Consider the following 72,089-nt stretch of genomic DNA (forward strand, 5'->3'; position numbering starts at 1 on the left):
GTCCATGCGCTGCACAAGAGACAGTAGAATTAGTTTTGGACGCGTCGCTATAGAATTCTGCGCACCTGTACTTGTCCTGTAGGAACAGGGAGTGCTGCAGAATTGCATTCCTGGGTACCCTATTTTTTTCTACACGAATGAATGACAGGTCGCATGTTACAGGACGAAGATGCCATGGTGCGATGAAATTATGAATGGGTGTCTTGTGCGTGTCTGAAAGGGGGACATGGAGTGCAGAAGCCTCTTCCCTAACTCTGAGAGAGAACGGTAAGGGAATAGATGGCCTGTTTAAAAAGAGTTGTAAATTTGATGTATCGTTCATGATGGGATTAAAAGGATGGTTGGTCAGAGACACGATCTTGGATGCATACAACAGGTCAACATACTCCCGCTGATGCCCTAGGCACCATTTGTCGCACTCGACATAAAGACTTTCAACAGGGCTAGTGCGGAATGCGCCACATGAGAGGCGAAGGCCAAGATGCAGCACTGGGTCGAGCATTTTCAGTGCTGTTTTTGTAGCAGACCCATACACGACACTGCCATAGTCGAGCCGAGACCCCACCAACGCTGCGTACAGGCGCAGCAGGAGTTGTTTGTCGGCCCCATAAGATTGATGTGAGAGGACCTTAAGAATATTCATTGTTTTTAAGCATTTGCATTTGAGCTGTCTGATATGTGGGATGAATGTAAGTTTTTCGTCGAATAAAATACCTAAAAACTTGTGTTCCTTGTTCACAGGAATTGGCACATTCGCAAGAGTGATGTCTGGGTCCGGGTGGACGCCACGCCTCCTGGAGAATAGAACACAAGAGCTCTTGGCGGGATTAAGGTTAAAGCCATTCTTGTCAGCCCAGCCGGCAAGTTTCTTGACGCCGAGCTGGACTTGACGTTCGCAGATGGACAGGTTACACGATTTAAAGGATATCTGCACGTCATCTACATACATGGAATAAGAGATTGTAGGTGGCAGTGCCTTTCCAAGAGAGTTCATTTTTGCTATGAAGAGAGTGCAGCTCAACACTCCACCTTGCGGCACGCCGTTTTCTTGCACATGTACCTTTGACAGTGCAGAACCAACTCTGACGCGAAAGGTTATCTCCGACATATAACTACAAAGGATGTTCAACATGTTGCCCGCAACACCGATTGACTTTAGGTCACTGAGGATACCGTACCGCCAAGCGGTGTCATAGGCTTTCTCTATGTCGACAAACACCGTCAGACAAAATTGTTTATGCACAAAGGCATCCTTTATATATGTTTCAAGAGCTACGAGTTGATCGTTAGTTGATCGCCCCGCCCTGAAGCCTGCCTGGAAGCTCTCGAGAAGACCGCTGTACTCAAGGAAGTACACGAGCCTGCGATTTATCATCTTCTCGAGAAGCTTGCACAGGCAGCTGGTCAGGGCAATGGGTCGATAGCTAGCAGGAGAGGAAGGGTCCTTCCCTTCTTTCAAGAATGCTACAACTATGGCCTCCCTCCAAGACTTTGGAATGTGCCCCAAAAGAAATATCTTGTTGTAAAGGTGAAGGAGTGTTACAAGAGTGTCTGCGTGTAAGTGCTGTATCATTGTATATGTAATGTTGTCTGGGCCTGGAGCTGAGGGTTTACACGTGCTTAGAGCAGCCCTCAGCTCATGTAGTGAAAACTGGGAGTTGTAAGAAGTCTGTGATTTGTTGTTGTCGCGTAGGGACTTCTTTTCACAACAGGCTTTATGTTTCAGGAAAGTGTTTGTGTAGTGTGCTGAACTGGACACGTGTTGGAAGTGTTGTGCGAGTGTGTCAGCCTGGTCTTCTAGAGTGTCCCCTGTTGTACTGACCAGGGGCAGGCTGTGTGTCTGTTGTCCTTTGAGTTTGCGTATACGTGTCCATACTTTCCGTGTGTCTGTGTAGGAGTTTATTGATGTTATGAATGTACGCCAACTCTCTCGTTTTGCCTCACGGCGCACACGTTTTCCTAACGCCTTGGCCCGTTTGAACAAGAGGAGGTTTCCCGACGTGGGGTACCGACGAAGGATACCCCACGCCTTGTTCTGGGCCTCTCGCGCCCGCCTACAGTACTCATTCCACCACGGCCTCCGCTGGTTGCGCGGGGCACCAGAGGCGTGGGGAATGGACCTTTCGGCGGCGTCGAGGATGTGCGCCGTGAGGAGTTGGGTAGATTCTTCAACGTGTAGGTGTCCTACGGATGTGTGGTGTAGTTTGGATGTCTCTGTAAATGTATTCCAGTTAGCTCGTGTTTCATTGAACCGATTATGGGAAGATGGACTGCATGGGCCTTTACCTATGTATGTAAGTGAGGTGGGGAAGTGGTCACTGCCATATGGGTCAGTTCCCACACCCCACTCGAGAAGAGGAAAGAGAACTGCGGAGCCAATAGCCAAGTCAAGACATGAGTATGTGTTGTGTCCTATGTTATGATATGTAGGCTGTTTATTGTTGAAAAGGCATGCTCCAGAGGATGTAAGAAACCTCTCTATCAGGCGACCCCGGGCATCCGTACGAGAAGAGCCCCAAAGAGAATTGTGAGGATTAAGGTCGCCTGTTAGAATGTACGGTTCGGGCAGCTGGTCAACCAGCGCCTCGATGTCAGAGCTCGAAACTGTAACATCAGGAGTAATGTATATGGAGCATACCGTTATCAACCTATTAAATATTATTAAGCGTATTGCTACAGCCTCAAGGATAGTGTTTAAAGTGACAGGGTGGCATGCTAAGGATTTCCGGACGATTATGGCCACACCGCCAGAAGAGTGTGTGCAGCCATCCCTGTCCTTTCTGAAGACCATGTAACTATTCAAGAAATTTGTGTGCTTGGAATTAAAATGTGTTTCCTGAACACACATTACACTTGGCTGATTAGCATGCAGTATTTCGTATACATCGTCAAGATTTTTAAGAAGGCCTCTACAGTTCCATTGAATTATGTTTTCTCTTCCCATTATTTAGTGTGAGCGCTACTGGAGTGTGTGTGTTTGTTTATGTGTCGTCTTTCGGGGCTGTGACTCTCGCCTTTTTTGGCTTGTCGGGAGGCTTTGGCGTCGGGACGCGTTCCTTGCGCTGCGTTGCAGGCAGGAACGGCCCGACATCCATGTCGTCGTCAGATGTCCGAGGGGTGCCCGACGGACCGGGCCCCCCGGACTTGGCCCCCCCTCGGGAGCCCTTCGTTTGAGCCGCCACCGCCGAGGGCGTCCGGGGCGCCAGAGGTGGCACGGGCGGTGCGGTGGCGGTGGGAGCCGGTGCGGGGCCGGTGGTGTCCATGGCAGTCTCCAACGGACTGGAGGACGGGGAGGCAGGGACGGGAGCGGCACCGGTCCCGACGGAAGAGGTTGCCACCACAACCGCTGCTGCCTCAGCAAGCGGCGTGGTGGCGGGTTGGGCTGCCAGAGGCAACCCAGGGGGGGGGGGGGCGGAGGGACCAGGTCAGACTCGCTGAACTGGGTCCCTGTGGAAACCAAACGCCGCTCCGCCCCCCGGCGAGCTGCGTCGGCGTACCTCCCCAGAGGGAAAGAGGCGAACCTGTTCCGCGCCTCTGGGAAGGTGATGTTTTCTGTGACCTTGAGATTGATTATTTTCTTTTCTATTTGGAACTTTTCGCATTTCCTGGAGTAGGCCGCATGTGGGCCCCTGCAGTTTGCACAAGTGAGGATGTCAGAATTACAGTTGTCGGTAGGGTGGTCCTGCGCGGCGCATTTCGCACACGTTGTTTTGCCGCGGCAAGAGGTTGTACTGTGCCCGAACCGCTGGCACTTGAAGCAACGGCGCGGGTTCGGAATGTAAGGACGAATGGAGCATCGAATGAAGCCTGCATTTATATATTGTGGAAGTGCCGAGCGGTCAAAGGTCAGGATGATGTGTTTGGTGGGGATTATCTTGTCACCCCTGCGCATCGTGATGCGCCGCACAGCTGTGACGCCCTGATCCTTTAGACCTTCGAGAAGGTCAGCATCTGTTTCCGTCAGGAGATCTGTCTCAGAAATCACACCCTGGGAGCTGTTTAGGCTCCTGTGGGGCGTGACCCTGATATCCAGATCATGGATGCGGGTTGGTGCAAGAAGAGTGCGGGATTGTTGTTCAGCATTGAGATCTGCAAGGACTTCTCCAGTCCTGAGCTTTTTAGCTTGATATTTGCCACCTATGGTGCCTTGCAGAAATTTAGAGATCAAGAATACGGACATGGAAGCGACCGGTCTTGCTGAGTCAGCTGACTCAATCACAAGAAAACGAGCATAGTTATTCACGGTTGTTGACAAGACAGTTGTTGAAAGAGGTGGGAACGAAACTTCGGTGCGGCCCCTTTTCGGGGGCCGATCACGTTTGGGGGGGGTTTGGAAAATGCCATATGATACATTGGAAAGCAGGGAGACTGGGGTACTTTCTTCTTTGACCTTACCCTGGTAGCCAAAGAGGTCCCGGAGCTCCCTGCCTGGTAGACAGACAGGGAGCCCATCCGCCGGAGCTTGACCTGGGCTCCGACGGCCACCGTTCGTGGTTTCTAACCCTCCACCTATAAACACATCGCCACGGTTGGATCCAGCTTATGTTTGGGGGCTCGGGGTCCGCGGTATACCGTCACCAAGATTGCTCAAGGTGCCCCGTGCGGGGTCCCACACCGTCCACAGAAAAGAGGTTTTTCCGTACGCACCTTGCGTACAGGTGAAATAATTGGCGGCGGCCCGGCCGGTGGAAGAGGGGGGAGGAGGGGCGGGGGTACTGCGGTACAATTACAGCTGCGCTCGAAACTTACAAAAGCCATGTTACTGTTAGTACGATTAGGACGGATTCAATACTATCGATGAGGGAGCGAAGATCGTCATGGTTAGGCAGAATGCTACGGATGTTATTGTATATTAGCGATAAAGATTGACCGATGGAATTTCCTTCGGAATATTTGGAAATTGGTGGCTATTGTGCCTGAGGAAACGTAAGTGGCTTTGTCGATGAAACTTTTGTCATGGCGGAGTTTGTACGGCTTGAGTGGCGACTTGCCGAATTCGATGAAGCTTTTGTGCACAAACCGGGTGTTAGATGAGCATTTCTGGCTAATTATGCACCCTTAACCATTCAACGTTTTATCTTTCGAGAGGGTGTCGCACGAAAATAGGGCATTTCTTGTTTGGTTTGAACTGGCCTATTCCTTCTGCCGGTTCTATACTTCTTGGATCAAGGGATCTTTGGAAGGGTTTATTACATAGTTTCAGTACCAATTGCTCAGATTGTGTCCATGTTTCCTTCTCATCGTCGTCGAAACCAAAGAACAGAAGATTAGAGCGGCGAGCGTGGTCTTCGGAATTGTGAGACCTGTCGGCTAGAGTATCAGCAACATTGGCTTTGTGTGCGGCGAGTGTCTGAATGTCGTCAACCTGGGTTTTGAGGGAGACAAGCGTTGATCAGTCGTCCCCTATTGTTGTAAACCTGGATAAGATGCTGTGTTTTTTCATGTCGGGAGGGCGCAGTGCGAATGGATTTTATTTCGTGGAGGGAGGATGGCTCACAATGATGGAAAGCGCACAAATGTTATTGAAGGCCCCCAAAGACTGCGCCACGCCGAAGTATAGGCGCTGCGCCGCAGTTCCACGCAAGGAAGAGACACCCGAAGCATTTCAAGGGACAAGTGAAGTCAACGACGGCGGCTCCGCTTATTCGCAGGCCAATGGCTAATGGCTGGTCTGCACGGCGGCTAAACTCTGTTTCCACGACTCCCCAGCGCTATACGTGGCAACCAACAACAAATTAAGAACGCCAAATGCTTCCGCCAAAGGGACGGACCAGGATGTCAACGGGCGCTTCCGTTGACATCCGTTGCTGTTCTTAGCTTGTACCCGAATATAGAACCAGAGCACGCCAGGGATTCCGGTAGAAAGGACACGGCGCAAAATGGAACAATATAAAACGCGAGGGAGACGAGTGTGCAGCAAATGATCGGAACAAAACTGTGATTGATTCTTTTGTCATAGGAATCGGTAAAACACGAAAGTGAAATGGTTAACGAAATCTGCCGCGAAATGAGCATAATTTGCGGGTCGGCGGCTGTCTTGTACGTGTGCTTGGCGAGCGACATCCTGCTGGCGGGTCGCTTAGGCAAACGTGCGACCATTGTCTTCTCTGTGGCGCGTACGGCAGGTGGTTGTGTTGGGACGAGCTCAGCTTGTGGAACTCGAGAGGCACAGTACAGAGGAAACCACAGTACGTGGTTTTGACCGTGAACACGTAAGCTCGTTTCGCTTCCCGCTGGCGTGTCTGTCGTCACACCAAAGCAGACGAGAAAGCTACATTCACTCGTAAGTGGCGATTAATGCAACATTCCTTACAAGGGGCTATCACACACAAAGCAGTAAGCAGGGGAGGGTGCCTCAATTCACGCACGTCCTCTGTACACGAAGACGCTGGAATCGAGGCGCCAATTGGCAGCGCTCATTAGCCTCATGATGCGCTCCTTGGCTCCGCCTCTCCTACACGGCAGCACCATCTGGATTGGTCATAGCGAAGGATATACGGCGCGTTCGTAGAGGTGTTCACGTCTGAGTTTATAGCCAGTTGGCAGAGCGGCTCGTACATCCCGAAGCGGCGAGAGGTGAGGGGGTTTGTGGGCTTGAATTAGGGCGCCACCGCGTCAACGGCACTTTTTCTGGCGACGTGATATCCGTGACGGATATGACGTCAGTGAGACCTTGGTGTACCCCCGCATAAAGCACTTTCGTGTATAAATTAACTCGGGCTGGACCTTGCAATTATAAGCAATAAGGCTTCTGGCGGAGAGAAATTTTGTTTTCGCGATTGGAGTGTAAACGGTTTCTTTGTGGTAAAGGGAGCTATAAAATCTTGTGTAAATAGGAGGTAAATCCTATGTACGAAACCTATGTATACAAGGAGGAGACGCATTAAACCTACTCTAACCTTACTGTGTCGAGCTGTCGAATCCTACATGTGTCAGAAGAGAGGAAAAGTTTGTATTAGAGTTAATGTTGGAAGCACTCAACTCATACTCCACTAACGGGGCGAATGAGAGTATGAACGGACGCTTCATTGTAGCTGTGCACATTCAATGTAATTCTGTTTACTTTTATGAAGTTTGACTGGTGGCACGAAGAGATTCTAGCGGCTTCGGTATTTTTTTTGCGTATCCTCACATTCTTTAATAAAAACCTGGAATTCCTCCAACTCACAAACTTCCTAACAAGTTAGGCCTGAAGAATGGGACATCTTAAGTACTCTGTTCCTTTTTTTACCTACGAAGAAACACCGTAACCCAAACTTTGTACTTAATACCATTTATTAATTCGTTCATCAATAAGTGCTGCCGGCCGACCTGATTAAAATATCTGCAGAATAAATATGCCGATTTCATCAAATTTTCGCCTCGCACGCCTCGTACGGTACATTTCGAAAAAGGCGAAACAGTAGTAATGCCACGGAGGAACTTGGTATTTGCCTTGTACAGCATTCCAGGCACGTTGCAATGCAAAGCGCAATGAAAGTCAACATTACAAACAAGTTACTTTTTTGTAGCTCGAGTTGCCCTTACTAATGACAGATTCATGCAGTATAGAACGGCTTGAATGAGGTATTCTATGCTGAGAGTTGTGAGATTGGTCCAAAATAAAATTGATGGATTGCCAATCTCGCGGCATTCATGCTTTTTTTCTGTTGCTTGAATCGGTGTTTCGAACTTTATACTACCTGAGCGTGCAATTCGAATTGCTCTTTCTGCACGGAATTCAAGGAGTCTCGCAAAACAACCGACGGACTCGTTTTCTGGGGGTTTCCCCACTAATTAGGACGGAGACTACACCGAAAAAACAGACAAGGAGAAACGTCATTTTGCGAAGGTTGTTTGGCGGGATTGTTTGGAATTTTTCTAAGATATTCCATTCAAAGGTGAAAACACTTTATTCAACTGACATTTGTAAGCATAAAGTCAACAATGACTTGACGCCTCCAGGGCGTCATGAGTGAAGAAAGTAATAATTTGAGATTTCTCGAAAGTAGCGACTGCTGTTGTTTTTCTTAAGAATGTTGTGGGAGCTATTCCTATGCCAAGACAACATACTTATAAGGACCGTTGCCTAAGGAAGTTTCACAAACAATACACACCTTGCTGCACGTAGGAACACGGTGAAAGGATCATGACTAGGAGTAAACTGCTCATCGTACTTCTTTATTCAATCGGTGAGGCTTCTTATTGCTGTCATTGTGAGCTCCCAATCTGGTGCGTGTAAATGTCGGAATAGTACCCGGAAATTGGTTCATTGATACTTTTGTCTCAGTATAGCCTGATAGGTGTGCCTGGTAGGGGTGATAGGGTTGCCATGCGGTCATATGCCGCATGGAAAAATGCGAATTAGAAAAAAACGTGTGCCTTAATGGAAACATGTCTTCTCACTATAGCCCTTTTACCGTCCCCATATTTTTCTCACATATGCCGCATGGAAAAAATGCGAATTAGAAAAAAACGTGTGCCTTAATGAAAACATGTCTTCTCACTATAATCCTTTTACCGTCCCCATATTTTTCTCACCGAAAGGTAAGGCGCAGAGGTTGAAATGTATGCGTTTACGCTCCGCAGTGGGTAAATCATGCCTTCCGGTCTTAACCATTAAAAACAGTTGTGCAGTGCCTTGGTTCACTCGCGCACTTCGCCGCTTAAACAATAAGAAAAAGCGCCTTTAGAGGCAAGCAGATAAAAACAGAGACTCGGTTTCGTGGCTGCGCTATAAAGAGTGTGATAAGCAGTACCAATCACTTCTTAAATCTACTCGTCGCAATTTCTTTACTCACGACTTAACATCCATGATAAGTACCAACCCTCGGAAATTCTGGCGCGCAATCAATCCTAAAAGCTACCCGGACATATCTACTGTAGATCATAACGGCCAAACTGTTCCGGAATCTGAATGTGCGCACATACATAACAACTCATTTGCGTCGGTTTTTACTTGCGAAGACGTATTTTCATTACGGATCGCAGCTGCTTTCATAGAGGGCATGATGCCTGAAATCGTCATTAGTGAGGGGGAAATCTTATCTTTACTTAATCAACTTAACATTTTATGAATATGTGATCATATTGGTATTAACAATACAGTTCTAAAAATACTTCCTTAAGCATTGCTCCAGTAGTAGCAGCACTTTTCACTCAGTCCTTATCTGAGGGTTCAGTCACGCATGACTGGCGTATAGGAAAAATTGTACCCTTGTTCAAATCCGGTGATGGTTCTTCACCACTAAACTACCGACCCATTCTTCTGACTAGCACCATTGGTAAAATAATTGAGCATGTAATTCATTCTCAAGTTATTAAATACCTAGAAGATCATAACACCATTTTCAAATTCCAACACGGTTTCCGCAAAGGTTACTCGTGTGATACCCAATTGGCCGGATTTACTAACGATTTATATACTTCAGTAGACTCCGGGTTGCACGTCGATGCAGTCTTCCTTGATTTCTCTAAAGCCTTCGATCGCGTTCCTCTACATAGAGTACTCCTCAACCTATCGAAATGTAGTCTACATCCTGACGTTCTAGCTTGGATTAGAAACTTCCTTACTTCTAGACTTCAGTTTCCATTTGTCAACCATCACGCACATGCTTTCGCTCAAGTAACATCAGGGGTTCCTAAAGGTAGCGTAAAAGGCCCATTACATTTTCTAGTCTACACAAACGACCTTCCCTCTTCTGTATTATCCCGTGTTCGCCTATATGCTGATGACCTTGTAATTTACCGTACCATTTCTTCTGATACCGACCATTGCACTCTCCAATCTGACCTAGATACTATTACCGCTTGGTGCTTAACCCTTATATGCCCATAAGGTTTCTATTGAAGATAAATGAGTGAATTCTTCCAGAAACACTATTTATTATTCTGTGAAGATAACTACAACCGAGAAAACCCCTGCAGTTGCAAGGAACAGAAAATACTGCTATGGGAATATTCTTCCCTGTGGGCGTTCAAGGGTGTCCTACTTTATAGGAAACTTCGCGAAGCCAGAGCCGCGCAGAGGCGAACCTTGTATGTTGTGCAAGTTATCTTGGACCGATTGTGGCTTTTCGCCCTTGAACAATATCTGAACGGCACGTAGGGCGCTGCCGCCTGTGAGAAAAGGGGCGTGGCTTATGAAAGCACATCTTCATCATCCTAAGAATAAAGGCTTGGATCTTTTTATCTCCTGCATTGTGCCAGACCTTCATCTTTCCTTGCTTCGGAAACAGGTTTCCTTGCTTCGCAAAAGGTTTACTTGCTCTACAAGACTTTTCACTCTATCACAAAACAATGCGTCAAAGAGTCAAAAATCAAGGGTGTACGTGTAATACGCGGTAGGCTTCAATAAAGCTCGTGGCTGTAAACAAAACTACGGGATAATTTTTTTTGTGCTGAAGGCAGTGTATGTACCAGCGGTCATAATTACATGCATGTTCTTCAAAACATGTCCCTGCTCGCATTCGCGTTTGACAAGCTGGCCATGTCTGCAATGCTATCAATTTCTGCATCTTTTGAATGGGTACACACAGCTGATGCCTCATCAACGTACTATCTATGCACTGGTCTGCATCGTCAGGAAGGGAATAAAAGGTTGTAAACCTCTTCTGCCGTTAGATGCCGAGCCATACAGAACAAAAAAGAAGGTAGCGCAAAAAATATTGGAATACGCTGAAAGCCCGTAGGGAAATATGTTCCCATGTGGTAGATTTGATCCAATCCTTCCTCATAGTACATAAAAGCAAAAAGTGGGCTCCAAAACACGCTAGTACGCTGGCTAAGACATCAAATTATGATATCAATAGCATTTACTTACTTTGACCGCAGTGGATTTCTTAGTAATCCATATCTCGTAGCCCTATGGTGCTCAATGTGCGCAAGTCAAGACTGACAGAAAATTGCGGCATATGATCACAAGACTTGCAGGGGCAGCTAGTGGAATGAAGATAAAAGAACGAGTTTTTCCTGTCGTGGTAGGAAGGCATCACGCTAGATGGCGCCACAATACTGTGAGGAAATATGCAACCCAGCGGGCTAGAGAGGAATTTGAAGAAAGTGGGAATTAGCCTCCCTGCGGGCGTTTAAGGGTTAAGATGGTTGATGCCCCTTAATTTATCTTAAACAAAGCAAATGTCGTTTTCAGGTGAAACCCCCAATTTTGCAACTTCTTATACTATAAGTAATACTGCAATAGCGGTAACTATCACGTACAAATATCTTGCACTTCACTTCAGAAATGATTTAACATGGCACCACCATATTAACGTCATCCTTGCCTCCGCAAACCGCTCTTTAGGACTACTCGGGCGTAATCTGAAACAAGCCCAATATCATGTAAAAAGACTTGCATACGTCACCCTTATACCTCTAAAAATAGAATATGCCTCTGCAATCTGGGATCCTCATCAAGCATGTCTCACAAATAACCCCGAGTCATTACAGAATCCTGATGTTCGCTTCATCTTTTCTGATTATTCTACATTTTCAAGCGTCACAGAATTGAAGCAGCGTGCTGAACTGGATAAGGTATGCGTTCGTCCAGCATCTGCTCGTCTGTCCCGTTTCCATAAAATGTATTTCCACACAACACTTCAACACTTCACAGCGATTTCTTTCAGCCTCCATCAGCCATTTTTCCACGCAGAGATCATCCCAACAAATTTAAGAGCCCACTATGTCACTCGTCCTTGTACGCAAACTCATTCCATCCTCACACCATATCTGACTGGAACGATTTACCCTCACCTATAGTGACTCAAACTGAAATCAATAAATTTCAAGAATTGGTTCGCCAATTGTGATTATTTGATTTGTATTGTTTCAGGAAATGTATCATTGTGCATCCACCGCTCTTCTCTTGTTTATGCCCTTCAACGTTTTTGTGTATTTCACTGTATTTAACTTGTTCCGTAGACTAATTTCCTTGTCATCTGTAAGTGCCTTCTTGCGCAAGCGGAATCCGTTAATGTGGTAGTTTTACTAAAACAGATTGCCTTCCTGCCATAACTCGTAGTACTTAAATGTTCCTTTTTCGTTCTTTTCTATCTGTCTTCGCTTTTATGGCACCGATGTTTTTTTGCTTCGTTCTTGACTGCCTCTTTTGCCTTTTTTGTCTATTTTTAAATTACATCTTTAAACATGTATTTTCAGTGTCTGTATGCCCTCCTCGCCCCCCCCCCTATGTATACGATTCATTGAGGTTTCTTTAGTGGTACTGCAAAATAAATAAATAAATAAATAAATAAATAAATAAATAAATAAATAAATAAATAAATGGTTAAGAGGCGTTGTGCTGCTGAGCCCAAGGACACGGGTTGATCACGGCCGCGGTGCATGCAGGCTAAACACCCGTACACGCCCTTGTACCAAGATTTCGGTTCACGCTAAAGATACCCAGCTAGTTCAGATATCCGGAACCCTCCACTAGTTCGCGCCGCGGAGCCTAGGTGTAGCTCGGCGCGTTAAACCAAATGGCTATGAAATAAATGTGTACGTTTAGGGTCATCGTGATTTGCGTCCGGCACTATATTAGGTTTTATCTGTCCCACTTGATTGCGGTGCGAAAGTCCCTCAAAAATGAGGCAGATTGTAAACCATGCTTTTTTTTCCCAACAAAAAATTATAATTCGTTTGGCGCTTAATTTTTATGTCTGATGTTCAAAAAAGAATGTGAAAACTCTACTGAAGAATTTCAGTGATAGTGCACGCTGGCTGTGAAGGCAGAAAAATGCGCTGCATTTTTTGTTAGGCGTTTGTGCTTTCCATGACACGAGCCGCCCAAAATAGAAAAAAAGAGTGAGGGAAAATCAGCTCTAATAAATGCCGAATGGGCTGGTAGATTACAGCATGGTGCCTGACTACACGAAAAAGTGTCGTTTCCACCGGCGTGCCGACTAGTTCCAGATGGGGCTCAAATTTCCCACCGGTTACACTTTATCCCTCTTCATCTTTCCAACACTTTCCTTTCTTTACAGACGTACTACATAGAGTTCTACAGCACCAATAAGTTGGGATCACTGTAGAAATATAATTAATCGTGCGATGATACCGTCATACATATCAGCTCGAATTGCACATGTTTTGCTTATTAGGATATCCCTGTGAAAAGCACAGCCATTACTGTGCAAAGCATCCTTCATGCAGCGAAATTACACATCTTCAAACTAATGGGCATAACTTGTTTGAAAAGCAAAAGTGCGCTGTAAAAGCTATTCAGCAACCCAGCCCACAGAAAAATTAACATTTGTAAATCCTCGTCAAAGCTTTACACAAAAGTATGTGTGCCGATCGCGAGAGCGAGCTGCGAGGAAAACGACTGGCTTGGTGAATTTGATATCAGAGGGGAATGGTCAATATTGTAACTTCCTTGCAATTACATGTGAACTAGAATGTGTTCGTCCACAAGCACGAACGATTGATAAAAAAAGGGGGCAACCCATCTACCCACAATTTCTAGCTGATTATCTTTCCGTTTAGAAGGGCCGCATCACACGCGTCAACATTGTAGTTGGGAACAATGCCTTATATCACAAAAGCTTCAATGGAGACGGGAACAATTGTTTTCGACTCATGTCCTCTTTAAATGCTCGCTCAATGCGAAACATCACACTTTGGCACCAGCGTAAGGGAGAGAATAAACTGGCGGGTGCGAAACCCTTCAGGCTCCAACTTCTTACACGGAGACGACGCATTGTCCTCATCATGAAAGTTTTCGTACTTCCTCAGAAGCGCAATAATTGGAAGATCCATTCTCACCCTTCCAGGCAGGGACAATACTGGCGCACCATGCTGCTTATTGAGGAGGTTGTGAACATACCACAAATGCCGCTGTGCTATCCTATTTCCACTGATTTCAGATTTGCAGTCACACCAAACTCTCTGTGTGAGATGTCACTCGAGGTCGTGCGTTCTGAACACTTAAAAGAAAGAAATCCTGACACCTTCATTCATTTCAAGTCAGTGCAATGCGGCGATAAATGTGGAAGGCGGGGGGTGTACTATACGGGACGCACCACCCCCTCGAATAGACCATGCGTAAGCGAACGCGAGACCGCGCCGCACCTTGGAGGGGGGATACGCTGATAGACTGCTGGTTTATCGATAATAGCTGCAGTGCGCCAGCGTGCCACGAGTTAGCGTCTAGAGAACGTGCGCTTCCATTGCATTTTGTCAAGTGAGGTGTTTCGATATGACGAAGTCTAAGCAGAGGGCGGGCTCTGAACAGGGGTTGTATTCTCGTAATTTGTCCGTTTTGTGTTCGTTTCAAAAGTGTCTGTTTTGACCAACCGCTGATTGCCTAAAATCGAACACCCGGATGTGACGCCACGAGAGCACGGCGGAGCTATATGAGCCACGGTCTCTGGGAGCAGACGATTTGGAGCAGGCGATTTTTCGTCGCCTTGTTGTTGGTTCACTGGCGGAATAACAAACATATAAAGGATAGTTTAAAATAGATTTATTCGTTTGAAATGTGTTTACTAGAACAGTTGCGCAAAAGTCACCCAAAAGCCCCCCTGCAATTGGAAGTACATCACAATAAAACGGACGAAAAACAGACGTTTTAAAAACGGACAAACATGAAAATACCGCTCCAGATGTAAAAAAACGTCTCCCGATGTCGCATGTAGCTAATGTTAAATGTTCAAGCGACTGCTCTTCCGTTGCTTGAACAACCGTAATGAGGTACCATAATTTTTATTCAGCTTTTTAGCTGTTTAACCAAAGCAATACCTAGTGTGCAGTTATCCCTGCAACAATGACCACTCGGTATTGTTGCGTGACGCCGTCTTCACATAAAACGACCGAAACTAGCCATTTTTTCAATGTTACTACTTTTCGCGCAATAAAAAAAAATTCGCTTAAATCCACCCTGTGAAGATGATTGGAAAGCAAAGCTCTAAACTACACCCACAACAACAGCCCATGCGACGTCACTTGAATTCCCACACGTGGCTCTAAAAAGAGTGAAAGCAGACATTCTGGCAGTCGTTACCTGGAATTCGCGGGGGCGGAGTCCCCAACGCAGCAGCGACGGCCATGGCCGGGCTAGAGTGGCGGACGCCGCCGCTGCAGCCCGGCCGTGAGTCAGTAAAAGAAAATCGAGAAATGCGTCGTTCGAAGGGTGAGACAGCGGAACCTAGCCAGTTGCAAGTTGCGCGAGTTGGTACGTGTTCATAGTTAATCAGAGCGCGAAGGACGGGACAGACAGAAAGATCAACCACTGGACAGGCGCTGTCCAGTGGTTGATCTTTCTGTCTGTCCCGTCCTTCGCGCTGTGATTAAGTATGGGAACCTAGCCATCCTGATGTGCTAGGTCGGGGCTACACGACCACGCGACACAAGAGCAGACACCGAAACAATTTGGCTTGTGAGCTTATTGATTCCCATTTATTTCGAATAAAACTAATTAGTTTAGTGTGTTTGACAATTGCAATAAAGCTGAGGAAACATTTATCATCGCTGTTTATCAGAACTAGTTGCACCTTTCGCCTTTTGTAATACCGTTTTAGACACAGCCGAATTGGTATTCACAAATTTGGAAAACGAAGTCCCATTCGTGGCAAGCAGTGCGGAAAAGGTAGCGTTTCTCTAGCGGTCAGATGTCTGTGTGCGGTCTCTACATTTTGTTTTCCCGCCCCTCAAACCAATCCATAACGTATCTTTGCCGTACGACCACCTAATTTCGTCGGGTCCGGGTTACCTGACCCAGTTGTGCCAAAGCGGGCCCAAAACAACCGTCGCTAGGGGAGACGACAAAGCTGTACCACCGACGCACCCGGCGGCGAGCAGGCAGTTCCGCGCGGGGAACGCTGGGTAATTTCTTCGCGCCATCTACAGTGTGCTCCGTGAGTGAAGCACTCCCCCTCCTTCCCCCCCACCCCACTGCCCCCTCCACCGCATTGGGAGTTTATTGTCCCGCATGGCGCGAAAGAACCGTTGGCTGGTAGAGGTAGAAAGCTTTGCTTTAAAACGAAATATATTACACGAGAAAGCTTCACGTGCAGCGTTTATTTCACGTGCCATCGATATGCAGCATACAGACTATCAATCAGCAAAACAATACTACGAAAGAGCTCCATTAAGCAGCACTGCAGTCATACAGAACCTTCGACTAACCGATGGCGTGCAAGGGCAGCGGGGAAATGTCGGGCGCGAATACCGCTCAGTCCCGGCGGCACAAACGACGCTCGCGGGACCTGCACCTTTACTGCGTGCACAAGTTGAATTTCTCTTCTAATTTCCTTGAGGCTGCGTCAAATGCTGGCTTTAGTCATACTGTGGGAACAGGTTACGGACGAGGAAAGGTCCGCCGCCAGACAGACCCACGTGTTTTGTTGTGGGCAAATGGCCCACACTTGCAATCGCGCGCTACTGCTGTGTTGAGAACATGCGACTTCGAAGAAAAGCGAACGAAGATAGATTGCGTCGCGTAAGGGAGTTGATGTTGGAAAGCTATCGAAAGGCAAGGCGTTCCCGAAAAGTCCAGAATCCCGATAGGAGCTGGTGCTGGCACAATTTTAATTCTTATGATAAGACTTCTCGCGATATCTTCGAGGCTTTTGAAGCCAAGCTTAATTTGCCTCTCTCGCGGCCTTTCGAGGTGCTTCTGCTGGCGGCTTTTCTCTTGACCGGATGGGCCGCTGACGACACGTGGCTCCTCCTAAGCCGTCGCTCCTGTGGCAAGGATACCCCGGATTCCGGGCGTGCTTTTTATCGCGTATGCTATTGGCTTAGAATATAATGCGCCCCCCCCACACACACACACAGATACATCCGAAGAACACGTAAACACGCGCCGGCGAAATTTCTGAAAAACAGTAGCGCACCACCTAGTATATTGATGAAGAAAACATGTCGCCCAGAACAGGAGCACCATCTCTAACAGCAAAACGTGAGGCAGACCACAATAATATGTTGGGTATGCTTGCTATAATAGGTGAATCAAGTAAAAAACGCGTGGCGGGTATGAAAGAAGACCACAGTCATGCAAGCTACGCATCAAAAGCGACAAGCGAAAAAATAGCTGACGCACTTTAGTCTCCACCCAGTGTTACCATGCTATCCGTACAATAATTCTAAATGATGATGCTTGAGATTCGTTCTGCTGTTCAGAGCAGTGACATAATGACGATGTATACATCTATAATGACGATGTATACATTTATACATACATGTAAAAATGTGTTTCTTGAAAGCTTTGTTTTGCGTTCATTCCTATATATACCCGGAATCCGCAGTTTTTTCTATTCAGTTTGCGTTTCGTTTATTCTTCCGCTATTAAGTTTCCGCTGCCGCTCACATCTTCAACACAAAAAGCGGGTGTATGGGTATACACAGCTTTGAAGTCGAGAAATCGTAATAGGCAGTAAAATGAGTTTGGTTCCTTAGGGAATTAGCATTCTAAAAAGAAAACGTGGCGATGACCCTCTACTTCCACACGAAGAGTGGCGACAGCCCCGAACCCGAAACCTTCGCACCCCCCCCCCCCCCCATCCAGGCGTAAACGCACACATGATGGGTTATTGGGTAACGACAATAGAAGTGATCGAACAGAGAATTTTCAATTTCATTTTTTTTTGCATATTGGGTCATTCCACGTCAAACTTCCCACGTTTGGTGGTCGAGCGTCTACAATTCTTCTGCAGAAAATCTGATTTATACTCCACGCGACAACCCTTTAAAGATACGGTGCTTGTCAAAACGGCGTCAACATTTTACATTTACTTACCCTGTGCAAGATGGAAAAGGTAAACTCTGGTCAAGGCACATGTGCGTCGTGGTGTCTTCGTGCAATTCAAATTAAATATCTATAAAATGTATTTTCCCCTTGTTTTTGGGAAAAGAATGCAGCTAAAATGGCGATATTTCAACAATTTTTAAAACTATGTTTCGCCGCCTGGAGCGAAACGAAGAAAATTGAGAAGTGAGACTACTTAGTGAGACTACTTGGTGACAGAAAATACTTTTGCGCCGACAAAACGACAACGTATTTTGGGGGAATCATGTAAATCCTTTTTTGAAGATTCGGGCGTTAATTTCGCAATGTGGCAGTCCTAATAAAAATACGAGGAATAGGTCTTTGAGAAGACCGCATATTAGGCGTTATTGTCACAAAAGAATCAGAATTGCAAGCTTTGTTTAAAGCGACAATTTTTTAAATTTCATTCTCACGTGTCTTTTGCACGTTGCTTCTTACGCGTGGTTCGCCGCCAATTACATGGACACAACTATTCATTATGATCCCGCACCGAGCTGACAGGCTATAAGAGGAGTCCTGCCTTTACCAAATACCCGCCACGGTGGTTCAGTAGCGGTGGCGTTAAGGTGCTGATCCCGTATTGCATCCCGTCCGTGGTGGCTGCATTGGTCGTGGAAGCGAAAAGCGAAAACAGTGTGTGTCGAGATATCGGCGCACGTTAATGATTTTTTTGTGACAACCCCAGTCCACCATACGAGCTAATAAACGAACAGTCCCCGTAGTTTTAGTAGCATTGACACATTGCGAAATGTACGTCCGAGTCTGTGTCAACGCTGCGTTTTTGCGGAATTTTGAGTTCATTCTTCGGAAAAGGCGCTACATGACTCCCTCCAAAATATTGTTACAATAAAGTACACAAAGTAGTCTCACTTCAAACTTTTTGGGCTTCGCTCCACGCAGCGATTTATAGCATTTTAGCTGCATTCTTTCTGCAAAAACAAGGAGAAAATACATTTTAAAGGCATTTCACTTGAATACCCCGAAGACACCGGGACAAACGTTTGCCATGACTAGAGTTTCCCCTTTCCATCTTGTCCGGGATGTTTAAAATGTATTTACAACTTTAATGAAGTTGCGACAAGCACCGTATTAAGGATTGTGGCGTCGAGCGAATTTTTTTTCGCTCACAATATTACAACCACAGATTTTTATGAACCAAATAATAAACAGATTTTTATCAGAAAAATTGGAGAGGTCGATGGCCAGACCTGGGACGTTTGTCATTGAATGACTCTATACTGACAACACGAGCGCAAAACTAAGCAACACAAGAAAAGGATAAAAACGGACACAGCGCTAACCCACAACTGACTCGGATGGGAGTCAACGCTGCTCTCTGTTCGTACCATTATAGTTGTGTTTTGTATTTGTGCGCTCCGTTTCTTTTAGTAATGTGCCACATCCCCAAATCTTTCAATCTGATTTTTTATATGGCCCCCTTTTTATCAAGTGACTCTTCAAGGCATGAAGCGTACCTTGTTTTAATGCCTGGACGTCTGGCACACATTGCGACATAGATGTAGAGGAAAAGCACATCACGGCATATCCTTTAGGAACGTTTCTTCTCTACCTCATTAATTTCACTGATACTAAACGTAAAGAAAAACCCCAAGACCTGTTTGGAATAACGGGAAGAACGAACGACAACCTATGGTTATTCTTCCTGTATTTGGTTAGACCGCCTATAGCCATGGGTTAGCCACAAGATTATGAAAGAGAAAAAAAAGTCGAACTCTACAGGTGGTGTAATAGGAGGAAGGACCTACATTTATTGCGCGAAAGAAAATAATTTTGCAACTGCCTCGACATGTATTTTAAAAAAGCGAGGTGTGATTACCGCTCTAAGCAATTCCAATCTGCTGACAGGCGCACCATATAATCTGAAAAGGTTAAATTAGGTCTGAAACCGTAGCATTCTCCTGGTAACGTCGGCAAACTAAATATGAACGACACGGAGCTGCAAAAAAAAAACATTTTTTGGAAGAGAGTTTAATTCGCACTTCTTCACTAGTTAATGCTCTACTACTGAGCGCAGAATTATGTAGAAAATATAACGTATTAGAGCAGCTCTGTTTTCTTAACCTGTCAGCGAACTTGGTTAGGAGTGCAGGTTATGAGGTGATTTTTTTTATCGGTATCTTCTTAGCAATGCCTGCTGTTCATTATGTGCAATTTTGACACTGATCAGCATTTTGCTGTGATGTTTATTTCCATGTTAGCGTGTAAGTATATACTACACGTATTGCTTTAGCGCAGCAGGGAAATGTTGCTACAGCATAGTAACACTTCCCGGAGGGTTTTGTGGCGCAAATGTTTTGAACCGGATATGGCAATTCCTAAGAGCCTTATCAGGCATGTATTTTACTTGGTTTATATACATCGAGTAGCTTATCGATTCTGTGCGTAATCTTACTTGCACAGGAGACGCCGTTAATATTCCACTACTGTGCAAAAGTTGATTCAGCATTGGACGTTGTACCTTCTGCTGTCCCAACTATGTCCACAGCTTGTGCATGCTGGCCTTTGAGAGAGATTTTTCAATGGCGCTCCGGCGTTGTGCACTTTGTATGTGATGCCAATAAATATCACTCCTCATTGCTGTTTCTTCATACATTTGACTGGCGATCCTTAAGTGTTAACGGTAGTTCTCAGGTGTTTTTACGCTATATTCCTAGAATTTGTTAATACCGCTTAACTTGTAGGTAAGGCGTGTTCTGTGATTATCTGGACTGTAATAGGTAGCAAAACATCTACGACAGTAATTTTCATATGAATTATGCTATTTTACAAAAGCTGTAATTTCTTTAGCTACTGGTTACTCACAGCGCCGTGATGTTTCTTTTCCGTTGCAGCGCTGTTCAGTGTTTCCCCTGCTTATGGCATACCATTGAGTAACCTCGACGTAAACGCCAATCTTGGTGAGTATTGAAGGTTAATAGACATGTATGTTGTCCCAGCTAATGCACGTTTGGATTCAAGTGCTCTTCGAAACAACGCAGTGCGTTGTAGTGTGTAGAATAGGCTTGCAAGTTTTCTATTGCGAGGGCATAGACGTCAGCATTATGTTTCGCGACGTCAACAAAAAGTGAAAATAAGAGAATAAGAAAACAATGAAAGCTTCCAGTACAATATCCACACAGAAGTTGTTCAGCTTTTTTCTCGGCCACAATTTTAATGAAACGGAGCAAGAAAAAGCTGCGAATAAGCGTTAATTAGGTTCACATGCAAAAAATCTAGAATGCAAAAGAGACCAGAAGCTCGATTCAAGATGAGCGGCATCTCCGACAAAAAGTTTCACACGTCTCACAATACCTGTTGCAAAAGGTCAAAGTCAAACGGAAACAACATTTTGAGAAGAGACGGCCGAACAGGACCACCTGCTTTGACGTTATTGTTTATAACCTCCTTCGGGAAGTCAGTATCGCTCGGCGGACTACCGCTAATTATTTAATTATCATCATCAGCCTACTTGGTTACATTTGCTCCTTTTCTGCGCTTCTCGAGTCCACAGTTTACCAGCCGGAGTTTCTGATTTCATCCATCCATTTAATTACTTGCCTTCCCCTTCTTTTAGACACACCTCTTGGTGTCCACTCTGTTTCCCTAATCGTAAACCGGTTGTCGGTTCGTCTGACTTGACGGCCGGTCCAAGTCCATTTATTTTTCTGTGTTTGAATTATAACTTCTACTCTAGTTGTTTTTTGATCCAGGTAGTTCGTTTCCAGTCCTTGAGTGTTACTCTTAACATACTTCGTTCCATGGCCCGTTGAGCCGATCTAAGTTTGCTTTCTAGTGGTTTAGGAATGCGCGAAGTTACAGCTCCCTATATCATACCCAGCAGTAAGCACTGGTTGTAGATGTTTTTTTTCAGTGACAGGGGTAGCTCATTTGGGAGCGGGAGGCGGGGCTCGCCGAGTGCTTCTCAACCTTCACCTATTTTCCGTCGGATTTCTCTAGTAGTTGGAGCCAGCTTTAACCATCTTTCTGAGGTAGTTTCATTTTTTTACTTCTTCTAATGGTTCCTTTCCTAAGGAGAAGTAGACGTCTTTACATGTATTCGTCATAACTTTAGATTTATTCATATTTCTTTTTAGCCACACGGCCATGCTTTCTTATTTTACTCCCTGACACATTCTTTGGATTCGGTTTCTTCTGGTATGAAAGCACTGCATTACCGAAACGCCGCAAACATTTCACTTGGCTTATTTTAGCTCTCGATTGTATTGGAACCATCCATTCCCTTACATCGACGGAGAAAGTCTTGCGTCGCTTCAGCTTGCCAGAATTACGCACAGCAGGATCCGATTCAAGAAGAAAGGTAAGCCTAATTTCCTCGTGATTCGTTCATGGCGCTGCTGTAGTTGAGGCCTCTTGGGGATGGTCGAACCCTTGGACAAGGATGGCATTTTCTCTTTGTTGCATTTGTGTTTGCACTTTCGTATTTTCCTCACATCTAAAGAAAGTTTGGGCTCCTTCTTGGCCCCCCTTTGAGTCAAGCTCAGAGCACTCATTTCGAGGAGCTTGAGTTCCTTTGCCTACTGCACAAAGCGACGTGTCGGCTTGTGTAGCTGCATTATTAATTGCTGGTTCTTGTATCGTGATTTCTGGCGGTAGTGCACCGTAAGCAGGACGAGATCCACTTTCATGAAGCATATCTTCAATCTTCTGTAGCAATATTTTCCCTCAGTTTTTCTGTTTCTAGATTACACCAAGTGGGCAGCATTCGGCTTTCCCCTTGACAGTAATCTCGAAAGGCTCTGTGACAGGCACTCTCGGTGATATTCGTTCTAGCATAATGTGGCGGACTTGCAGCCCTGACAGAGTACTACGTTGGTAGAACATGCCGTAGCATCGAAAAGTGCCTCAGCCTCTCTTGTATTCTGCAAGTTCTCCAGAACTGCTTACTACTGGTTCAGTTTCGCAAAAACAATAGTATTTTTGTGAGCCCCTTCTAAAGCCTGCCTTTCAGCCTCGGGCAGTGCTTCCAATTTCTCTAGTTCAGCTTCACGCTACGCTTTCAATCCGGTGCGCTCATTGTGTACCTGGACGACTTTGTGGTATTTACGGAAACATTTGTGCATCTCCGAACAGTTTCCGAAACTTTTCGTCCCGTCCAACTATCCCTGAAGCCGGGAAAGGGCCACTTTTCTTACGAAGAGCCTAAATTTCTAGGCCACGTGGAAATTTTGATGGCGTCCTGCCCGGCCACCGGAAAACAGCTGTCGAGGCCTCGTTTACAATAAAAACTGAAAAAGGAGGATACGAGGGCGTGACATGGAAGGACAAAAATATTAATATTAGGAGAATAGTTTTTGTTGTAACATATCGTTGAATGTTCTGGCAATGAGAAAAATGAAAGAACAAAAAAAATCAATCTTGTGCAAACAAATTGACTTTTATGTGGCCTACCACGGGAAAACGCAATTGCTTTGTCCGAAAATACTGGGCCACTTTGACAAGATCACCGGTGCCGAGTTTCAATCCAACGCAATCAATAACGGTCTGGGCGCGATGCTTGTGCTGTGGCAAGATGGCATGCAGCGAGTTATAGTTTTTCGGCCGTGCCCTTTCCTGCCCACAAAGGAACGACTCGACCACAGGAAAAGAATGCTTGGCCGTCGAGTGGGCCATCGTCACATTGGGGCCAGATGTATATGGACGCCCGTTTAAAGTGGCCACCGACCACCATTTGGTTGGCCAATCTCAAAGGCCACCCAGGGCGCCTCGCCAGCTGGATTACAGGAATTCGCCGTAAGTGTAACCTACAAGTCAGGTCGCAAATACACAGATGCTGAATGCGTGTCACTCACTCCAGTCAATTAGAATGAGGGATTTTTAAGTTCCTATGTCTTCCCTTGCCACTGCACAAGCGCAACGAAATGACCCAGAGCTTTCCGCCCTAGTCGAATTCCTTCAAAGACGAACGCTTCAACCTCCGAAATGTTTTGTGCGGAGTCAGACATCATTCTATCCTCAGAACGGCGTCCTATACAAACAAAGCTTTGCTGCTGCGGTTCGTCGTGTGTGGGGTTAGTCTTTACCACACATCGTCAAAACATTCTACATGGCTGCCATGAAGAGCCATTATCCGGACATGTGGGCTTTACTCGTACGCTGGCGCGCATACGCCAACGGTATTACTGCCTACACTTGCCGAGATCATGAAGCGCACACTCGCACTTGTCGCGTCTGCCGAAGACGCACCACCCACAAATCCAGCTGGTTCTTTGCAGCCCATTATTGAAGAGAAAGTACCATTTCAACAGGTGGGCATAGATTTGTTGGGATCTTTCCTTCGGTCGTCCTCTGGCAGCAGATAGATTGTTTTGGCCACGCATTAGTAAACTTGGTATTTTGGATCAAAGGTTCTTTCCCAAGGCACTGCTGCCGAAGTTGTCTAAGTTCTTTAGTGAGAGATCTGTGCTTCTTCATCATTGGTAGTGATCATTGACTAAGGAATAGTGTTCATGGCGCAACAAGTTCGAGAGGTCCGGCAGCCTAGTTGCCCGAGCGATCACGGAACTACGGCTTATCATCAACAGGTAAATAGACTAACTGAACGGGTCGCCAAAACCGTAGCAATATGCTCTCAATGTACGTCGACGTTGATCACCGGAATTGGGACTCATACTGCGTATGTCCCCTTCACGTATAATACCGCGGCGCAGGAGACTACACACTCCCGTTTCGCTTGGTCTACGGCCGTGAAGTGAAACCATGCTGCATTCCACGCTGTTACCTGAGGAGTCTACTACTACCACCGGCGATGCTGAAGAAAGGCCCAGCGCGCACAAGTGACCCGCCAGCTTGCAAGCCAGCGAATTCGTTCCCAGCAAGCAAACGACGCTCAGCGCTATAACCGTCGCCACCGACAGGTCACGTACAAGCCAGGAGACCAAGTCATGGGCTGCAATTTAGTTCGCCGGCGAGGCCACACCGAAAAGTTAAAGCGGCGCTACATCAACCAGTACGCGGTTCTCCGCCAAAGCAGTGACAGGAACTGCGAAGTTTTTCCGCTGGTAGCGGTGTACTGCCCTCGTACCACAGCAAGGTCCTTAGTCGTTACGTCAAAAGGATACACCGTATGACTCGCTTTTAACCCGCAACACCATTTTGGAGCTGTGCAACCGCATGCCGTGGGTTCCTAGACACTTTCTCGAGTACAGTGTTTCGTAGTCCAAGTCGCTTTCTCCGGCGCCTCTCCACGATGCGTTCCCGGGGGCGTAATCCCAAACCATATCCCGTAAGGGCCCAGGCCGACCACACCCCCTAAGCAGGGGCGCAGCCAATGAGGTTAAAAAATTGCAATTTTTTAACCTCCTTGGACGTAGCACCGTGACGTCTCTACCTATATGTGCGCGACTTCATGCGAGGTGGATTTTTTCTTTTTTCCCCCTCCCCTCGTTTTGGGCTGCTTTGCGGACGGCCGATGGTTTCGCTCCCTGGGGAACTTGTGTGGTATTATTTATATTTTTATTCCTGCTATTTCTTGTTTATACATTTGTATACTTTTTTGCGTGTGTGTGGCTTACAGTTGAGGCACGAGCTGTGACACAATGCTGGCGAATTAAAAGGCCAGACACTACAGAAATATATATATATGTGGTAGCTAAAAATGCGTCGCAGAAACCAGACACAAACTGGTCATCTATACCCATCAGTGGATCTCTAAAAGTGACAATTTTTTGCCGCTATTTGGACTCCGAGATCACTATCGTAAAAATAGTACGCCAAGGAGATAACTTTTTTACTTAGTTTTATCTCTGCTGCGACTACCGTGACTTAAAGCTCACGGGCAACTACTCATTAGTCCCAGCGAAAAGAATATACGTATCTCAGTGAGTGTAACACTGCATTAAATGAGAGGCCATGTGGCCCTGTGGGAGCAAGGATGAGGAGAAAAGGGAATGTCACAACTCGCACAATGAACACAGTTGCACTCTTGGGGTCGTAATCGCAAAATGAACACATTAAAGTCAGTCAGTGGCAGCAAAACGCACAGTTCACACTTAAATGTACAATTCACACTGTGGACAATGCGATTAACACTGAAAACAGTGCACGCTGCAGACAGTTCTCATTGTATACCGGCCATGCTGCTACACCAATTTGTAGAGTCTGTTTTCAAAGGCGTACTCGGTAATTGCTTCTAGTGCGTGGGATCGTCACGGACCCGAATAACATGTTCCTGGTCAGTCGCAGGGGCGGGACCTAGAGTTAAAAGCTGGTGGCGATTACGGTCGAATAACGGACAGAGCCAAATTAAGTGGTAATGATTTGTTGTGCCTTCCCGATTACAGGGGGGGGGAAGGCATCAGCGCCATTCGGGTCCTGCTGGAGCTGTCTATTTATAAATAACTATTTTATGCAGCAAAATCTCTGTGTGCATGAAGGTCAAATTGTTAACAATAGCTAATCGACATTGGCAACAGCGTGAGTGGTAGCACGCATGATTACTGATATCAAACTCGGCCTGGTGGCGTCAGTGAAGAGACTGTGGTCAATAGCCCTGTACAGAAGACATATATCAAACTCCTCGAGTACTTCAGTTGCTGTACAATGCCACTATTACTTAGCCCTTGGTTGGTATATATTTTCGATATTGTTTCCCTAAATTGTTATGACCAGCAGTGCATATTATGCACAATTCATGACCGAGTGTAAAACGTGTACGTTTGAGCTGGTGTCTTTCTTATCAATGTATCACCCTTGCAAGAACGATTCACACCTTCCATTGCTGTTAACAAAATGTCAATGTTTTCCTTAGTGCCACTGTTCCTGATGAAGAATAATGCAATGAAGTTAATGTTAACGAAATTCAATGTAATAGTGCTTATGAAAGGGCCAAAATGTAGCAGCTCATGCAGCTGTAATATTTCGAAAGAGTAGGACAGTTTGTAAATGTAGTCATGGGTAATTGGCTGCCTTTCTTGTAATCCTTACCTGCAGCACCGAATCGTCTTTTGAGCTGTGTATATAGTGAAAGAGCAACCAACTCAATTGTATACCCTTCTGTGTGCTGTAGAATGAGCTTTCAATGAGGGTGTTTGCTTTCCGGACCGTGTATAATTGCCACATGCACGTGAAAGCGTCTATCCGCGCGCGCGCACTTCGAGCACCGAGTCGAGCGCTTATTTAGGAACACGATCGGAGGTCAGCGTCAACTTGCAGGTGCGCAAGGAGAGCGCGGAGAGATCAAGGGCTGAGGTACAAAAGGTTGGCTTCTACCACATGTTCGTCAGCTTCCCCAGCGCCGCAGGCCAGCCCCGCCCACGGAGCGAAACCATCGGCCGCCTGCCAATCAGTCGAAACGAGGGTAGGGGGAAAAACAAAAAAATCGACCTCGCATGAAGTCGCGCATATATAGGTAGAGACGTCACGGTGCTGCGTCCAAGGAGGTTAAAAAATTGCAATTTTTTTATTCTCTTTGGCTGCGCCCCTGCTTAGAAGGTGTGGTCGGCCTGGGCCCCTACGGGATATGGTTTGGGAATACGCTTCGCGGGGAGGGAAGTAATGCCGCGGGTGTGATTCCGGCATTGCGAAAAGGTCACTCTCTGGCAGGGTATGTGGCACGAACCCAGACCTAAAGACAGCCATAAGAAGAAGCAACAGGTGACCTGTGTAAATGATCCGCCATTTCTGGTTATTCCGGCATCATTCTTTGCTGATCGCGTTTGTCCAGCTGTTGCGGATAAAGTGCTACTTTTCTGTGTATTCGTGGCGATATACTCAGGAAGCGTCCATGTGGTCACGGCGCAAGGACCCGATTTGCCACACGCCTTCTGAATAGAATTCAGGGGTCATTCCATATACCTGAATGTGTGCTTGGGGTATAAAGTGCACCTCCAGTCGGTAAATTCTCTATTCTGTAGAAGAAAGCAATGCTTTCCAGGTGTGCCACAGTGCCGGTGGCAGTACAGTGCGCCACACAATATGCGCATCAATGAACGATGCACAGGCACCGCTCTTAAAAATATAGAGGTCTGAAAGGCTGCCTGGTCCAGTGGTAACATCCTCAGAAACCACGACAGCAGGCTGCGCTATTAACGTGCAGCCACTCTGGTCAAATTCCCTGTGATAAATACCGCATTTTCTCACCGGAGAAGGATTTTCCAGTCCTGGCTGCCACATTTGCCACAAACCTCCTAAATGAATTTACATATTTTTTGGTGAGGCCTGTTGCCATGCAGTGTACACAATTAGCTAAAGATGATGATTATAAAAGAAGGTTCCACGTAGGGCACCAATCACATTCTGCAAACGGGAACACAAATCAGCATGAGTAAACTAAATTCTTGACCCAGCCTTTACCAATGTTGGTACTCAATTTTTTTCAGCCGATGCCAATAAGATACTTTACAGATGTACTGGAAACTTTTTGATCGTCGCATCCGATGCAGTTTTTTGGCTGAAATACCAGGTTCTAGTTTCCCGCCAGCTGGGTGGGCTCATGAGAAACGGACTGTGATTGAGAGTGATTGAGACAGGCATCGCAAATAGAGTGATTGAGACAGGCATCGCAAATTTCGGGAGTCGCGGGCAAAGATTGGTTTCAGTTTCACGTTTATTTTCGTTCATGTTGTTTTCAGCGCCCAGTTCAGCGCCCAGCAGTTCAGCGCCCAGTAGGGGTTCAACGTCCAGCATCAGTTTCCATAGGCGGCGGGGAAGCTTTCCTCTCAAAATCCCGTAGTCGGCGCCTATGTCGAAAACTACCGTCGCGTCGTGTCCGTGGGTAGTGACACACAGTTTGTTCAGGGGCACCGAAGTACGCATAGGATGCTTGCTGGTGTTGGAGCGCGAGCTTCGCGTTGTTTGTGGAGGTTCTTAATTATTTTCTTAGTGGGCAACATCACCCCTCCCGGTGTTGCCATGCTTAGTTCTTCCGGCAAGGCAGGGGTGAGAGGCTATGTCTACCAGATGAGAGGCGAAGGCGAGTGACGGGGAATCGGCAAGCGGTGTTTACAAGAAGCGAGTTGAAGCACAGGTGTTGACTGCCGGAGATATTCCTCAATTTCACAAGGCTCTTGGACGTAACAAAGGCGAAGACTTGATCGGGATCAGCGAACCGAATCAGCTTTGAAGGAATCAGCGAAGACAATGTTCAATGTATGGGCAGCGGATAAAGGTTTGATCTGGCTTACCCTAGTGAAAACAAAGAGAACGGTTATCCGTCATTCGCCAGACATCTGTTTGTCGTAGGCGACGCTGCTGTGGGCCCGGCAACGGGAAGTACGGTGATTCTACGGCATGTTGTTGAGGCGTGTTTGTAAAAGGTGTAGTAGTGACTACACCTTTTCCAAAGGTGTAGTAGATGTAGTAGTAGGGGTAGGAGCTGGCGTGGCATACGACGCAAAAGGGCATTCTGGGGCAATGTTTACTGGAATGCCAGAAGCCAAATTCCACTGAATGTCTTCTGGAACAGCCTGCGCAACCGATTCTGGGGATGGTGTTTGGTGTGCCAGAAACAGCCTTTGCACCTCCTGCCGGAGTACTTAGGGGATAACCTCGGAAGCTTACCTTGGTCAGATTAGCAGAGGTCAAGCAATGACGTGGTACATGCAGAAATGGTGGGGGCAACCAGAACTTGTAATAGAGGTCAATATTTGCCGCCAATACTTGCTCGATGTTTGTGGCTTCTCCGACAAATTCATCAAAGGGGGTTTATTTATTTATTTATTTATTTATTTATTTATTTATTTATTTATTTATTTTTTTATTTATTTATTTATTTATTTATTACAATACTATCATGGCCTCGAGGGCGTTGCAGAGAGGAGTGGGTCATACAAGCTTTTAAAACGAGTGTGATATGGCCGTCTTGAATAATAAAGGTTTAGTGATGCTTGCGATCGGAGCGGGGAGGGGGTTCCATTCCGTTGCAGTTTTCCGTACAAATGAATTGAAGCACAAGTTTATACGTCAGGATGGCACTTCAACCTTGAATTTGTGGTCAATGCGTGAAGAAACATATGAAGGAACTGCAAAAAGGTCGCGCTTGATGTCAGGGTTAGTCAAGTAAGTTTTGTGAAAAAGGCACAACCGAGCCATTTTTGTTCTTATTGAAAGGTCAGGAAGATGTAAATGCATTTTAATTAAAGATACGCTGAACGTTCGAGAGTAGTTGCATAAAATAAATCGGGCAGAACGGTTCTGAATGGATTCAACGGAGGTGGAAAGATAGTAAATGCGGGTCCCTAATAGAAGATGCATATTCTAGTTTTGATCTGTCGAGGGTTTTGTACAAAAGTAATTTTAAAGAAATAGGGGCGAGAGAAAAGTTACGGTCCGAAAGCCAAGTATGCGGTTAGCATTGCTGGTTACGTAATCAACATGCGTTTGCCACGAGAGGTTATTACTTATATAAACACCAATATATTTGTGCTTGTTAACAGCGTCGAGAGAGCTATTTTTAGTAGTTAATGGTAGGGAATGCCTTTGTTGCGGTTAGGTGTAATTCTCATAGCTTTGCATTTACGCACATTCAGTGTCATTAACGAGTCATCACACCAAGAGGTTAGACGACTTCGACCGAGGCCGCCAAAAATGTCACTCGTGACGCATCTCATTAGGGCGCTCCACTTGCTTTTTTTCATTGGCCTGTGAATCCGCCCGGCAGCTCAACCGGAGCACGTCCTTACCAAGCCTGGTAATCATTTCTTTCGCGGCCTGCAGCCGTGTCTATAAGAGATCTTCGGCTCTTTAAAGTTAGAAGTGGTTGGTAAAACATCTCCGGAGGCTCTTTTTGCAGGACTTTTATTCTGTGAGAGCCGCTATGCAGTTGACAAACCATTGGAGGGCCGTTTTTTCCGAAGTACAAATTCTGGTGGCACTGGTCATCCGACCACAAGTTGGGTTGAACCAGTCGCGCGTACTGGCCGATCAAATCCTAGTCGTCGCAAAGGCGTAGCCATGGAGGCAGGCGTACCTAGTGGTGTCTCCATTTCGGATGGTAGGGCTGCGGACTCGAAGCTACAGGGAGGCGCCGTTTTTGGTATGCCGGACAGCAAAACACCGGGCATGGACGCCAGCTCCTGCTGAACTATTTTACGACGTGTAGCTTCTGGGGCATTGCGACACTGGGAGTGCATTGGGAGGGGTAACTGCTGATATCTTGTATAATCATGCATGAATCATCGCGTGAAGCTTTTCATTGCCGAGATATGGAGGTTCCAGCGTGTTATTGTGGAGGCGGTAGGACTGGAAGTCTTCCAGTCGTTGACACGTCAAGCAAGGGCTGAAAATGCGAACTGGTGGATCCCTCTCATAATGTGGCGTACCTGGTTTGCCTCGTGCGTATCTTTGTCGCCACGACAGCACAGGGCAAAACATCCTTAATGTATGAAGCATAGGTCTATTAGGGAACTTGTACGCGACTGTCGAGCTTTGTTCCGCCGTCAGAACGAACAGTGGATGATTCCACTATCTGTCATAGCTCCTGCGGGAAACGAGAGCAGTCACCGATTCTGTCCTGTGGGTTCGGTTGCGCAGCCACATCTTAGCCGCGGCGGAAAGGTAAAACACGACGTTTTGTAGCTTATAGTGGACCTCCCACCTGCTCAAAGCGCTGACGCGTGCTTAGCTATTGAGCTACTCGTCAACGTCGTCACCCGCCACTGTGGCTGAGTGGCTAAGGCGTTGTACTGCTGAACAGGAAGACGCCGGTTCGATTCCCGGCCGCGGCGGCCTCTTTTCTTATGGGGCGAAAAGCAAAAACACCAGTGTGTTCGAGAAGTCGGTGCACTTTAAAGATTCGCAGGGGGTCAAAATTATTCCGGAGCCCTCCACTACAGCGCCCCTCATCACTTCCGTTGCATCGGCGTGTTAAACCCTGCAATCAACCAGTCAACATTCCTCAACGTGGTCATCGCGAAGGCCAGTTAGAGTGGTGGATCCCGCTGGCGGCTCGTAACAATAAACTGCAGCAGTATTTGCCTGGCCGCAGTGTTAGCCGGTTATTGTGTCATGGGTATCGGTTGGCCTGGCAAGCGGCGACCGGATAGCAACTCAAGGAGTGGGACCGAAGCACACCTGCTGTTATTTGAGAGGATAATGTTAACTAAAGAGGTCGGTATTCAGGCCAACCGCTTATTCGAAAGCTCGAAGAACGAACCATCGGGCACACACCAGGACTACGATGTGTATGTACAGCGTTGAGGACAAATTATGATAATAAGTATTATGATAATATGCAAATGAAAAATAAGCATTGTAAGCAGTCCGTAGCCCTGGAACCATCGGTGGCTCCAGCAACTGTCGCTGGTGGAATGACCAATGGAGCTTACAATATTACCCCGTTAACTAACAGCGTTATGGCAGCACTTAACTGAAATGAGCACCATTAGCAGCGACAAGTGTGAACCGAGGAGCGCTGCCTCATCATTATCATTTGTTTATTGTGTAGAATGATATAGTTATCTAGGAGTACCTCTTAAATGAACAGCGCCCTCCGAATATATTAGAGAGACAAAACTTTTCTTTCCTTTCGTATGCCTTTATTTGTATTTGGAAAGAACTATAATATTTAATAGCCGCCGTCGCGCACCAGAAAACTGCCACGCAGGCTTCCTGGCTGATGTAGTATCTGGTGCAACAGGCAAGAAAGTGCACACTTTCTGGACGTAATTGTGACGTTGAGCGTTACATACACGATTATTCTGGTCTAGCGGATTTCCATTTCTGGGGTAGCAAATTTTGTGGATACTGAATAATTTATGTTAAGTGTGGCACCTCGCAAGTGCCCACCGATCTGGAAGGTCGCCGAGGTCATAAAATCTGAAACTTCTAGCATTAATGAAGAAGGAGGTAATACATGATCAACATTGTGAAATACTGACGATTGTTTTATTAAGGTACCTGTTGCAAACTCGCTCAACGTGAAAATTCACTATACCAAAAATAACTTTTCCAAAAAGAAAAGCAAGCGTCATCGTACTACATATGCTGGAATCTAAAAGTTCGCGCACACAGTTTGTCAAATATTTGTAAAGTAGTAGTGTATTCCTCTATGTAATTATTGATGGTATCTCAGAATTTCGTCTGAAAAGTTGGGTGATTTTTGTTTTTCGAATTTATCGTAAAATTTCCGGCTGTTTCGTTAAACTGGGTGTTTCCTTGTGGTTAACAAGTACGTTAGCCAATACGGGAATCTCTAAATAGTTTAAGGCGGCAATAAATGTTTGCGTTCTAACATTCTTTAGTCACAGTGTCCAAAATGTGTTTTTAAAATGCTTGGAATGTCGCAAATCTGGCGGAACCCTGTCGCTATTACTTTATTCTGCTGTTGAAATTCTGGAAAACGGTACCAATTTTTTTCCTTTAGCAGTTTAGCCGTGAATAAGAGATGGTAATGTACCGAATACTGAGCCGCAATCATACCCAGAGGGAATAATGTCTTTTAGTTTTTTTATTGCGCGCCTTATGTCCGCAAAAACCAACATAAAAGGTTTATCCGTCAGAACATAACCACATGTTTGTTAATTGTGATTTTTCTTGGGGAAGCATTGTGAGAAACACCCAAGCTCTTTACGGCGTGAAATCAAAGGTTATACATGGACAAAGGCCGGAATACATGGATAGCATGGGTCTCCGCCTTGAGTCCCGCATGCATGGGAAAGGCATACAAAAAGAAGCATATCACGCAGTCGAGATGCGAATAATAAAAACTACAAAAAAAGGAAGACGTGCACACCCCGATATGTTTTATGGGTTGGGGGGTTGAAGTTTACCCTAATCTCATGTAAATCCGGGTTTTACCTGCATCTCATAAACCGAATAGGAAGCTTGTACACATTTCCTGAAAATCAATAAACAATGCTGCTTTTCTTGATTGTTTGCCTTCGCAGATTGGCTAGCCTCTCTTGTGTGGGGCAGCATAGGTTTCACGCCTAATGGGCTAACCAAGGGCACACAAATCATATTGTACAGAGTACAATCGCTACGTTACCGCTCAACACGTCCTAATGTATTTCTCCGGGAATGGGTGAACGCCCGCGTACACAATACAAACACATTTAAGACAAATTCAAAAGAAAACGCAACTTTTTTGTGCTCTGGAATAAATCTAGTTCTTGAAAATCTGAAGGTGGGAAGCACCACAATATCAAAACATCATTTACGAACAACAGAGTATCGTAGTTATTTTACGGTGGTGCATGTGCGGTCGTATTCACGCCGGAATAGGCGGTATGCACAAGTTTTATATGAGGATGAACATTACGACGCTACATGTTTTGTTCTTTTATTTTGTATGATTTCGTCCATCAGGAACTCAAAGCCACAAACTACGGAGAATTCCAAGGAACATAATCCGGTTCACCTGTCCTCAACTTCAACAGTTCTATAAGCGGATGCAATTCTTCTGGAAAAGCAGTTCGAACATCGGTAAAGCTTCGAAAATAGCTTTCAGCTAAGCAAAGTTTGACGGCGGTTTTTTTCGATGTAGTAGTGACAGGGGCAAGACAGGTGCCTGCCTGGGCTTACAACTAGTGTAACTGCTGTAGCTCTAAAGTCAGAACTCTACATAAAGTTTATCTTAATTGTAATTGAGTGGCAGTTTTGGCGAAGCACGGTAAGGCCTGCCGCAAGAATTTTAACTAGTCGACATAGTGTGATCTCTCATCACCAGCACACCTGAGCACGACGGCCTGAACGGTCTGCTTCGAGGATTGCTCAAGTAACTTGTCTGCATCACTAGGCCCCCCACAATGAAAGTGTTCAACACGTTAAAGGCAATTAAACGAGGCCAGCTGCAATGCAATCTCCCGAACAACGTTTACCTTCCGTCGGTAATTTAGAGACTGGGCGGAAAACGCACTGAAGGCAGCTTCCCGAACTATGTCGAGTTGCCTCCGCCTGAGGCAGTACAAGACCGTCCTCCGATGAACCAACTGTGTAGTACGGGAGTGTTTCTGGCTGCAATTTTCCTGTGGGCAACAGGATGCACCGTGCCCAGATGAAATACGAAATAACCAAGAGCCGCAATGAACACGTCCCGTAGGTTAGGCAATATTTTAACGAAATTTGAAGGTACCTAGGTAGTTTTATGAGTTGCGAGTTAGAAAGTGATATGTCAAAGTGAACGTGACTGACCCCTTCAAGTTTCGAGCTGTGAGTAATGTTGGCTGCGCCACCGCTGCGTTACGTCGTCAGGGCACCTGCTTGATATAAAGTGCTGGTCCCGCATAATTCAGACAAACATCGACGCTTGCCCCTTAGATTTTCACAGCCCTCTGCTTTGCTATCCGAGCGGTACATTCTTCGTGTCTGTATTATTGCTATGCTCGTTATTTGACGCTTGGAAGCCACGTGGCAGCCATTCCTCGGATTCCGAAACCGACGCTGACTATTTACCGCAATGAACCACTTGGCTTCAACCAATATATCTGTGAAACCGTGCTGCAAGAGAGAAAAACCTTTACACCTCCCAAATAAAAAAAACGGCCCGATGCGCTCAGTAATCTACGCCATCAGACCAGGGAATACATGTTACCATCAAAGGGTCACGTCGTGGTTCTAGGGCGTTTGTTGGTACAATCCTGGTAGAATGTCATTTCAGCTTCACATATGCGAGGTTGAAGGCGCACGAGCACTCTCTGCATATAGATTCGCAGAGAGACGCACTCCGCGCTCGTGCACCATGCGAGCTATTGTTACGTACAACCTTTATGGCCATATACCCCATTACGTTTCTTTTCAGGTACTAGTTTAGTCACGGATTACATGAAACTTCAACACGCCGTATTTATTCACTCAGAATGTCAGTACAAGAAGCCGGTGTTTATTTAGAATGCATTGCAACAAAAGGAACCCTCATGGCCACAGCCGTGAACACCGCGGTGGCCCTTTCGATCTCCGCCACCTCGCTTACTGAACCCACTGTTAAATAACGTGACACAACTACTACTGCTACAACTTGCAGGGCCACATGTCTTGATTTCAGCTCATATATGATTCATTCTGGAGCTTCCGCGGTTTGTGGCATCATGAACGCTTTCAGAAATGGGAAATGCTTCCTTCTTGGGACTATACTACATTCTGTTCAACAGTTCTGCTCATTGCCTACAAAGAACAAGCTATTTAGAGCCAAAATCGCAGTGCGTATGCAAGGTACTTAGGACTTACTTTCTTCTAAAATAAAATGTCACTGCACATCGTCTGGAATTACAGGGTTTGGCAGACTTTATTTAAGCCATATTATTTGTCGTCGATGGGGAGCCTGTTTGGCAGCAAGGTGCTACCGAATTCTCGATGTTATTGCATTCGGCTTAGCGACTGCACGCCTCTGGAAACCCTAATATCCCCGTGATACGTACGTGGTACCAGATGGGCTTTCTTTCCCACCTCACACTCTCATTTTATTTAACTGCTGCATTTACCACTAATGCGGTAGAGGGCACAACAAGGATTTCTCGGCTCATCGTTCACGTGGCGTCGCTGGTGCAGGGATTAACTCTAGTCCAGTGAACTCTAGGCCAGAAGAACTCTAGTGCAGATTAACTCTAGTCCAGAAGGAATTTTCATATAAGTGATAGTTGATAGTTTCATATACGCGACTTTTCCTAACAGCTCACGGAGTGTAGGTAGTTCAGCCATTTTAAGCATGCAGAAGTGGTAAATGCTAAATATTTGGTGAAAAAAACAATATTCATCCAAGAAATGCAGTAAGCTGCGTCTGTCGGTATTGTGCAACAGGGTATAGGTCCTGCACCAGTTTTTTAGGGCACAGCAAGGAGTGTTGGTGGCTACCCGCGCCCCGGGCTTTTTTGCAACGAACGGGGGCTGTCTTGCGGCCCACGGGCAGTTGGTATTTAGAAGGTCTATTTGTTTATAGGTACTTTCCCCTGATCAGGACCACAAAGAACCGCGTATACTAGTGTTCTGGAATACGCATCTGGAATGAACATACGTATCTGGAATACATATCTGTATTTTGGAATACGTATCTGGCGTAAACGTACCTGCGCCAGCCATCCCGAATGGTTCTAAATTGCCTTCCATTTCTTGGCCGACAATTCTGTGGACAGCTTCGTACAGGCAGGTAAACAGGCGCTCCCTTCTCTGGTGATGAGGGCGGAGGGTGTCTGCGCGCGTTAAGCGTAGCGCAGCGCGAAAACGCCGGTCAGTGGTAGAGAAAAGGAAGAACGCACTTTGCAGGCAAGACCCGCCGCCATCAGTCAGTGGCTAGGGTCCGGTGCTGCTAAGCCTAAGGGCGCGGGTTTGGTCCCGGCAGCGGTTGCTGCTTTTCTGATCAACGTGAGAAGCGAAAGCGCCCGTGTGGCGAGATTTCTTCGCATAGTAAAGACACCCGCAGGTGATGGAAATTGATCCGGAGGCCTTTTGGTCCTGAGGCTGGATCCGGAGGCCGGAGGTGGTGTTTTGACCCATTAACCCAACAATGAACAAATGAATCAATCAGCCAATTATTCAATCAATCAATTAGTCAATCAATCAAAGAATCACTCAGTAACTTGTGATAGTATTCATGCAGTAGTCTGCTACACATTTCATGTAATATTACTATGTTTTGTCTATGTACGAAAGAGTCCTTATGCTGTATCGATGTATAACATACACATAATGTCAAACAACGAAAGCGTTGCCAAGGCAAGGGCAAGGACCTCGTAAAGCTGATGCTGTGCAGTTTTTTGTTCTGGTCCAAGTGCTGTTTTGTGAAAACAAGGCTAAATAAAAAAGGTGATTGATTTTGCAGGCGACGAGACGGTCGTTCGCTAGCTGTGAACGGTGTCCTGAGTGCACATCCACAAGTTTTCAGTCCGTTCTAAGCCGAATGAGCCATCGACATTCTTTCGGCTTTACGATCAAACTGGGTGTCTTTGGGTCGGGGGAGTGTAGCACTTAGATTAAAGCGAAAATGAGGCTAAAGCGACTTCATTGCAGCGAGTATTTCGTCTACAGAGCAAGCTTTTACTGGAATGACCGTTATCTTTACTACGTCGCTTAATCACGCATCAGCATGCTTGTTGTGATGATGCGTGATGATCTGCTCTTTTTTTCTGTTTGCACTGACTTGTTGATGTTCGTATTATACAATAGTGATTGTATAACGTTTGCGTTATTTGGTGATTACTTGCTCTTCTAGCACCGCCTAACCGAATACCCTTCTGGGCCTGTGAAGTACCTTAAAAAATAGAAAATTGGCAAATAAATAAACAAATAAATAAATCAATGAGTATACAAACAAAAAATATATCCGGATTTCTACACTACAAAAAGTGGAAATAAAACCATCGTTAACCTTGTCCAACCGTGGTAATAGTCCCGTTCTCCTAAAGAAACGATAAACCCTCCTGCAGCTACCTCGCGGCGATGCATGGGGCTTCACTCTAACATACCTCCAGCTACCTTTCAAAAAATCCTCTATGCACTCAAATGATTATGACAGTTCTCATGAATTTTGGCGGGTCAGGGCCTGCTTCATCAGAATCTTCGGCATGGACTAATCAAGGTTACTTTCAAGTTGACGCGACTGCTACAGGCAGTCTCGTTACAATTAACTGTGGACATCAGCCAAGCCACGATTCCAACACTGTAAATATACTATGCCATCACATTCCTTATTTCCGCACACTGAGCGGGAATCAATTTCTAACCCGTTCCAATTTCCAACCCGCTGGTGTAATTTCCAATTACCCCAGCGCTTCCCAGAATACCAGCCGGTCGGTGATTCCGTCAATTCAATGCAGCCGTATCAGCTGTTTCAAAAATACTGTGTTCACAAGACTTCCACTACAAGGTCCCTGCACTCTTCCTCGTTAATACGCTTTGTCTACCACATTTTGCTCCGCAGCAATAGGCGGGCGCTGTGACCTGGACAACCCCCCCTCGTTAATCAATTGCCTTAATTTCTGCTGCTCTTTTTCCGAAGAAGCCTTGTATAAAATAGCCCTGTGGCGGCATACCCAACAGCTCATTAACTTCCTTTGGTTTAACCTACCAATCAAGCGCACCCACGGCTGGGATGTCCATGAAGAAATTATTCGTACCAGTGGGCCCCTCTCACCTACCATCAGAGCGACAAAGGCCGGCGGATAGATTTAACGCGCTTGGCCTCACTTCACAGTCGTTGTTCAACATTAGCATCGCGCGGAGCCATGTGTAGTCATCGGCGGATTTTCTTTCTTTTTCGTCATAGGCAGCCACCGTTAACAAATGTAGGACTGCCGTCACGCTAGCTGCGATAATTTAAACGCTGGGTCTTTGCCCTAACAGGATACTTGCATTATATTTGATTAAAAAAAAAGTGACAGAAATAAAGGCACTCAAAATGTCGTCACAACATTTGGCTGCACAGACAAGGTTTTATAAAAAATGCTAGAAGGCTTAAGGGTCGGCGTTATATGTCAGCCCTGGTTTTTACAAACTCAAAACTCGACCCATTGCCCAAGCCGTCCGGCCGACTAGTGCCGAAATGAAAACACGCCCGCATTGCGCCATCTCTAAAGCCAGGGAAAATTCCAACGGCCATAGAACCTTATCGGTGTTGATAGCCAACCTGAGCTGTGTCGGCAAACTGATGGAGAAGATTGTGCTGTATCGCTTGGACTGGGATTTGTCAGTCAGATATGTATACCCGCCACAGATGTCTGGCTTCCGCAAGAGCCGCAGCAGGATCGAAAACGCCATTGCCCTTTCAACCAGCATAAAACAAGCTAAGTATTGGCAGAACATCATCATTGCCGTGTTCCTGAACACCAAATCAGCCTACGCATGCGTAGCGCATGATGCTATTCGCTCAGAGATGAAGTCTTCAGGAATAGGAGGCCGCATGTATACATGGCTATCCGACTATCTCTCCAAATGGTATGTATACATGTCAACACACAGCGGCGACTCAGCACTGTACAGAGTGACCCGAGGTGATTCCCAGGGCGGGATGATAAGCGCCATGCTGTTCCACGTCTTCATTATAGGCCTAGAAAAATATTTGCCGCAGTCGGTTGAAATCTTGTACGCGGACGACATCTGCATACGGAGCTCTGGAGGGGACAGACGTGAGCTATGGTCGAGACTTCTGCAAGCAATCAACTTCATTGCATAGTTGTTGGCAGCACCAGGAATGGAAATTTCGGCAAGCAAATGGGCTGCATTGGCTTTTACGAAGCGGGACCTCACGCACTACCGGCTCACTGTTGGCGGCACTGAAATCCCATACCTTCCCAGCTATAGGTTTCTGGGGCTGACAATCCACAGGTCACTCACCTCGTCACCTCATGTCCGCAATCTCTAGGAGAAGCTTAGATCAATCGCCCGCATATTCAGTGTTCTCTCCAGAAACTCCGGCGGTTGCTCCGTTAACTCTCTCCTTCGGCTCTACGAAGCGCTCTGCGTTGGCATCGTACGCTACAGTATCCCCCTATTGGTACCTTTTTCTAAAGGAACTATCAAGGCTCCAGAGTCCATGCAAGCACAGATCTTGAGGACTTGCATTGGTGTTCCGAAAACTACCTCTACTGTTGGAACATTGACGGAATGCCGACGTCTGTCACCCTTGGCTCTTGGCACGCAGGAGCTTCTCTGCGTGGGACTGCGTATTGTGGCTAGGCAATGTGAGCAACCTTTAGCGCCAAGTTCGGTCCCTCAAGTGTGCGACTTCCTGCCGCAGCATTACCAGCCGCCATCACTTCATCTCCACCCGCCCTGGATGTTCCCGCCCATAAAAATAGTGACTACGGTGCCCGGAATTTCACGCAAGGAGCATATTCCAGCTGCTGCGCTATGGGTTTTTCTCTTGAATATATGTACAACATATACGGAGGTCGTATACATCTGTACACTGATGGATCGGTGTCATCCACATCATCCATTGTCACCGTGTAAATACCTTCGTCCCACACCACCATCAGTACCATGCTCAGCCACAAAACATCATCTACGGCTGCCGAACTTGCAGCTCTGCGGATGGCCTTGGCTCACATCGTCGAGCAGCCGGCACGCGTTTGGGCGATCTTCACGGACTCTTAGGCTGCACTGCAATGCCTGGCATCTTTCCCCAAAGATCAGCTTGTGCTTGATGTACAAGCTTTACATCTACAAGCTCTGCAAGCGCAGCATCAAACAGCACTTCAGTGGCTCCCTGCAAATTGAGGGATAACTAGAAATGTGAAGGCGGACGTTGCGCATCCACAGCGCATGATCAACGTGGATCAAAAATACCGGTGCCATTTTCTCGCAAAGATGCTCCAGCCCTTGCATCCAGAATGGCATGGATCATGCAGCGATCGCTTTGGGCAGACGCATCGCGCCATTACGCGCCCCTCTACTCTATCGACCCGCATTGTAATTTTAATATGCCACCTGGACTACCCAAGCATGATGAAGCAGTACTGCACCGCACGCGGTTGAACGTCGCCTACACGCAATACTACTGCTACAAAATCAACCAGTCCTCCTCGCCTCTGTGCCCACAGTCTGGTGTGCGTGAAGACCTCCAACACCTAATATGTGACTGTGTGCGCTTTACTACACAAAGAGTGTCTCTCGTAGTGTCCCTGGGCGGGCCGCTCTCCACAAAACTAGAACTGGGGGACGTATTAGGTCTTTGGAATTCTTCCAAACGTGTCGTTCGTGCAACGAAAGCCTTATTGGCATACCTAAAAGACACAAGTCTTGATAAGACTTTGTAATTAGTTAAAATCATATGTATTCCTCTTCATCATTATAATAATCAGCGTCATCGCATTCATCTGGTGTAGCAAGCCAAGCATCTTAGCTCGGCTGACATCGCCAGTTTTTATTAAAGATCGTTCTCTCTGTCTCTCTCACATCCGATGACACTCCTGATAAACACTGCAGCCATGGCTAAATTGCCCTTCGACGACTGACATGGTTCAGAGCACATCTCTTGGCGCATAGTGGCAGGGAAACACTTGAAAAAGCAAGCGTTATACGTATGCGGTGTTAATCGCACGGCGCTGACAAAATTCCAGATCAATACGTCAAAAGAAAAAAGTTAACCGAAAAGGTAACGAAAAGACAAAAAGTCCGGCTGATTCACCTGTGCTGCCGCTATGTCCATGATTCCATGATATGTACAGAGAAGCATGGATTTGGCGATAGGCGGTGAAAAATCTTGGGAGTATTCAAAGAGTAAAAGTATTGTCAGTGCTGCACGTTAGGAGTGCCTATGAATACACAAATACAGTTCTCAACGCAATAGTTTTATGGGCTAATTTCTTAATTAACCCGTGAGTTCTCGCCGTCCCCTATTAGCAGCGATCATCAAGCGTCCGGGTAAGTACATCATCGCTGCTAACCGGAAGCTACAAATTAGGCAGCCAGATGCGGTGGCTCGTCCAATAGCTAGATATGACTAAGCGGTAACAAGAGTGTTGATAATGATACTAGGGAGGAGACTAAAGAACGCATACGTCATTTCCGCACATTTCCCGCCTGCGCAGTGAAATCTGTTGTATGCAATGTCGGTGTTAGCGTTTATGGCAGACAGGGTACTGAGCGGCGCCCTACTGTCGCCATCATAGGAAAACAACTATACTACCGCAACTGATGCCGCGCCAACATTGTTACGTAACTGAAAAAAGTGGTAAGAAGATTAGCGCATGCTCTCAAAAACGCTGGAAGGTCTAGATATAGATCATAAACGAACAAAAAAATGTCCTTATCAAAAATAAAGCTGAGGGCATAGCGTCGATTGGTACAATTGTTTAAATTGATTTTCAAATTTACCTCAGCTCTGTCAACGCCGCAAGGCCGGTCTGGCAAACAATCGACGGGAAGACGCGGCCAGCTTACAAATCACCGTAAATATTAGTGAAAACGCTATCCCTGATAAGAATCCACGCACGAATGCTCGGCATAGCCCTGCAAGGGAGCGTCAGTGCCGATCTTAAAATAGCCCAATCCAGAACATCTTTCTCCAGTTAAACCCACATCGTGAAACGCATAACCTTGGGAAAATGAGAATGAAGAAACGGTGTCGCATGCAGGCAGGGATTACAGCCGCATATTATACAGTCTGCCGTGAGAGAAAACGAAGCCAAAGTGAAGAAAGCCAAGTAACCACCATAATTAGACAGCTTATAATGCAGCCCTCAACCTCCTAACTTTCATGGTCACGGAAAAGGCCCTCAAATGGTGTTTTAATCAGCCCTTTTAAGAATCACAGAAGCAGCTGTCGTAGAAAAACGGAGCGGTTGCAGACAACAAAAGCGATAAGTGCGATAGTAACCTCTCCGAAGAAGAAACGACTGGACGCTATACGAACATTTCACCGATCCAAAGAATCCACATGAAAACTACGCCCTACTAGGAAACACACGTCTAAACGTTGATTAGGACAGGCGACAGGCCAGGATCACATTCCTTCAAACAAGCTTGAAAACAGGAAAACAGAGTGTACACCGACATAAGAGGATGGATGAAGGCAACAATTATCGTAGTGTACTGCCTTATCAAGCTTTGTAGTAGAATGAGACTTTTACACGAAAACGAATAAAGCTAAAATTGGAGCCATCTTATTGGCAATCCAACTACCTTTACTGTCCAATAGAAGCAGAATATTCATTACAGACACTCTAAATACCATTAAACTGCTGGCTGCCTAAATAATAAATTAACGATACGTAAAGTGTGTCCCATTCACTATGAGGGAGGTTGACAACAACATACAAACACGGACACGGAGGTCTCGAAATAAACCCGGCATTCGACCGAGAAGCAATCGCCCAAACTTAACATCCATATTCCGACGACGGGCACAACACACGCCTCCATAAGACTATAAAATACATCTCTTCTTCCTATGCCTAGGAACACGATCCTCCTGTGTGCCACAAAGGGGTCGCAACGGCGAAGCGTCGCAATGTGCTCCGGATAAAATTACACGTATATCTGCAATTCTATCTCGACCGAGTTGCTAGGTCGGAGCATCATACATTAACTTAAAGGTGTTCTAAATATGCGAAAAAATTACACCATCTTCCAGTAGGAGAACCCTCAGTAGTATGCGAAGCAGCCATGGGGCCGACTAAATTTCCGAGTAGATTTCAGTTCGTCGTTCCCGTTGACGTTCAGCTTCGCGTGCCTTCGTTGTATCAGTAGCTTCTCGACTTAGTTTGAATTACTGAAGGACATAACGCGCGTTCGTAGCACTTGCTCCCGTCTCGGTTTGTAGCGCAGTGGGAAGAACGCCACGTACCTCCCGTTGCGGCCAGAGAGCAGTGAGATCGAAACCTGGCGCCATCTAACAATTTCTTTTCATGGTGGGCTGCGCTGACGTCAGCCCAAACGCTGACGGGGCTGAAGAGACACGCATGCGCAATATAGCGCGGACGGCGAACAACCACAACGACAACGAGGGAGGAAGGGACACAGCCCCGAAAATGAGATGCTTCGCATCCAAAAATTCAGTCTTTTCCAGACAATCTAACCACGTCCAAGGGTATGCTCAACGAAAAAATTTACACCATCTTCCCGCTAGGGGAATCATGTGGTAGATGCGACGCATCGGGGGTTGCCGTTTTCGTTTCCGTTATGTTCACGTTGTCAGCGTGTGGATTGCTGTTGTTGTGTATCCTATTTACGCAGCATGTTCACCCCCGATGCGTCGCATCTACCCCATGGTTCCCCTCACGGGAAGATGGTGTAAGTTTTTTAGCCGAGCGCAAGCTGCGCGCTGACGCACTGCTGGCACGGCGACGGGTGCGAGCGCAGCCGAGCGCAACCTGCGCGCTTACCACGGTGGCGCATAGATGGCGCTGCGGTGACAGCGGCGGAGCATGCAGCTGCCGCGGCGAGGAGAATGGGGGAGCAATGCGGACTACGCGGCGACAACGACGCGGGACAAGGCGAGTTAAAGAGATGCGTTGCATCTAAAAACACAACAATTGCGTACCCTACTCTTGTCGAGAAGCCGAAGGCACCATTCAACAGTTCATTACCTCAGCGTAAAGTGATTTAAATTGCAAAGGCAGGAGCTGCTGCCTTGGGATGGGGCACGACTTCGGTTTTTAGAGTTGAGCATTCTGACATCTGTATTATACTCCCTTTTCTTACACTCCCACCGTTGCTTGCTGAAGAGTGTCCTACTCTACATATTTTTTTTTGTAATATAAAACCAAAACATTCAGTTGGGTGTCGACATCAGAGCGTAACCACTTCGAAAACATGGTCGCCTTCTCGCTAAAACTGACCAACACACCGCTGTAGTCACAACTTATGGTGGTATCTTAAGCCGCACAAGCGTAGGTGACCTTTGCGTTTCCGGTGCCACGGCGAGCGAAAATCCCAGCGGCTAGTATCTTTGCTTACGATCATTGCTTGTACAGTATAAATGGTAACAGTACAACTCTGTTTCAGAGCGCTTGCTCGACGTTAAAATAACACTGTTGAGTCCTCCATTTGTAGGCCCAACGTCGGTGTCATTTGTAACTTCTTTACTGCTTAATGTATGTTTTATCTGATTCCTAGAGGGAAACCTGACAGGTTTCCTCCCACCACAAATAAAGGTCGACAAGGCTACGTATGTCATTCCAACTTCGTTCCTAACATTTGCGGAAGGACACTAACGTATACGCTGAAATTTTCTGGCCACCTAATCAGCATTACAAAACTTAAAATGTGAATATTGTTGATTCATGGCTATTTACTGAAAAGAACTTTCTTATGAAAACTTTTGAATTACCGCAACAGCCACACATTTTGGAATACGGAATATTCGTCATGTTTTGGAGTTACTGATAAAAAGGCCTTCGGGTGCGACATTAGTGTTTTTTTTCAAAATTTAAGGTTATTTTTGTGTACTTATTGACCTGCCCCTGAATCTGTAAATAAGGTCGCTCACTCGAAGTCGTAAAACCCCCTCGAATGTTTGAGATAAGCGGAGTTTCTAAATAAGCGGAAAGCCAAAAATTGTGGCGAGGTTATAGAAGTAATCGTTAGTGATGGTAATAAAAGCTCCACTGCAGAGGTGATCAATTTTGTAATAAAGGCATCAAAATTCAAAGACAGCACAATTTTGATTATTCCGGAAGACAAATCGGTGTGGCGCTAACCTGTTTTGCGTGCGCATTTGGTACCAGCCAACCGTTCTTGCACTGCTAAATGAATCCCGTCAATCGTTAGTCGCCACCGCTTCAGTTTACTTTGTTGTGTGAAATTCCAGAGGAGATAACCTCGCACAAGCGGCATAACCCATGGGTGCCACATGGATGCCCAGGTTATCATTCTCGCAGTTTTCTTGCACAATGGATGGAAAAGAGCAGCTCGCGGCGGAAAGTTCCAATCTACCGTTAACGAACGCGTTCGGCGCACATTGGGAGCTAAGAGATAAAAATTGGCCCAGAGAACTTATGAGCTGCCTATAGCGCATTTTGCTTCATGTCCACTCTGTCAACACTTCTGGATATCCGTGGTCCCGAGAAACGTTTCGAGGTGAAGGGGTGCAAAAACAAAACCGATTGGAGGTAAATGCACATCGGGAAGACATTTTGACTTATCAGATATTTCCGAATATGCGGGTTCCAATTAACGAGGGTCTACTGCATGTTGTCACCGCAATGTCTGTTTTAGATGGGCTTCTCAATGGCTCAACGAAAAAATTGCAATGCGCTTTGCTGTAGGTAACTTCAATCTTTCTGATACTGAACACGTCTTGCGGTACTTCATGTGACGTTTTGAATTTAATACCAGGTTTTATTTTAGCAAACGTACAAGCAGAACAAAGCAGATGACTATATTTTGTTGTGTCAGTACCTTATGTTGGTTTGGCAGAATACATTTCAAGATATGTTTTATTATTGACTTTGTTCCTGCAGGCAGCCAAGTGAAACACGTCCGAGGAGGTCGAGGCCAAGATTCAAGAGTTGTCACTGGATCAAGGAAAGAGTATCGAAATGACATGCGTCTCCGACTTGAGTCCCGCATGTTTATGAATGAGAGACACAAGGAAGCAATGAAGAAAGTCGAGATGCGAATGGACATCACAACAACAACAAAAAAATCAGGCTCGAAACAGCAGAAGTTTTTTGGGTTGATGGGATGATCATTATCAAAATTCTCCATCGTAGTCCTATCCTCACCTGACTCACGTATTCAGGATGGGAACCTTCGAACGATCTGATCAAATTCAATAAACATAGCAACCACTGAAATCAGATACAAATGTTACTCTTCGCTTTTTTTAACACTTGCTATGGCATCTGTTCTTTCGCTTTCATCTTGCGGCCAGAAAAGTTAGAGATATAACATTCTGACACAGACTATATAAATCTATCTTTTAGCAGCTGGACGCCCATGACACCATCCAAACCGTTCTAATTGTTTGATTGAATACGTGAAGCCACGAGTGTGCACGAGGACAGGTACGACTGATTTCCGGCGAAAACATTTCATTACATGACATTACGTACCAGCTTTTAAATCTCTGAGATTTAAAACGTTGGTTCGCAACCAGTCATCACATCTTTGCTAAAATAGTGTGAGTGGTTTGATGGCGGTGGTGCGATTGTGCTACCGATAATATGCACATGTTTTACATAATCATGGTTTCGGGCTTTCTAATTGTAAAATAGGAACCCGAACCTACAAAAATACAGCCTTTGAAGAGGTAAATGTCGGTGTTGATCTTGTTGAGATCAGGGGCCCCATTCTCTAAAACGACGGGGCGTCGCTTTTAAACGGCGGGATAGCGCCATGCGAATGCATGTGTTCCGGGGTTGGGACCATCGCTTTGAGGAAGCTGTGCACACAGTGTGAGCCGCAGAAAACCACTGTGGCAAGGGCGCGAAGTGGCACCCACTGCCCCCCATCGTTTCACTTGTCGCTTAGCGCCCTTGCAATTGTGCGTTTCTGCGGCGAGCGCAAGGCATCACCGACTGGAACGCGTACCGCGAAGCTCTGGGAGGCATTCCGGAATACGTCTAAAACATCGACAAGTGAACGCAAGCCCTCAACGAAGCAGCCAAATCGGCCACCACCGAAATCGAGCTCGGCGACTCTGCACCCCAGGCTGACAGCCGGCTGGCACACCTCCTGGAGGCGAGGAACTCCATACGACACAGATGGAAGAAGCAGCGCAGCAACCGAAAGCTTCGCAAGAGAGTGGCACTGCTCAACCAGGAGATAGAGAAACACTGCGCCGTTCTGTGCCGCCAGCAGTGGCACGCGCTCTGCCAAGAGGCCGACGGGCAGATGTACAAGAGTCGCACCTGGAAGCAACTCCGCCACTTGCTCGACCAGGCCAAGGGAACCAGGTCGAACCAGGCCCTTGGCTCGACCAAGGGAACGCAACGGCACGTCCTGGCCCGCACCCTACACAAGACCCGGCAGGAACTCGGCGAGACGGAGGTTCGCCGACGCCTGAACGAGAAGTACCTACCGTGCACGCCCCCGGAGCCCCTCCCGAGCTACACGGGAGCGGTCAACGCCCGGCTCGACGGCGACATCAAGGAGTGGGAAGTCAGGGCGGTGCTCCAGACAATCAACTCCAGATCGGCGGCAGGCCCCGACAGAACGACGAACAAGGCGCTCCGCAACCTGAACGACGCGGCCATCTTGGCTCTCACACGGTACTACAACGAGTGCTGGCACAACGGCAAGCTACCCAAGCAATGGAAGGAGGCGAGGACGGTGCTCATCCCCAAACCGGGTAAGCCCCCTCACATCGACAACTTGCGTCCGATATCGCTTACGTCGTGCGTGGGCAAGGTGCTAGAGCACGTGCTTCTCAAACGATGGCAGTCGTACCTCGAGGACGAAGGAGTCTACCCCGATACGATCCTGGGCTTCCGGGCTAGGCTTAGCACTCAGGACGCCATGTTGGTGCTTAAGCAGGAGGTGATCGACCAAGCGACCCACTCTCTAGACAACCTAGCGGTCCTGCACCTAGATTTACAAAGTGCATTTGACCGCGTCAAGCATGCAGCTATCCTCGAGCAAGTGTCCCGCCTCGACATGGGGCAGAGAACGTTCGCATACATCAGGGACTTCCTCACCGAGCGCACGACGGCAATCAACGTCGGGGATATACAGCTGCCTATCAAGACGCTGGGCAGTGTCGGGACGCCGCAGGGGTCGGTGATATCGCCTATTCTGTTCAACATAGTGATTATCGGGGTGGCCAACAGGCTCGCCGGCCTCCCGGACGTCAAGCACACGATCTACGCCGAAGACATCACCCTGTGGATGACGGGAGGCAGTGACGGCCACATTGAGGCCGCACTGCAGCATGCGATCGACGTTATCGAGAACCAGTTGCAGGGAACCGGGCTGATCTGCTCGCCTGCAAAGTCGGAGCTCCTAATTCTGCTACCCAACGAAAAATGCAAGGATGCAACCCCGGACATCACCCTGAGAACGCGGAATGGCATGGCCATTCCACACGTTAAGACCCTGAGGATCTTCGGCCTCCACATAGACGCGCTCAGGCACAACGGCCTCACAATCAGGAAGCTGGAAACTAAGATGGAAACGGCCACTAGACTCATCCGGAGGGTAGTCCACCAGGCATGCGGGGATGAAGGAAGCAAGTCTGCTCCAGCTTGTCCAGTCATTCGCAGTCAGTCACGTAGCCTATGTAGCGGCTTTCTACGATTGGAAGGCGGCGGAGCGCAAGAAGCTCGACGCCATCATCCGCAAGGCGTATAAGGTGGCACTCGGGCTATACACGCACACCAGCATGGACAAGCTCCTCGAGCTGGGAGTTCAGAACACTCTCGACGAGATAGCCGAGGCCCAGCGCACGGCACAGCTAACGAGACTAAGGCTAACGAGAGCGGGACGCGCGGTCCTACAGCGGCTCGAGCACCAGGGACAAGGAACGCAGGATGGCGCGGAGCGAACCTCGCTTCCGCGGAACCTGCTCCGCAACCTCCACGTGCCACCCATCCCCCGGCACATGCATCCTGAGCACAATCAGGAACGACGGGTCGCCAGGGCCAAGGCACTCACGGGGACACACGCGAAGGACACCGGAGCATACTACGTGGACGTAGCCAAGTACCCGGACCGGCCCAACACGTACGCCGTGGCGGTGGTAGCAGCCACCAACGGGCCGCTGTACACGGCCGGCAGCGTCAGGGTCAAGAACACGGACCAGGCCGAAGAGATGGCGATCGCATTAGCCCTTGCAAACCCAGAGTGCACTACAGTGATCAGTGACGCGAGACAGGCAATCTCGCACTACGCTACGAATAGTGTCTCCATCAGTGTTGTGAGGGTGTGCGCGGCCCTACTCCCCAGACGCTCAGCGGTGTTAAGTGGTTCCCGGCGCACGCCGGCCCGTTGAGCACGGGCGAGAACCGCAACGAGGAGGCGGACCGGGCGGCGCGCGCGCTAACCAGCCGCGGCGCGAGCCCGAGCCCCCAACTTGCGGCAAAGGAAGACGACGAGGTGGTGCCACTCACCACCTACAAGGACACCCTGGAGTGGTACCGGACTAACCGCCAGACGCTACCCCACCCCTCCACCCTAAGCTGACGCGACGCGAAGCACTGGTGTTTAGGCAGTTGCAAACATGTTTTCTGATGACTCCAGTGATAGCTAAACACATATGCCCGGAGGTATACCCCAGTGATGTGTGTGTGATGTGCAAGAAGGACAGGGCCACGGCGGTTCACATCCTGTGGGACTGAAGAAGACACCCGAGCGAGGCAAGTGCAGCAGAGACGTTCCCGCCGTACCTTGTCAGTGCGGCGGCGTGCAAAGACTACGTGATACGACACATGGCCGTCCAGCAAGTGTCGGATGCCCTCGAGCTTCAACGTTAGAAAGTGTCAACCCCACCCGGGGGTCAGGCATGAGTAGGTGACGGAAGCCGAGTGGCCGGCTGACACGACGTGAGGCCGCGTCACGTTTGCAGAACAAATAAAGATGTTTTCTCTCTCTCTCTCTGTGGCTCACACTGTGTGCACAGCTTCCTCAAAGCGATAGCCCCAACCCCGGAACACGGGTAATCGCATGGCGCTATCCCGTCGTTTCAAAGCGGCGCCCCGTCGTTTTAGAGAATGGGGCCCAGGTTTCTCTAAACTATTTCCTGCTAAGAAAAGCTTAAAAAAATGTTTTCAGTTCGCCGATGGTTTCAGGGATATCTCAATAACGGAGCCGTAGAATGCGTGAGAAGGTGACTGTTTGGGCCCAGGTTATCATAATTTTCACCGCCATCATCATCAGCCAGCCCAGGTTTGTTGCAGGACGAAGGCCTCTCCCCTTGAACTCCAACCGCTCCCGTCCCGTGCTACTGGATTCCCGAGTTTACCACCGAAGTTCAGCATTTAATCCCTCGAACGGGTTATTGGTTTTCCCTTCTTTTATATCCACCTCTTCGTATCCACTCTGTTACCCAATTTGTCCACCGGTTGCCGGTTCGTCTCACTAGATGCCATCCCAAAATCAATTTGTTTTTCTGCATTTCAAATATTACATCATCAACTCTAGTCTGTTCCCTAATGCAGGTAGTTTGTTTCGTGTCCCTGAGTGTTATTCCTAAAATTTGCGGCCTGAAGCACCCATGGCTAAGTCTTCCTTCTGATTGTTGTACGTTCCTGCCTCTTGTTCTTTTTTCTGCTTGGTCGCTCACCACCACCGAAGATTGGCACTGTGCTTTATCCTTGTAGCGCCACCGGATAAATCACCGACTCACCCAATACTACACTCTGCCGCCGGACACTACACAACGACGCTGCCCGCAGCTTTTTATCGGGGTTTGCGGCCTGCAGCAGCCATGGCTAAGTCTTCGTTCTGATGGTTCTAGGTAGGCTTTCAGCCTTCCCCTTTTTTAGAACGGTTTTTTTGCATACTGCTGGCCGCTGATTCCCCACTATCCATAGTTGTGTTTTGTATCCTGAGCAGTGGTATGGGTGTAGACGTGCCTTCATGTCGCGCACGGACCGGGTCATTTGTGTCTTGGCGTGAGCACAGAGATTACCCTAAAGCTTGCTTCAATAGTGCGTCTAGCCTGCTGCGCTTTGTTATCCCGGGGCTGTTCTAGCTTTGATGAAAGATTTTCACGAAGAAACCACACCTACACTGACAGAAATAAAACAAGACGTTAGAAACACTAACACGAACATTCATGAAATTAGGAAAGGTATGAAAACAATGTCCCAAATTGAGTCAAAGTGCAAAGATTCAGGTGATTCAGTTCATGAAGTAAAATCAAGCATATCATAAGTAAATGAAGTACTTGTTGATGTAGTGGATGACATGAATAACAGGATGAGGAGGAACAACCTCATCGTCAAAGGCCTTTCCGAGACCGACAAAGAAGAATACGAGAAAGCAGAAAAAATCGTTAAAGGTTTTTTTTCGCGCACCACGAGGTACACGTTGATGACATCGAACGCGCCCATCGCGTCGGCAAGCGGCGCCCGGGTTTCCATTCGATAATAAAATTTTTAAACTTTGGGTCCAAAACGGAGGTCTTTCGCAACGCCTCGAAACTGAAAGGAGCACTGACACTAATTTTCGGTGTTAATATTATTGAACAGTTCGCTTCCTTCACTCAACTTATTACCCTGGCTGAAATATGAGCGGCCTGCAACGCGAAGAACATAGTTCAATTGGATCTCATTTATGGCGCCTACGGAGCAACGCGCGGAGCGGCACTCAGCAAATGAACGGCAGCGTGACATCACCCCGTGAAGCCAAAAGAAGTGACGCGACAGCACTCGTCAAAAACTCGTGACGTCACTTCACGCGCGCGGCCCCACGAGTCGCGAGCGGGCGCCGGTGACGTCCGCACAAAGCGATGAGGTCAGGCCGGGATTCTGGGCGTCTTCGATTTTCGTTTCAGACTCACCACGGACTCCCAGATGTTGCCAGTCCGACGTTCGATTTTTCTCGGGGAGCCCCGCCCACCTGCCCGAGAGCTGTCAGAACGGTCAGAACGCGTTCGATTTTCTCGGATAGCTATCCTCGGACTAACCGAGGGCTCACCGAGCAGTCAGCAAGTTTTTGTTCCGGCAGCTAGCAGACGACAGAAAACTGTGGTGTAGCAGACGACAAAGGCGAATCTCGCGGCTTCTCATCTTTTCGCGCGCTTTCCGGCGGTCGTCTGGTTGGTCTGGTCCCGCTGGTGCGCACGTTCCAACGATGTCGGCAAACTCTGCAATCTACCAGTTGGTCGACAATAACGGAGCACCGGTGGTCGAAAACGGCCGACCGGTGTACGTGACAGTCGGTACGTATTCTTTGCGCCGTCAAGCGAGCCGATACAGCCCGTGGCGGGATCGTCCTCGGTGGTGCGGTTGCGCCTGAAGTCCGTCCGTCGGATTTTCCGACGAAGGGACTTCAGCGGCGCATCGGCCCCAAAACTAGCCGGTATCGGTCCGCTATTTTGTGGCGCTGCGAGCGTAAAGCTGAGCAGTTGAACGACCGCTTTGCAGATGACACGCCAGTCGAGGTCGTCGTTGCGGAAGCCGTCGGAGCGCCCGAAGCACCCGAAGCTGCTGGCGATAGCAGGTCGGACGCACTTTGGCCTCGGCCGAAGGCGCTCTTTCTAATTTCCGCCTTCAAGCTGTTCCACACCAAGCACAGCAGAAGGCAGTACACAAAGTGGGCTATGTGGGAGGACCTGGCGGCGCAGGTGAACGAGGAGTTTACTGGAAGTGAAGTGACGCCGGCTCAGATAGAAAACAAGTGGCGAACGATGGAGCGGGCCTGGAACCGTGCGCGAACGGCGAATCGGCGAACCGGAGCCGCAAGGCAGACGTGCGAGTATGAATGGTAAGCTCTTCCGTTTCACTCTTGATGTAGCGTAAACATTTTGTGGGCGGTGCGCGTATTGACGTTTTGTCGAAACGTTCTATGTGAGCAGGGTGCACGTTCCCAGCAATCCCCAGCTGGGCTTAATTTTCCAAATTGGGTACTCCCCATGAACCAGTTGTCCACAACTCGCATTTTCACTTGGGTATTTTCACATGCAACAATGTTCTAGTTATTCGTAGAAAACCCGTACAGATCAGCTCGTCTTTCGTCGAGCGTATAGTGTACAATTATGTGGTTGATTACCGCAAGTATAAACCATTAAAAATGAGTGGGGAAATGCTTAGTGGTGATTACCTAGCTAAAATTAACAGCAGCACACATTGCGATCTTGGACGTATGAACTCGTGATTAATGTATAAGTGGATCGATGCGCAGGTGATTCAAAGCACTAGTCATTTCGCAAAAATAAAGGGAAGTCCAGTGACAGCAGTAATTACGCGTGTAGGTCGAGTCAATCTCATGGGAAATTTTCGGCCAGCGTGTTGTTTGCTAGGATTCTGAGAAAGCCAGGTGCGGTTGTAGCTCTGTGTATACGCATAAAGGACAAGGCAAAAAGGCTGCAATGCGTAATGCAATTTTGAATATTTCATTCTTGCTCAGGGAACTCACCGAAGTGCTCGAAAAAGAACATGCGGCCAACCCCACATACCTGGCAGGACCAGGCAGAATCAGGAGGTTGAACGATGCAGGGTGAGTGTTCTGGGACTCTATTATTTGTGTTGATCGAGTCAAACAAGGTGGTGGACTGCTAACGTCATCGAACGCTGGTTTTTGAAAACGTGCTGCACTTGAATCAGCTTCATTTCTCAGCTCTTTTGGCGGCGCACAGATTGTGTGTGCTTGATTTACTGTACACGTTGTAATGCGGAAAAGAATTAATCCAAATATAGCCTCACCTTTATTTAGGCAAACATAATTTTTGTTCGTGGAAGGACATTAGGCCAGGCTGCGTAAATAGCTGTTTGCGTGACTGTCTGTGAAAAAACTACAATTGATCTTGATGTTAGCCTTTTTTTTATATTTGACATATACATGCCTGCATACATGAAGTCCACGCAAAGGTGGTAAGGAAAGCGGGAAGATGAAAGTGTACGAGAGTAGTAGTGTATCAAAAATGAGAGGTACAAATGAACCCTTTTATAAGGGACACGTACTAGGGAGCCATTATGGTCTGTTATACGAGGGATCTCTTATAAGCAGGGTATCATGTTTTCACAGACTGATGAACCCCTAGTTCAATGTAAGCACCACATGACTAAAATAAGCTCAAAAGAACGCTACGGCATAGTGATCAAATGTAGCACAGAAGAAACACGTGACGGAAAGAATACACATGGACAAGCGCTAACTTCCAAATGATTCTTTATTCATGTAGCTGCAAATATGTATGCTTTGCCTTCACACGAACAACAAAAATAGGGAACAACAAAATACTGACAAAGAAAGAGCGAATACACCCAACACGTGCCAAACATTTTTTGAAAACCACAGAGGCCTCTTGTGTATGGCATCACATTGCAGGCATGCAGTTGACGGTCAGGTAGCATGACGACGGTTTGTTTACACAGTCGTTTTTCCACGTGCCAGCTCAGCTGCCGCACTGATTAGGTGCGCTTGCTTGTCCTTGATGATATCGGGTACTGTGGTGCCAGGAAACTGCGGAGTGCAACCCCTGCACAAGCTGACATGCTGTGCCAAGAAGCCTTCCTTGCCATTACGCACGTTATTGGCATGCTCACGTAGACGCTCATTGAGGCATCTGCCCGTCTGTTCCATCGTAGCTTGCGCCACACGACAAAGGAGTTGTATATTAAGTTTGAACACACTCTACAAATTGTGTTTGTGTTCGGCAGCGCGTTGGGCCCTGCTTTGCTTTACGGGACAGGTATTACTATCCAGTTGGGACAACTTATGAAAAGCGCTGAAAACAACTTTCACGTTAACACGATGCCCCATTTTCTTAAGGCGATGGGACATGAAGCGCATAAAAGGAAGCACAACCCCTCTTTCTCGTGTTTCCCCTGTACCTTGTCCTTGTATGCCGTGGGCAGTGCCCCTGCATTTGTTTCCTTCGCATTGTCTCGGCTACAGATACAAGCAATGGGCGAGGGTACCCTGCTGCATCTAGGTGCTCTGACTGGCTAACTAGGCGTGGTTGCAAGACCTCTGCAAAGCATAAGCAAAATGTGTCTGTGCAATTGCTGTCTTAACAAGCTTGCTGTGAGCTGATGTGAATGGCAGGATGGGATTCTGTGCAATAGACTCGTAACACCAGCACGTTTGGGCCTCAAGGAAGCGAATCCTCAGGTCTAGGGACCTGATCACTATGTGTTCAAGCCTTATCTAGGTTTGATCACTAGTCACATCATTGAGCTATCAAACCTGATCTAGGTTTAATCACTGTGAATTACCAACTAGACTAGTCTACAGCGTTACTAAGCTACAGCATGTTGGAAAAGGGTCAGTTTCATTTCTGTTTGGCCCCCAGAATGCATAAAATAGTTCCGAATCTTTGTTTGCTGCATGACTGCATTTGCACTGTATTTTTGCAACAGATTCTACAAGCTATCTCTCCTACTGTTTGCAGAAAAGGGATTGTAGATCTCGATTCCACAAGCCTGATTACTAGCCAGAGCGCAATTATTACGGAAGAACGACACAAGGCAGACCTGGGCCATGGCTGCCCTTAGCGGGCATGATAACTTTACTCGCACGGGAAAATCTACACGATGTTGGTGATTATGATGATGACTGGCGCATAGCGAGTGGGGAAATTCAACAGCAATTCTTCTTCAACTGTGTGCGGTATCCACAGCACTTGCACGGCTCAACATCTGCGGTGCCTCTTTATTGGGATCTACACGATTGGGAGAGCCCACTGTGTCGTCACGGCATTCTTGGCTTGTGTGGAAGCCCACATGCGCGGTCACGCTCATGGGCATAGCAGTGAGCTGTAACGAAAGCGATATGCCGGTCTAGTTGGTATGACATAAATGGAATGAAAGTGTGCTAAAGGGACAGGATGCGCAGAAGACACGACACTGCGCTGCATGGTGTGTCTTCTGTTCACCCGGTCCTTTTAGCGCAATTTCATTTCAAGCTTTCACCAGCTTTGTACATGCATTCCCTTTAGCAGGGCTTCTCGGTGTCACCTCATAGCTGGCTGAACCACCCCTTCATTTGCTGACGTTGTAATAGCGACTGTGGGGGTCCGTCGTGGGGGTCCATCAAAGCTGCACGTCCATTTCTTGCTAGTCACTTCTACTCAGGGACGACAGGTGTCACACCCTGACACATAATCGGTTGCGCATTCTTTTCATTTTTTGCCCTTGTGTGATGTCACAGTGGAATCAACTGCAGCTAGGGACCGATGGCACTGCATCTGAAGTTAAAATGCCTGTTACAAGCAATATTGTTGAAAAAAATTCAAGGATGACCTGACCTTTATGTCCAACTATCTCCTACATGCGATGTCTGTTATGAAAGAGGTCAATTTAATGGGAAAGGTAGGGCAGCCAACTATGTGGGAGAAAAGTGTCACTTAGACTCGGTTGTCTTTTACATCCGTGCATGTCTCTTACAATGAGGCGTAACTGTATGAATGTGTTCAAAAAATATCATTATATTTAAGGGTTTAGCATGGTGTGGATGAAAACAAACAAGTACAACATTGCCAGTCTACTCTATTAAATTTTGTTGTGCATGCTCCACAAGGGGACACGAGAAAAGCATTTTGCTTTTCTTTGGCAGGGCCTTTTGCGTAAAGGAGTAAAGGGAGAAGCTGTAGGCCTCATGTGCTGAGGTGGCCATCGTGTGCTTATTAGGCATTCTGTCGTCTGTTTCACCCAGTGAACTGGCCGACGCTGACCGACCAGGAGGCCCAGGTGTGGGGGACGACGCCACTGAGCAGCAGGAGGAGGAGGCAGCTGAGGAGGACGTCCAGCCACAGCAGCCACCCCCTGTGGGCCGTGCTGCTATGAGGGTTCGGCAAGACCACACGCGGGCACTCATCCAGCGGGCCATCGGCACCATCGAGGCGGCCGAGGCTGACAGGCGGAAGTGTCACGAAGAGCGCCTGGCTGCTCGACGCCAGGCAGAGGAGGCGAAGAAGCTCAGGCACCAGCAGCTGATTGCTGCTCTTGACCGGGGAACGGGAAGAATAGCCGCTGCTATTGAGGGACGACGGCTGTTTTACCCTGACACATAATCAACTCTGTAGTTTTTCATTTTTGCCCTTGCGCATTCCTTTGCACTGACAGCGTGCAAGCTGCACGGCCATTTTCTGCTAGTCACGTCTACTCAGGGACGACATGTGTCACACCCTGACACATAATCGGTTGCGCATTCTTTTCATTTTTTGCCCTTGCGCATACCATTGTACTGACAGCGTGCAAGCTGCACGACCATTTCTTGCTAGTCACTTCCACTCAGGGACGACAGGTGTCACACCCTGACACACAATCGGTTGCGCATTCTTTTCATTTTTTGCCCTTGCGCATTCCATTGTACTGACAGCGTGCAAGCTGCACGTCCATTTCTTGCTAGTCACTTCTACTCAGGGACGACAGGTGTCACACCCTGACACATAATCGGTTGCGCATTCTTTTCATTTTTTGCCCTTGCGCATTCCATTGTACTGACAGCGTGCAAGCTGCGCGACCATTTCTTGGTAGTCACTTCTACTCAGGGACGACAGGTGTCACACCCTGACACATAATCGGTTGCGTATTCTCTTCATTTTTTGCCCTTGTGCATTCCATTGTACTGACAGCGTGCAAGCTGCACGTCCATTTCTTGCTAGTCACGTCCATTCAGGGACGACAGGTGTCACACCCTGACACATAATCGGTTGCGTATTCTTTTCATTTTGTGCCCTTGGGCATTCCGTTGTACTGACAGCGTGCAAGCTGCACGTCCATTTCTTGCTAGTCACTTCTACTCAGGGACGACAGGTGTCACACCTTGACACATAATCGGTTGCGTATTCTTTTCATTTTTTGCCCTAGCGCATTCCATTGTACTGACAGCGTGCAAGCTGCACGACCATTTCTTGCTAGTCACTTCTACTCAGGGACGACAGGTGTCACACCCTGACACATAATCGGTTGCGTATTCTTTTCATTTTTTGCCCTTGCGCATTCCATTGTACTGACAGCGTGCAAGCTGCACGTCCATTTCTTGCTAGTCACGTCCATTCAGGGACGACAGGTGTCACACCCTGACACATAAGCGGTTGCGTATTCTTTTCATTTTTTGCCCTTGCGCATTCCATTGTACTGACAGCGTGCAAGCTGCCCGACCATTTCTTGCTAGTCACGTCCATTCAGGGACGACAGGTGTCACCCTGACACATAATCGGTTGCGCATTCTTTTCATTTTTTGCCCTTGCGCATTCCATTGTACTGACAGCGTGCAAGCTGCACGTCCATTTCTTGCTAGTCACTTCTACTCAGGGACGACAGGTGTCACACCCTGACACATAATCGGTTGCGCATTCTTTTCATTTTTTGCCCTTGCGCATTCCATTGTATTAACAGCGTGCAAGCTGCACGTCCATTTCTTGCTAGTCACTTCTACTCAGAGACGACAGGTGTCACACCCTGACACATAATCGGTTGCGCATTCTTTTCATTTTTTGCCCTTGCGCATTTCATTGTACTGACAGCGTGCAAGCTGCACGTCCATTTCTTGCTAGTCACGTCCATTCAGGGACGACAGGTGTCACACCCTGACACATAATCAGTTGCTTATTCGTTTCATTTTTTGCCCTTGCGCATTCCATTGTACTGACAGCGTGCAAGCTGCCCGACCATTTCATGCTAGTCACGTCCATTCAGGGACGACAGGTGTCACACCCTGACACATAATCGGTTGCGCATTCTTTTCATTTTTTGCCCTTGCGCATTCCATTGTACTGACAGCGTGCAAGCTGCCCGACAATTTCTTGCTAGTCACGTCCATTCAGGGACGACAGGTGTCACACCCTGACACATAATCGGTTGCGTATTCTTTTCATTTTTTGCCCTTGCGCATTCCATTGTACTGACAGCGTGCAAGCTGCCCGACCATTTCTTGCTAGTCACGTCCATTCAGGGACGACAGGTGTCACACCCTGACACATAATCGGTTGCGCATTCTTTTCATTTTTTGCCCTTGCGCATTCCATTGTACTGACAGCGTGCAAGCTGCCCGACCATTTCTTGCTAGTCACGTCCATTCAGGGACGACAGGTGTCACACCCTGACACATAATCTGTTGCGCATTCTTTTCATTTTTTGCCCTTGCGCATTCCATTGTACTGACAGCGTGCAAGCTGCCCGACCATTTCTTGCTAGTCACGTCCATTCAGGGACGACAGGTGTCACACCCTGACACATAATCGGTTGCGTTTTCTTTTCATTTTTTGCCCTTCCGCATTTCATTGTACTGACAGCGTGCAAGCAACCCGACCATTTCTTGCTAGTCACGTCCATTCAGGGACGACAGGTGTCACACCCTGACACATAATCGGTTGCGTATTCTTTTCATTTTTTGCCCTTGCGCATTCCATTGTACTGACAGCGTGCAAGCTGCCCGACCATTTCTTGCTAGTCACGTCCATTCAGGGACGACAGGTGTCACACCCTGACACGTAATCGGTTGCGTATTCTTTTCATTTTTTGCCCTTGCGCATTCCATTGTACTGACAGCATGCAAGCTGCCCGACCATTTCTTGATAGTCACGTCCATTCAGGGACGACAGGTGTCACACCCTGACACATAATCGGTTGCGTATTCTTTTCATTTTTGCCCTTGCGCATTCCATTGTACTGACAGCGTGCAAGCTGCCCGACCATTTCTTGCTAGTCACGTCCATTCAGGGACGACAGGTGTCACACCCTGACACATAATCGGTTGCGCATTCTTTTCATTTTTTGCCCTTGCGCATTCCATTGTACTGACAGCGTGCAAGCTGCACGTCCATTTCTTGCTAGTCACTTCTACTCAGGGACGACAGGTGTCACACCCTGACACATAATCGGTTGCGCATTTTTTTCATTTTTTGCCCTTGCGCATTCCATTGTACTGACAGCGTGCAAGCTGCACGTCCATTTCTTGCTAGTCACTTCTACTCAGGGACGACAGGTGTCACACCCTGACACATAATCGGTTGCGCATTCTTTTCATTTTTTGCCCTTGCGCATTTCATTGTACTGACAGCGTGCAAGCTGCACGTCCATTTCTTGCTAGTCACGTCCATTCAGGGACGACATGTGTCACACCCTGACACATAATCGGTTGCATATTCTTTTCATTTTTTGCCCTTGCGGATTCGATTGTACTGACAGCGTGCAAGCTGCCCGACCATTTCTTGCTAGTCACGTCCATTCAGGGACGACAGGTGTCACACCCTGACACGTAATCGGTTGCGTATTCTTTTCATTTTTTGCCCTTGCGCATTCCATTGTACCGACAGCGTGCAAGCTGCCCGACCATTTCTTGCTAGTCACGTCCATACAGGGACGACAGGTGTCACACCCTGACACATAATCGGTTGCGTATTCTTTTCATTTTTTGCCCTTGCGCATTCCATTGTACTGACAGCGTGCAAGCTGCCCGACCATTTCTTGCTAGTCACGTCCATTCAGGGACGACAGGTGTCACACCCTGACACATAATCGGTTGCGCATTCTTTTCATTTTTTGCCCTTGCACATTCCATTGTACTGACAGCGTGCAAGCTGCCCGACCATTTTTTGCTAGTCACGTCCATTCAGGGACGACAGGTGTCACACCCTGACACATAATCGGTTGCGCATTCTTTTCATTTTTTGCCCTTGCGCATTCCATTGTACTGACAGCGTGCAAGCTGCACGTCCATTTCTTGCTAGTCACGTCCATTCAGGGACGACAGGTGTCACACCCTGACACATAATCGGTTGCGCATTCTTTTCATTTTTTGCCCTTGCGCATTCAATTGTACTGACAGCGTGCAAGCTGCACGTCCATTTCTTGCTAGTCACTTCTACTCAGGGACGACAGGTGTCACACCCTGACACGTAATCGGTTGCGCATTCTTTTCATGTTTTGCCCTTGCGCATTCCATTGTACTGACAGCGTGCAAGCTGCCCGACCATTTCTTGCTAGTCACGTTCATTCAGGGACGACAGGTGTCACACCCTGACACATAATCGGTTGCGCATTCTTTTCATTTTTTGCCCTTGCGCATTCCATTGTACTGACAGCGTGCAAGCTGCCCGACCATTTCTTGCTAGTCACGTCCATTAAGGGACGACCGGTGTCACACCCTGACACGTAATCGGTTGCGTATTCTTTTCATTTTTTGCCCTTGCGCATTCCATTGTACTGAAGCGTGCAAGCTGCCCGACCATTTCATGCTAGTCACGTCCATTCAGGGACGACAGGTGTCACACCCTGACACATAATCGGTTGCGCATTCTTTTCATTTTTTGCCCTTGCGCATTCCATTGTACTGACAGCGTGCAAGCTGCCCGACCATTTCTTGCTAGTCACGTCCATTCAGGGACGACAGGTGTCACACCCTGACACATAATCGGTTGCGTATTCTTTTCATTTTTTGCCCTTGCGCATTCCATTGTACTGACAGCGTGCAAGCTGCCCGACCATTTCTTGCTAGTCACGTCCATTCAGGGACGACAGGTGTCACACCCTGACACATAATCGGTTGCGCATTCTTTTCATTTTTTGCCCTTGCGCATTCCATTGTACTGACAGCGTGCAAGCTGCCCGACCATTTCTTGCTAGTCACGTCCATTCAGGGACGACAGGTGTCACACCCTGACACTTAATCGGTTGCGCATTCTTTTCATTTTTTGCCCTTGCACATTCCATTGTACTGACAGCGTGCAAGCTGCCCGACCATTTCTTGCTAGTCACGTCCATTCAGGGACGACAGGTGTCACACCCTGACACATAATCGGTTGCGCATTCTTTTCATTTTTTGCCCTTGCGCATTCCATTGTACTGACAGCGTGCAAGCTGCCCGACCATTTCTTGCTAGTCACGTCCATTCAGGGACGACAGGTGTCACACCCTGACACATAATCGGTTGCGTATTCTTTTCATTTTTTGCCCTTACGCATTCCATTGTACTGACAGCGTGCAAGCAACCCGACCATTTCTTGCTAGTCACGTCCATTCAGGGACGACAGGTGTCACACCCTGACACATAATCGGTTGCGTATTCTTTTCATTTTTTGCCCTTGCGCATTCCATTGTACTGACAGCGTGCAAGCTGCCCGACCATTTCTTGCTAGTCACGTCCATTCAGGGACGACAGGTGTCACACCCTGACACGTAATCGGTTGCGTATTCTTTTCATTTTTTGCCCTTGCGCATTCCATTGTACTGACAGCGTGCGAGCTGCCCGACCATTTCTTGATAGTCACGTCCATTCAGGGACGACAGGTGCCACACCCTGACACATAATCGGTTGCGTATTCTTTTCATTTTTGCCCTTGCGCATTCCATTGTTCTGACAGCGTGCAAGCTGCCCGACCATTTCTTGCTAGTCACGTCCATTCAGGGACGACAGGTGTCACACCCTGACACATAATCGGTTGCGCATTCTTTTCATTTTTTGCCCTTGCGCATTCCATTGTACTGACAGCGTGCAAGCTGCACGTCCATTTCTTGCTAGTCACTTCTACTCAGGGACGACAGGTGTCACACCCTGACACATAATCGGTTGCGCATTCTTTTCATTTTTTGCCCTTGCGCATTCCATTGTACTGACAGCGTGCAAGCTGCACGTCCATTTCTTGCTAGTCACTTCTACTCAGGGACGACAGGTGTCACACCCTGACACATAATCGGTTGCGCATTCTTTTCATTTTTTGCCCTTGCGCATTTCATTGTACTGACAGCGTGCAAGCTGCACGTCCATTTCTTGCTAGTCACGTCCATTCAGGGACGACAGGTGTCACACCCTGACACATAATCGGTTGCGTATTCTTTTCATTTTTTGCCCTTGCGCATTCGATTGTACTGACAGCGTGCAAGCTGCCCGACCATTTCTTGCTAGTCACGTCCATTCAGGGACGACAGGTGTCACACCCTGACACGTAATCGGTTGCGTATTCTTTTCATTTTTTGCCCTTGCGCATTCCATTGTACCGACAGCGTGCAAGCTGCCCGATCATTTCTTGCTAGTCACGTCCATTCAGGGACGACAGGTGTCACACCCTGACACATAAAAAGTTGCGTATTCTTTTCATTTTTTGCCCTTGCGCATTCCATTGTACTGACAGCGTGCAAGCTGCCCGACCATTTCTTGCTAGTCACGTCCATTCAGGGACGACAGGTGTCACACCCTGACACATAATCGGTTGCGCATTCTTTTCATTTTTTGCCCTTGCGCATTCCATTGTACTGACAGCGTGCAAGCTGCCCGACCATTCTTTGCTAGTCACGTCCATTCAGGGACGACAGGTGTCACACCCTGACACATAATCGGTTGCGCATTCTTTTCATTTTTTGCCCTTGCGCATTCCATTGTACTGACAGCGTGCAAGCTGCACGTCCATTTCTTGCTAGTCACGTCCATTCAGGGACGACAGGTGTCACACCCTGACACGTAATCGGTTGCGTATTCTTTTCATTTTTTGCCCTTGCGCATTTCATTGTACTGACAGCGTGCAAGCTGCACGTCCAATTCTTGCTAGTCACGTTTATTCAGGGACGACAGGTGTCACACCCTGACACATAATCGGTTGCGCATTCTTTTCATTTTTTGCCCTTGCGCATTCCATTGTACTGACAGCGTGCAAGCTGCACGTCCATTTCTTGCTAGTCACGTCCATTCAGGGACGACAGGTGTCACACCCTGACACATAATCGGTTGCGCATTCTTTTCATTTTTTGCCCTTGCGCATTCCATTGTACTGACAGCGTGCAAGCTGCACGTCCATTTCTTGCTAGTCACTTCTACTCAGGGACGACAGGTGTCACACCCTGACACGTAATCGGTTGCGCATTCTTTTCATTTTTTGCCCTTGCGCATTCCATTGTACTGACAGCGTGCAAGCTGCCCGACCATTTCTTGCTAGTCACGTCCATTCAGGGACGACAGGTGTCACACCCTGACACATAATCGGTTGCGCATTCTTTTCATTTTTTGCCCTTGCGCATTCCATTGTACTGACAGCGTGCAAGCTGCCCGACCATTTCTTGCTAGTCACGTCCATTCAGGGACGACCGGTGTCACACCCTGACACGTAATCGGTTGCGTATTCTTTTCATTTTTTGCCCTTGCGCATTCCATTGTACTGACAGCGTGCAAGCTGCCCGACCATTTCTTGCTAGTCACGTCCATTCAGGGACGACAGGTGTCACACCCTGACACATAATCGGTTGCGTATTCTTTTCATTTTTTGCCCTTACGCATTCCATTGTACTGACAGCGTGCAAGCAACCCGACCATTTCTTGCTAGTCACGTCCATTCAGGGACGACAGGTGTCACACCCTGACACATAATCGGTTGCGTATTCTTTTCATTTTTTGCCCTTGCGCATTCCATTGTACTGACAGCGTGCAAGCTGCCCGACCATTTCTTGCTAGTCACGTCCATTCAGGGACGACAGGTGTCACACCCTGACACGTAATCGGTTGCGTATTCTTTTCATTTTTTGCCCTTGCGCATTCCATTGTACTGAAAGCGTGCGAGCTGCCCGACCATTTCTTGATAGTCACGTCCATTCAGGGACGACAGGTGCCACACCCTGACACATAATCGGTTGCGTATTCTTTTCATTTTTGCCCTTGCGCATTCCATTGGTCTGACAGCGTGCAAGCTGCCCGACCATTTCTTGCTAGTCACGTCCATTCAGGGACGACAGGTGTCACACCCTGACACATAATCGGTTGCGCATTCTTTTCATTTTTTGCCCTTGCGCATTCCATTGTACTGACAGCGTGCAAGCTGCACGTCCATTTCTTGCTAGTCACTTCTACTCAGGGACGACAGGTGTCACACCCTGACACATAATCGGTTGCGCATTCTTTTCATTTTTTGCCCTTGCGCATTCCATTGTACTGACAGCGTGCAAGCTGCACGTCCATTTCTTGCTAGTCACTTCTACTCAGGGACGACAGGTGTCACACCCTGACACATAATCGGTTGCGCATTCTTTTCATTTTTTGCCCTTGCGCATTTCATTGTACTGACAGCGTGCAAGCTGCACGTCCATTTCTTGCTAGTCACGTCCATTCAGGGACGACAGGTGTCACACCCTGACACATAATCGGTTGGGTATTCTTTTCATTTTTTGCCCTTGCGCATTCGATTGTACTGACAGCGTGCAAGCTGCCCGACCATTTCTTGCTAGTCACGTCCATTCAGGGACGACAGGTGTCACACCCTGACACGTAATCGGTTGCGTATTCTTTTCATTTTTTGCCCTTGCGCATTCCATTGTACCGACAGCGTGCAAGCTGCCCGATCATTTCTTGCTAGTCACGTCCATTCAGGGACGACAGGTGTCACACCCTGACACATAAAAAGTTGCGTATTCTTTTCATTTTTTGCCCTTGCGCATTCCATTGTACTGACAGCGTGCAAGCTGCCCGACCATTTCTTGCTAGTCACGTCCATTCAGGGACGACAGGTGTCACACCCTGACACATAATCGGTTGCGCATTCTTTTCATTTTTTGCCCTTGCGCATTCCATTGTACTGACAGCGTGCAAGCTGCCCGACCATTCTTTGCTAGTCACGTCCATTCAGGGACGACAGGTGTCACACCCTGACACATAATCGGTTGCGCATTCTTTTCATTTTTTGCCCTTGCGCATTCCATTGTACTGACAGCGTGCAAGCTGCACGTCCATTTCTTGCTAGTCACGTCCATTCAGGGACGACAGGTGTCACACCCTGACACGTAATCGGTTGCGTATTCTTTTCATTTTTTGCCCTTGCGCATTTCATTGTACTGACAGCGTGCAAGCTGCACGTCCAATTCTTGCTAGTCACGTTTATTCAGGGACGACAGGTGTCACACCCTGACACATAATCGGTTGCGCATTCTTTTCATTTTTTGCCCTTGCGCATTCCATTGTACTGACAGCGTGCAAGCTGCACGTCCATTTCTTGCTAGTCACGTCCATTCAGGGACGACAGGTGTCACACCCTGACACATAATCGGTTGCGCATTCTTTTCATTTTTTGCCCTTGCGCATTCCATTGTACTGACAGCGTGCAAGCTGCACGTCCATTTCTTGCTAGTCACTTCTACTCAGGGACGACAGGTGTCACACCCTGACACGTAATCGGTTGCGCATTCTTTTCATTTTTTGCCCTTGCGCATTCCATTGTACTGACAGCGTGCAAGCTGCCCGACCATTTCTTGCTAGTCACGTCCATTCAGGGACGACAGGTGTCACACCCTGACACATAATCGGTTCCGCATTCTTTTCATTTTTTGCCCTTGCGCATTCCATTGTACTGACAGCGTGCAAGCTGCCCGACCATTTCTTGCTAGTCACGTCCATTCAGGGACGACCGGTGTCACACCCTGACACGTAATCGGTTGCGTATTCTTTTCATTTTTTGCCCTTGCGCATTCCATTGTACTGAAGCGTGCAAGCTGCCCGACCATTTCATGCTAGTCACGTCCATTCAGGGACGACAGGTGTCACACCCTGACACATAATCGGTTGCGCATTCTTTTCAGTTTTTGCCCTTGCGCATTCCATTGTACTGACAGCGTGCAAGCTGCCCGACCAATTCTTGCTAGTCACGTCCATTCAGGGAAGACAGGTGTCACACCCTGACACATAATCGGTTGCGCATTCTTTTCATTTTTTGCCCTTGCGCATTCGATTGTACTGACAGCGTGCAAGCTGCCCGACCATTTCTTGCTAGTCACGTCCATTCAGGGACGACAGGTGTCACACCCTGACACTTAATCGGTTGCGTATTCTTTTCATTTTTTGCCCTTACGCATTCCATTGTACTGACAGCGTGCAAGCAACCCGACCATTTCTTGCTAGTCACGTCCATTCAGGGACGACAGGTGTCACACCCTGACACATAATCGGTTGCGTATTCTTTTCATTTTTTGCCCTTGCGCATTCCATTGTACTGACAGCGTGCAAGCTGCCCGACCATTTCTTGCTAGTCACGTCCATTCAGGGACGACAGGTGTCACACCCTGACACATAAAAAGTTGCGTATTCTTTTCATTTTTTGCCCTTGCGCATTCCATTGTACTGACAGCGTGCAAGCTGCCCGACCATTTCTTGCTAGTCACGTCCATTCAGGGACGACAGGTGTCACACCCTGACACATAATCGGTTGCGCATTCTTTTCATTTTTTGCCCTTGCGCATTCCATTGTACTGACAGCGTGCAAGCTGCGCTACCATTTTTTGCTAGTCACGTCCATTCAGGGACGACAGGTGTCACACCCTGACACATAATCGGTTGCGCATTCTTTTCATTTTTTGCCCTTGCGCATTCCATTGTACTGACAGCGTGCAAGCTGCACGTCCGTTTCTTGCTAGTCACGTCCATTCAGGGACGACAGGTGTCACACCCTGACACGTAATCGGTTGCGTATTCTTTTCATTTTTTGCCCTTGCGCATTTCATTGTACTGACAGCGTGCAAGCTGCACGTCCAATTCTTGCTAGTCACGTTTATTCAGGGACGACAGGTGTCACACCCTGACACATAATCGGTTGCGCATTCTTTTCATTTTTTGCCCTTGCGCATTCCATTGTACTGACAGCGTGCAAGCTGCACGTCCATTTCTTGCTAGTCACGTCCATTCAGGGACGACAGGTGTCACACCCTGACACATAATCGGTTGCGCATTCTTTTCATTTTTTGCCCTTGCGCATTCCATTGTACTGACAGCGTGCAAGCTGCACGTCCATTTCTTGCTAGTCACTTCTACTCAGGGACGACAGGTGTCACACCCTGACACGTAATCGGTTGCGCATTCTTTTCATTTTTTGCCCTTGCACATTCCATTGTACTGACAGCGTGCAAGCTGCCCGACCATTTCTTGCTAGTCACGTCCATTCAGGGACGACAGGTGTCACACCCTGACACATAATCGGTTGCGCATTCTTTTCATTTTTTGCCCTTGCGCATTCCATTGTACTGACAGCGTGCAAGCTGCCCGACCATTTCTTGCTAGTCACGTCCATTCAGGGACGACCGGTGTCACACCCTGACACGTAATCGGTTGCGTATTCTTTTCATTTTTTGCCCTTGCGCATTCCATTGTACTGAAGCGTGCAAGCTGCCCGACCATTTCATGCTAGTCACGTCCATTCAGGGACGACAGGTGTCACACCCTGACACATAATCGGTTGCGCATTCTTTTCATTTTTTGCCCTTGCGCATTCCATTGTACTGACAGCGTGCAAGCTGCCCGACCATTTCTTGCTAGTCACGTCCATTCAGGGACCACAGGTGTCACACCCTGACACATAATCGGTTGCGTATTCTTTTCATTTTTTGCCCTTGCGCATTCCATTGTACTGACAGCGTGCAAGCTGCCCGACCATTTCTTGCTAGTCACGTCCATTCAGGGACGACAGGTGTCACACCCTGACACATAATCGGTTGCGCATTCTTTTCATTTTTTGCCCTTGCGCATTCCATTGTACTGACAGCGTGCAAGCTGCCCGACCATTTCTTGCTAGTCACGTCCATTCAGGGACGACAGGTGTCACACCCTGACACATAATCGGTTGCGTATTCTTTTCATTTTTTGCCCTTACGCATTCCATTGTACTGACAGCGTGCAAGCAACCCGACCATTTCTTGCTAGTCACGTCCATTCAGGGACGACAGGTGTCACACCCTGACACATAATCGGTTGCGTATTCTTTTCATTTTTTGCCCTTGCGCATTCCATTGTGCTGACAGCGTGCAAGCTGCCCGACCATTTCTTGCTAGTCACGTCCATTCAGGGACGACAGGTGTCAAACCCTGACACGTAATCGGTTGCGTATTCTTTTCATTTTTTGCCCTTGCGCATTCCATTGTACTGACAGCGTGCGAGCTGCCCGACCATTTCTTGATAGTCACGTCCATTCAGGGACGACAGGTGCCACACCCTGACACATAATCGGTTGCGTATTCTTTTCATTTTTGCCCTTGCGCATTCCATTGTTCTGACAGCGTGCAAGCTGCCCGACCATTTCTTGCTAGTCACGTCCATTCAGGGACGACAGGTGTCACACCCTGACACATAATCGGTTGCGCATTCTTTTCATTTTTTGCCCTTGCGCATTCCATTGTACTGACAGCGTGCAAGCTGCACGTCCATTTCTTGCTAGTCACTTCTACTCAGGGACGACAGGTGTCACACCCTGACACATAATCGGTTGCGCATTCTTTTCATTTTTTGCCCTTGCGCATTCCATTGTACTGACAGCGTGCAAGCTGCACGTCCATTTCTTGCTAGTCACTTCTACTCAGGGACGACAGGTGTCACACCCTGACACATAATCGGTTGCGCATTCTTTTCATTTTTTGCCCTTGCGCATTTCATTGTACTGACAGCGTGCAAGCTGCACGTCCATTTCTTGCTAGTCACGTCCATTCAGGGACGACAGGTGTCACACCCTGACACATAATCGGTTGCGTATTCTTTTCATTTTTTGCCCTTGCGCATTCGATTGTACTGACAGCGTGCAAGCTGCCCGACCATTTCTTGCTAGTCACGTCCATTCAGGGACGACAGGTGTCACACCCTGACACGTAATCGGTTGCGTATTCTTTTCATTTTTTGCCCTTGCGCATTCCATTGTACCGACAGCGTGCAAGCTGCCCGACCATTTCTTGCTAGTCACGTCCATTCAGGGACGACAGGTGTCACACCCTGACACATAAAAAGTTGCGTATTCTTTTCATTTTTTGCCCTTGCGCATTCCATTGTACTGACAGCGTGCAAGCTGCCCGACCATTTCTTGCTAGTCACGTCCATTCAGGGACGACAGGTGTCCCACCCTGACACATAATCGGTTGCGCATTCTTTTCATTTTTTGCCCTTGCGCATTCCATTGTACTGACAGCGTGCAAGCTGCCCGACCATTTTTTGCTAGTCACGTCCATTCAGGGACGACAGGTGTCACACCCTGACACATAATCGGTTGCGCATTCTTTTCATTTTTTGCCCTTGCGCATTCCATTGTACTGACAGCGTGCAAGCTGCACGTCCATTTCTTGCTAGTCACGTCCATTCAGGGACGACAGGTGTCACACCCTGACACGTAATCGGTTGCGTATTCTTTTCATTTTTTGCCCTTGCGCATTTCATTGTACTGACAGCGTGCAAGCTGCACGTCCAATTCTTGCTAGTCACGTTTATTCAGGGACGACAGGTGTCACACCCTGACACGTAATCGGTTGCGTATTCTTTTCATTTTTTGCCCTTGCGCATTTCATTGTACTGACTGCGTGCAAGCTGACCGACCATTTCTTGCTAGTCACGTCCATTCAGGGACGACAGGTGTCACACCCTGACACGTAATCGGTTGCGTATTCTTTTCATTTTTTGCCCTTGCGCATTTCATTGTACTGACAGCGTGCAAGCTGCACGTCCATTTCATGCTAGTCACGTCCATTCAGGGACGACAGGTGTCACACCCTGACACGTAATCGGTTGCGTATTCTTTTCATTTTTTGCGCTTGCGCATTTCATTGTACTGACAGCGTGCAAGCTGCACGTCCATTTCTTGCTAGTCACGTCCATTCAGGGACGACAGGTGTCACACCCTGACACGTAATCGGTTGCGTATTCTTTTCATTTTTTGCCCTTGCGCATTTCATTGTACTGACAGCGTGCAAGCTGCACGTCCATTTCTTGCTAGTCACGTCCATTCAGGGACGACAGGTGTCACACCCTGACACATAATCGGTTGCGCATTCTTTTCATTTTTTGCCCTTGCGCATTCCATTGTACTCACAGCGTGCAAGCTGCCCGACCATTTCTTGCTAGTCACGTCCATTCAGGGACGACCGGTGTCACACCCTGACACGTAATCGGTTGCGTATTCTTTTCATTTTTTGCCCTTGCGCATTCCATTGTACTGACAGCGTGCAAGCTGCCCGACCATTTCATGCTAGTCACGTCCATTCAGGGACGACAGGTGTCACACCCTGACACATAATCGGTTGCGCATTTTTTTCATTTTTTGCCCTTGCGCATTCCATTGTACTGACAACGTGCAAGCTGCCCGACCATTTCTTGCTAGTCACGTCCATTCAGGGACGACAGGTGTCACACCCTGACACATAATCGGTTGCGCATTCTTTTCATTTTTTGCCTTTGCGCATTCCATTGTACTGACAGCGTGCAAGCTGCCCGACCATTTCTTGCTAGACACGTCCATTCAGGGACGACAGGTGTCACACCCTGACACATAATCGGTTGCGCATTCTTTTCATTTTTTGCCCTTGCGCATTCCATTGTACTGACAGCGTGCAAGCTGCACGTCCATTTCTTGCTAGTCACGTCCATTCAGGGACGACAGGTGTCACACCCTGACACGTAATCGGTTGCGTATTCTTTTCATTTTTTGCCCTTGCGCATTTCATTGTACTGACAGCGTGCAAGCTGCACGTCCAAT

General features: G+C 47.6%; 1 long non-coding RNA gene across 1 annotated transcript; it reads left to right on the forward strand.

Annotated features, from left to right (window-relative positions):
* The first annotated feature begins 8,012 nt into the window (after nucleotides 1–8,012).
* Nucleotides 8,013–46,934, forward strand: LOC144153014 (uncharacterized). Its single transcript, XR_013319271.1, has 3 exons — nucleotides 8,013–8,171; nucleotides 20,596–20,661; nucleotides 46,534–46,934. It is a non-coding gene; the product is annotated as an uncharacterized LOC144153014 (long non-coding RNA).
* Nucleotides 46,935–72,089: the final 25,155 nt, after the last annotated feature.

Source organism: Haemaphysalis longicornis, unplaced genomic scaffold (genome assembly GCF_048455015.1).
Source record: "Haemaphysalis longicornis isolate Haplotype H1 unplaced genomic scaffold, Haemaphysalis longicornis Haplotype H1 scaffold_9, whole genome shotgun sequence".
Classification (NCBI taxonomy): Eukaryota; Metazoa; Arthropoda; class Arachnida; order Ixodida; family Ixodidae; genus Haemaphysalis; species Haemaphysalis longicornis.